This window comes from Paroedura picta, unplaced genomic scaffold, assembly GCF_049243985.1.
Source record: "Paroedura picta isolate Pp20150507F unplaced genomic scaffold, Ppicta_v3.0 Ppicta_v3_sca19, whole genome shotgun sequence".
NCBI classification, from domain to species: domain Eukaryota; kingdom Metazoa; phylum Chordata; class Lepidosauria; order Squamata; family Gekkonidae; genus Paroedura; species Paroedura picta.
This window is the reverse complement of record NW_027518616.1, coordinates 393,681-465,561: the sequence shown is the minus strand read 5'-3', so window position 1 is coordinate 465,561 and position 71,881 is coordinate 393,681. Positions and strand designations below refer to the sequence as shown.

At 48.8% G+C, this 71,881-nt stretch overlaps 1 long non-coding RNA gene across 2 annotated transcripts; it reads right to left on the bottom strand.

Moving 5' to 3' along the window:
* Positions 1–34,412: 34,412 nt before the first annotated feature.
* On the bottom strand, positions 34,413–44,908 carry LOC143828163 (uncharacterized). Of its 2 annotated transcripts, none has more exons than XR_013227539.1 (3): positions 41,085–44,908; positions 38,543–40,907; positions 34,413–38,332 (listed from the first exon to the last, which is right to left on the bottom strand). It is a non-coding gene; the product is annotated as an uncharacterized LOC143828163 (long non-coding RNA). The 2 variants fall into 2 exon arrangements; XR_013227538.1 differs by having other exon boundaries at positions 38,543–38,670; positions 39,811–44,888.
* Between the last annotated feature and the right edge of the window lie 26,973 nt (positions 44,909–71,881).

Genomic DNA, 71,881 nt, shown 5'->3' with positions numbered 1-71,881 from the left:
GTAAATTATCTGGAGATCAATATCCTGGATTCTTGATGCTGGAGATCAAACCTGGATGGTTTGAAAAATATGGTCCTCTCCAGAGTTAGCTAAAGAATCAAGGATTTAAATTTAGAGGCAATGGACTGAGACCATTTCAAAGTATAATGGTCAGATGGAAGAAGTGCCAGGAGAGTATTTGAAGGAGGACTAAAGAAAAGATGGAGACAATATTTGATAGATAAAATCCAAGCTCGTTTTATTGGTGCATCCACAATTGTTCTTTTCCAAGGGTTCCCTGCCCTAAACATGCTGCTTCCCAAACCTGTTTTACTGTAATCTTTTCTGGAAAGAACATAGTCAAGTGAAGAAGCATGATCTTGGAAGGAATGGTGCACATTTTCCTGCTATAAGTAGATCCAGCCCACATTGATGCCATTGTCTTACCAACATCTCTTTTGCTTAGGCCAGAGTCCCAGCATTTTTATCTTGCCATGCAGCTACAGTGATTTTTATAGGAAGAAAAGTGGTAATTACAATTGCACCATAATGATTTAGTGCTAGTTCTCTATAGAATTTTCAGTATTTTCATTTTCCTTGCTTGTAAGTATCTGTTGCTTCAAGGTTCTGTACTTGTTTTTCTCCCCCTGTTCTGTACTTGTTTTTTTCCCCCTAGTAATTTGATATTACATTGGTTTCTGTCTGGCATATCGGCTGGCAGATTTAAACTGCAGGGTTTTTTGCCAGACATACACCAATGTAATAACAAATTGACCACTAGATGGAGCACAACACTTAAAGAAGGGGGGAAGCCCTCTGAAGCACCAGGAACTTACAAGCAAAGAAAATGAGAATGCAGAAGAGTGCTATGTTACATTATGCTGTTGTAGCTAAACTAACCAAGTGTCTTGCAGTCCCGTAAATACTCATACATTTATTGTGGCATCTGTTTTTGTGAGCCAGGGCTCAGTTTGTCAGATGCCTGAAATGTTGCATTCATTTGGCAGAGAGATTTATAACCAAAGCAGCAAACTGCAGACAGATAGCTGGGTGAGAAGGGAGTTATTTCAAAGAGAGGTGAGAAGGTCCAGTATGATCAGTGTGAATAGTATACATACATTTTTACTAGTGAGCTATTTCAATTTCCCATTGAGCCCAAGTTTAATGGTATGAAATTTGCACATGAATTCCAACCCGATTTCTCTTCAGAGTTAAAATTTTATGTTGAACTACTGACACTCATTTTTATCCAGAGGGAGAGATGCTCCCCTGCTGTGCCCCCTGGAAGGCACATATTCAGGTTACCCTGTGCCAACTGATCCAGTAGAATTCTGGATCAACTTCAAGGTGTTGGTGTTACCTTTCAAGGCCTTACATGGTCTGGGCCCTGTGTACCTGCAGGAATACCTCTCCTGAAATGCTCCCAGAAGAGCACTATGTTCTCTACCAACACCAGCTTATTGAAGATTCCTGGCCCCAGAGAAATCCAACTGGCTTCAACCAGAGCCCAGGCCTTTTCAGCCCTGGTTCCCGCCTGGTGGAATGATCTGCTAACATAGATTTGGGCCCTGACAAAACTAACAAAGGTCAGCAGGGCCTGCAAAATGGCACTCTTCCACCAGACCTATGGTTGACGCCAGGGCGAAATGGAGAACTACTATGGGTCTCCCTCTCTGATTCCCCTTTTTTCATGCCCCCCATTTCCCATTTTGAGAAAGGGGAAGAGCCTGCTTGCTGTAGTGGTTGAGAGTGGCAGCTTCCAATCTGGCAAGCCGAGTTTGATTCCCCTCTCCTCCACATACAGCCAACGGGGTGCCCTTGGGCTCATCACCCTGCTATCTGTCTGCAGTTTGCTGCTTCGGTTATAAATCTCTCTGCCAAATGAACACAACATTGCAGGTATCTGACAAAACTTAGGAACAAGTTCACAAAAATCAGGCCAATTCCCACCCAGATTGGTATTATTCTGATAACTTGACTTGACAGGAAATAGTACTGAAAGAAATCAGACCCAATATATTGCTGGAAAAACAAGGCCTCCATATCGCATAATGCTAAAAAGCCCTTTAGTATTCATGACACCATGGTGGTTGCCATTGCTCTGGGTGATTGCAGTTGCCTTCATGGTTTGACATAGAAGATCAATTTCACATTCTAACTTATATGGAAAAGTGGCTGGAATGTGGAAGGAGATAAAACGATTATGACACTTCCCAAATCTGCATTGTGATTGCCTGCCGTCCACTGCTAGTTCGGTTGAAATTTGATGAACTGGCCAAAGGGTCCATTTCTTCTTGAGGATGCTGAGGTGATGGTTAGAGTGTGAGTACTACTGGCAGAAAATCCTGTTTCCATTTTTCGAGTGAGTCGGCTGAAAAGATGGGTCATTAACCCTGAAATGGTTCAGTTGCGTGCTTAGTTACGTCTTAAACAGAATGGCATTGCCTGCAGAGGGCAGGAAGAAAGGAGACCTAAAAGCCAGGTGTTTTGCTAAATGCTAAAATCATTCTTATGGTTGTTCCTGTGTTCACATGGACCAGGACTGTGCCGAAGTTTAAGTATTTTTAAGCCCCATTAGTTTCAGTGGGAGAGAATTAAACATGCTGCTTCCCGACTGCATGAGCGATCAGGGCTTTTAAAGCTATTTTTTTGCAATACCAAGTGGATATTATCCACCCATATAATATTATGAGCAGAATTCAGCCACTGGATTTAAGAGGAGGAATGTTAAGACAACTACGGTGTCAACCTTTTTCCACCTGTGTGTTGGGCTCATCATGCTCAGATTCCAAAGCACATGCAAAGTTGCCGTTATTTTTCAATACATTGAAATCAACCAGACATCAGAACACTTTTTTTTTTAAGTATGTAAATGTGGTGTGAGCGAATGTTTTATTTCATTTTAATGAGCTTTTTGTGTCCATGGTTTGCTACTTCAAGTAGGATTCCCCAATCCAGCATGGGGGTTTGGGATTGGGAGGCAGTGTATTGGGAGGGAGGAGCTTGGGGAACGGAAGGGGTTTCATGTGCGTGTGACACCGTGGAGTCTTCCCTCTGGAGCTACCGATTCCTCCGGAGGGAACTGATCGGTCGGCCAGAGATCTGTAGTCATTCCAGAAGAACTCCAGGCCCCACATGGAATTTGGTCACCGTAACTGCTGGTTCTGAAGGTTAGTTTTGCTCTTTACCATAAATGTTGCTTCTGCTTGCATGTGTCCTGAGAAAGTCGCTCTCAGCTCTGGGAACAACGACCAGTACCAGCCAGCCTGCAGGGCAAACAGTGTCCAGGAAAGCTGCCACTTCAACTGCAGTGTCCGGACCAGGGGACGATAAGGCCTCAGAGACTCATCTGGTCATCCCTTCCCGATCTAACAGCATAACGCCTCATCGGCTACTCATCATCACCGTGCTGCACAACCAGCTCCAGCATCCCCACTGACAGCCACCCTGGAATATTCTAAAAGTTAGTCACGGGAAATGGATGCATGTAACTTTATAATCCATTAAACGGCATCGGCCAACTCATATGCTGTTGCAGAGAAACCCCACCAAGAGACACCAGTTAGTGACCTGATCCGGCTAAAATGCATCCGACACTCGCCAACAGGGTGCACCACTGTCATGAGCCAGCCTGTGTTGTAGGCCTCACCACCTATGGGAAACCATGGCCCTATCACCCATGACAGAGAAGAAGAAGAAGAGTTGGTTCTTATATGCCGCTTTTCCCTACCCGAAGGAGGCTCAAAGCGGCTTACAGTCGCCTTCCTTTTCCTCTCCCCATAACAGACACCCTGTGGGGTGGGTGAGGCTGAGAGAGCACTGGTATCACTACCCGGTCAGAACAATTTTATCAGTGCCATGGCGAGCCCAAGGTCACCCAGCTGGTTGCATGTGGGGGAGTGCAGAATCGAACCTGGCATGCCAGATTAGAAGTCCTCACTCCTAACCACAACACCAAATTGGCTCTCTCTCAGAGGAAAGTTTGTCCAGTTTGTCTGAACAAAGGCCCAATAATCACTCACTCTACATGCCAAATAAGGGACGAAGCCCCATAGGCTGTGGCAGAGTAACAGGGAGTCCTCTCTCCTCCCTGCCAGCTCATGATCAAATGAGGTCACCCATCCTCACATGTGACCCATGCCAGCCCGATACTAAGCGGTCTACCTTTTGCATGTCCGAGAGGCACAAAATCTCACCACATCTGGCTGCCCAGAAAATACTGGAGTGCCAATCCGCCCAGACCATGCCACTCCGAATTATTAGAAACGTCTAGTTGTCAACCTCGTCACATAGATATTGCTGTGGCAACGTCTTGGGGTGCCTGAACTCCTGATTGCCATGATCCAGCCTTCCCCAGCTCTGCTGCCGAATTGGCCATGAAAAGGAATGTTGGTGTCACTATGCCCCTTGACCCCCTGCAGAAAAGGGGGGGGGGAACTAGTGACAGGCATTCTACAGATCTTGGGTGGGACACCTCATTTCCTCATCCCCATTGTCCCTGAGCCAGTGAAGCCCCCCCCCCAAGCCTCAATACTGCTTGTCAGAAGTCCATCTGTTTGCTCTATGAACTGCTACTGAGTTGTTGGGCAATGACAATGCCCTTTGATAGCACCTGGATCATGCCAATTGTCATAGCCACCAAAATGGACCAAACTCCATCCTATTAGATCCCGCAGCCACTGGCTTTGTGATATGCAGGCCACTTGCAGGCCCTTTATGGCCTGCTAGAGGAACATTTACACTTAAATCAAGGTAACCTAGCTGTGACAGCTTGCTGCCTGGTAGCCAGGAAGTGCTTCCAGGCAAAAGCCCTGAATATCTCTAGGACTGTAAGTTGGATTGTGGGCATCAGCATATGTTTGGGCCAGTGGCCCTGCCACTCCCATGGCAAAGCCAAAGGCTTCCGGGGTCTCTGCGCTCCCCCAATGGTCCATGCCACAAATAAGCAAAATCCTCAAATTCTATACTGCCAAATTAAACACCTTCCTTAGAGCAACTTCTTACACCTACCATTGCTCTTGGAACTGGGCTCCCCATTGCCTGGAGTCACCTGGTGAAGCCCAGCAAGCTGCGTGCCAACCATGCTGGAGGATGAGATTAATTTGCCATGAGCTTCAGGGCAGCAGAGCCCAGCAAGTCTCTAGCCTGTATTCTGATGATGGCTGCTCCGCTGGGCCTTCCCGTTTCACCCCGTGCTGGTGTTCTGTTGTGGCAGGGCCTCTGCATGTGGCGCTTTTTAAGGCGTCCAGGCCCACACCTCCCCGCCACACCCCAGGAGTGACGCATCATCGCTTTGCCTGCCATGCACGCTACTGGGGGCTTCCCCAAGTGCGTTCCCCTTCCAGCCTGGCTCTTCCTCATTATCAACAGTGGCTGGAGGTGAGTCTCAGCCGCATTTGTTTGGGTTTTTTGGAACATGGTAACTAAATCCTCCCAGTTCTGCATTCAACACCATTTCCCTTCTTGTGTGGATCAGGCCACAGACACCGAAATGTTCCCCTGCCCCAATACACATGGGGTAGTCACAGTACACAGGAATCCGCCCTGTGCCTTCTATCTCCAAAAAATCTCTTCTATCTGCAAAAAATTTACGGTTGATAAAATGTTCAGACCAGGAATAGCCAACCTCCAGGTGGGGCCTGGAGATCTCCTGGAATTGCTGCTCATCTCCAGACTATGAAGATCAGCTCCCCAGGCAAAAATGGCTGCTTTAGAGGGGTGACTCTGTAGCATTGTATCCCACTGAGGTTTAGGGATGGCAGCATCTCTCCCCTCACATGCATCACTTCAAAAGGAATGCACATGGCCCCAGAAACCCCTTGGTTGCTTGGCTGGAGATGTCTGCCCTTCTGGAGTCTGAGGCCTACTGCTGGAAACTGCAGTCCCTGTTGTTGTCCGTAAAATCGTTGCCCAATAAAAGTGGATCACCTAGTTTCCACCAAAGTCTCACTCTCTAATTTCCTGTAAAGCTAACTCCACTTGAAATTCTGGGCTACTTATGCCTTTGAGTTCATAGGTGCTTCCTGGCAAATACTGTTTTTTTATTTACCAGGCCAAGCTAGAAAAAAGTCACTTAAGTTCCCATATATCTCCAGCCATTTACTTGTTCACCCTTTCCCCAACCTTTTTATTACTGGGGACACTTGACAATTTTACTGAGGCCCGGGGGGGGGGGGGCGTAGTCTTTTGCCGAGGGACGTCGCCGCTGCCTGAGCCCCTGCTCCACTTGCTTTCCCGCCGGCGCCCCTGACTTCCCGCCGCCTGCTGGGGGGCGCTGCCAGCAACAGCGCCACACCGTGGGGGAGCCTCAACCAGGGCGGCCACCGGAGAGCACCAAAGGTGAGCTGGCGGCAGAGTGGCAGGGCAGCCCCCGAGGAAGCAGCTGGGGAGGAGGACGGGGAGGAGCCGTGGCCCGGTACTGACTGATCCATGGACCGGTACCGGTCTCCGGACCAGGGGTTGGGGACCACTGCTTTATAGGTTCAAGCTTTAAATATTCTTTATTTAGATCTTCCTGCACTTTCCAGACTCACAGGACTGATGCTGGTCTGTCTGTGCCCCAAAATACAAACAGTTGCTGGTAAATACAAATAGTTGCCAAAGCCCATAGCCCAAGAGGGACACACCCGCACCACTCCACCCCCCCCCCCCCCCAGTCTGCAAGCCTCTACCATCATCTCTAGATCGCTGCTCATCTCTAGATTATAATGATCAGTTCTTCAGGCAAAAATGGCTCCTTTGAAAGCTGGACTCTGAGGCATTGTATGATTTTGAAGTCCCACCTCCAAACCTCTGGGAATATTTCCAACCCAGGGGTAGCCAACCTTCAGGTGGGGCCTGGAGAGCTCCTGGAATTACAGCTCACCTGCAGAGTATAAAGATCAGCTCCCTAGGCAAAAAGGACAGGGTTTTGACAGGGTTGTTGTGGAGAAGAAACGTTTAAGGCCTCCCACGCTGGTTGTTGTTGAGTTGAAACACTTGAGGCCTACTTCACAGGCCTAACTGTCACATCCAACAACTTCCTTCACTTTGCCTCAGAACCCTGACAGAGCTGGCAGGAGGCTGGAGGGTGCACTCCCTCCCCTCCCTCCCTTCAGGCCTGCTGTGAAGGAGCCTCTGACAGCCCCTGACTGAGGGGAGGGAGGCGTTTCCAAGAGCAATGCAGAGCAATCTTTGGGGGTACTTGTGTTTTCCTCTGGGGGGGGGGCTTTCCTCTTTTGCCAAACAGTTGGCCGACAGAAAAGCCCCTTCTCACTTAAAATAATGCTCTGGCCAGCCTCACTGCTGGAGGGAAGAAACAGCCAAGCCATGTCTATTTCTTTTGCATTACTCACTGTAGATTTGAGGCCTACTGCACAGGGTTGTTGTGCAGATGAAACAGGAGGCAAAAGAACTTCCACATCAACTCCGTTGGGCCAGGAAGCCCTCATGCTACCTTGCAGATGCAGCGTGTGGGCTTCCCGGCCTAAGGGGGAAAGGAAGCCACCACCAACCCAGCCTACTTACTGTGTCCCTGTCAGCAGCTAGGAGCAAACTAGCTGTGAGCTTGCCAGATTGCGCCTGGCCACACTGGGGGGTGGGCCAGTCCAGTCTTTGGACTAATCAGCACTTTGAGGGCATGTTTCTGCGCTACTTTGTTGAAGAAGAGTTGGTTCTTATATGCAGCTTTTCTCTACCCAAAGGAGTCTCAAAGTGGCTTCCAATCCCCTTCCCTTTCCTCTCCCCACAACAGAAACCCTGTGAGGTGGATGAGGCTGAGTGAGCCCTGATATTCCTGCTTGGAGTAAACAGCTTTATCAGTGCTGGTCACCCAGCTGGCTGCATGTGGAGGAGGAGCGGGAGAATCAAACCTGGCTCACCAAATGAGAATTCCGCACTCCTAACCACTACACCAAGTTGGTTCTTGTCAGTGGGCTTAGAGGGATTTAATTCTCTTTAGTGCCTTAGCCCAGTAAGTGATCTTGTCCTCTTTATTTCCATGGGGTATCTAGACTCTAGATTCTAGAGTACTTTGCAGTGACCCATCCTCAGACTCTTGCTGCCTGCACAACTTAGGGCACAGGTATTGCCATCTGACCACATGCGTCCTTTGTAGTTACAGATGTTGTCATGGCAAATAAAGGTCTTGTAAACGTTGCCCTTTAAGTGGAAGTGAGAAACTGTTCAGGCTTTGAGTAGAGAGAAGCTCAGCCAATCTCTCATGTGATACCTTCTTGACTTAGCCCCGATTTCATGCCTATCTGTGTTTGCATTCCCTCAGTATGGGAAGAGCACATACTTGACAGGAAAACATGAGAATTGAACACTCTCTGGAGGCTGAGCTAAAGATACGCTGAGCTAAAGATACGCATTAGCTGAGTGGCTCATTCGTCACATACATAGTCAAAATAAGTTTGCTGTGCATGCCAATTTAACTGTTCTTAATGAGGATCAATTAAAATGTGCCTTAGCAATCCATAACCTTTGCCCGTGGTCTGAGCTTTAAGAACTGAGTGGGACAAGTTCTATGCTTTAATCTAATTAGATAGTTCTATTTAAATGAGAAGAATGACATGGTGGCATTTAAAAAAAAACGGTGAGTTAATTTTCGCTGTGAGTAACCGTTGACTAATTGGAAGGGTAGGAGTGTTTTGAAAGGCGCAGTAATTTCATGTGGAGTGCTGTGGGGAGACAGCATGGGGTTTTACCTCCGTTGCCCTCATGTACTCCCTCCAAAACCACAGTAATTCTGGAACTTCCAAAGTAAAGAAAGACAGTAAGTATGATTATGTTGTGATCATAGTGGCCTTCCTTCTTCCTTCTCTGTATCAGTAGGAGTCCTACATTTTTAGTCACGATGAAACCATCATAACAGGAGAAGTCACAGCAGTAAAATGTTTTTACTATGGGGTGGTAGGGGAAGAAAAGGACACCGTTTTTCATAAAATAACCAACATTTTCTAAGGAGAAGGGCTTTGTTCAATGCAACCTTTGCAAGCCAGTTTATGGAAGACCACCTAAACCTCTCTCAGACCTTTTAAGGAACCCTGGTGGCCCAGGTAAAACCAATCTCAGCAAGGTTGACCCTGGATGGGGGATCACCGAGGGAAGTTCAGGGTTGTGGTACAGAGGCCAGCAATGGCAAACCACCTCTGAACGTCTCTTGACTTGAAACCCTTCATGGATGGCATAATTCACCTGCAATTTTGGCAACACTTTCTGCCACCACCAAGGTAATCACAATGGGACCACAGCCCAGGGTACCAAAAACTCAAAAAACAATAGGGCAAATAGCAGCTGTTTTTATGGATAATTCGAAATTAACAAAATATTTCTTACTAGCAGAAAGCCCGCTAAAAGCTGAATAGCAGCGGGTGCTAGCAGAATGGCAGTTGGGTGGAGGCAGCGATGGTGAGTCGCAGAGGGGGCTGGTGTGAAATCCATGGTGGGGGTTGCCGAAGTGTGTGAAATCCATGGTGGGGGTTGCTGCTGCTCCCGCCTGAGCAGTATCCATGGAGGTTCCCTGTTGTGTGGGTTGGGCAGCCAGGCTGCCAAGGGTGGATTCCAAGATACTTCTGCCACTGTGCTCTGCCAGCCAGCGTACAGTCAGCGTCATATGGGGCACGGCCTTCATTAGCGTGGGCCCTGCGGTGCCCATATTCTCCACCACCATGTCGGGCCCTGGGTCCAATCCTGGTGGGGGGAGGGTCGGATACATCCGGGCTCCCGGCCCGGAAGCCAAGCGGGCCCAGACATACCACCTTTGTAGGTAAAGTGCAAGGTTGCTGGTTGGGGTCCTCAAACCACTGGGACAGGCAGTCGGCATTGGCATGCTCCTTTCCTGGTCGATGCTGGATAGAGAATCTGAAAGGCAAAAGCGAAATGTACCAGCGAAGGACTCTGGGGTTGTGCTCTTTCATCTGTTGCATCCAGAGCAACGGGGCATGATCAACCACCAACTGAAAGAGATTGTTGGCTAAGTAGTACTTTAGAGCCCCGACAGCCCACTTCACTGCCAGGGCTTCCCTCTCCACTGTGGCATAGTTTTTCTCAGCAGGCTGGAGCTTGTGGCTGAGGAACAGGACGGGGTGTTCCCCATCACCTTGGTTCTGGGACAGCACGGCCCAGAGGCCAGTTCCAGACAGGTCTGTGTGGACTATGAAGGGCTTTCGATGTCATCGATATAAGGTGGTGCTTTGGGCCAACACCCAGTCCACCAATCTCTGGAAGGTTGTTGCTGCCCCATGCAAACCTAACGGCATTTGTTTGAATTGGAACAACCCTTGGGGTTTCTTGATCGGGTTCTGCATGTGTGCGTTTTGCGCGGTGCTTGCAGATAAGCTGGTATTGTTCCGGGGTGGGGGGGGGGGGTTAGTGCCTTGTCTGGGTATGCGGTAATGACTGGGGAAGACACTGGCAAATCACCCGTATTGAGTCTGCCATGAAAATGCTGGAGGGCGTCACCCCAAGGGTCAGATACCTTTACCTTTACAGCAGGGTATCATGTCCCGTTCCGGCCCTCCAAAGCGACCATTTTCTTCAGGGGACCTTGGTTGCCCTTTGTTGTCTGGAGATCAATTGCAATAGTGAGAGCCCTCCAGATGCCACCTTGTCTTTTTGGACCAGGATCTCCATATCATTCTGAACCTTTGGCCAATTTATATTATTACTAGAAATATAGCCCGCTGTATGAGGGATACAGCGGGCGCTAGATACTCACAGTTTGGCATGTTCCGCGGCGATGGCTCTCCGCGGCGGCTCCCTGTGGCGTCGGCTCTCAGCAGCGGCGGCGGCAGGGAGGCCCTGGCAGCCGCGCTCCGCGCGACTGCCGGGGGCTCCGTCTGGCGGCAGCCTGACGCTGCGAGAGGCGCTTCGAGCCTCTCACCGCATCAGGTCGGGAGCAACTGCGAGCCGCGCTGCACACGGCTCGCAGTTGCTGGGGCTGGGAATCAAAGGGACTAATCGGCAGGCGCTTCGCGCCTGCCAATTGGTCCCTCCGATTGTCTGTCCAGAGGAAGGGTCCAATCTGGACCCTTCCTCATCACGGACACATCCCGCCCCAGTAGGCCTTAACAAATTATTTAGTGTTTAGATTTGTATTGAGATTGTGAAACATACTGAGATTAATTGTACTTAAAAGAAGAGAGGACTTGCCACTGAGCAAAAGATAGTAGAAAACGGAATATATCTGGAAAGCCGTTCTGGCTGACATCCTTGCACTGAAATAAACTAAAAGAAAGCTCAAGAAAGGACATTGAAAACATTCTTTATTATTGTTTAATGCCATAAAGGTATTTTTTTCTTGTTCCGAGAGTGTCCTGTGTTTATCCTGTTGCCACCTGGAGATTGGCAACCTTAGATGCAGAAACACAAGCATTCAATGAGACATAACTTGCTAGCAACCAATGAGAGACCTCCAGTCTGTAATTCCATATCTCAAGGAGTCAGTGTGGTGTAGTGGTTAAGAGTGGCAGCTTCTAATCTGGCAAACTGGGTTAGATTCCCTCTCCTCCACATGCAGGCATCTGGGTGACACAGTCTTGCTACAGCTTTTCTCACAGAGTAGTCCTGCCAGAACTTTCAGCCCCACGGGGTGTCTGTTGTGGGGAGAGAGTGATTGTAAGCCACTTTGAGACTCCTTTCAGTAGTGAAAAAGCGGGGTACAAAAACCAATTCTTCTTTGACCATCATAAGAACATTTTCCTGGGAGTGAGGCCCAGTGAATATGATGGGACTTGTTTCTGAGAAGATCCGCTCAGGATCATTCCTTTGGCATTTATGCCAACAATATGCCAAATACTATCATTTTACATGCCAAATTATAAACCTTGCACTTGATGTTGTCAAAGCAGTAAAATAATTTCTCCCGAGTGACTCGATGTTAAAGCAGCAAACTGGAAGTGGGAAAACCACTGACCCCAGTGAAGCATTCTCATTTCACCTTCAGGCGTCCTAGATGGGCAATTGCTTCTGACACAGATGGTGTTTCCTTGTCTGTAGCCAAGATTTCAACTCATGTAACCCCATCTGACTCGCTTACCCTCACCCTGACCTTCTTCACTGGAGAACACATCAGTAGGATTCACAGTTGTCAGAATAAGTTATATTCTGCTATGAACACATAGGGTAGATGATGAGAACGATATTCTGAGGAACACCAGTCTGCTCTCCTCCATGTTGTTACTCTGAAATGCTTCCAGGGACAGCATGAGAGCAAATGGAACTGGGTTAATTAGCCAGGATGGAAAAATCTTTCTGCCATAATTAATGGTTTATAAAAATTGATATTAAAAAGATCACTCTTGTACTCTCCAGAAATGTTGGACAAATGATCTGAAAGAAGCCACTTCATGGTGTACTGCATCCTTTGTCAACCTTTTTACCATTAAGAACCTCCTGAAACATTCTTCAGGCTTCAAAAAACCCTAGAAGTGGCCCGATCATTCAGAATATGGTTGAGATGCATAGCTGTGTACATGCCCACCCAGGACCCCTCCCCTTCCCACTCCCTCCAGGCCTGTAATTGGCCATTTGGGGATGGGTCAGGTTGACATGACCATATATGGTGATATGACCCGATAAATGTTTAACAAATTTGAAGAATATGTAAAAGAAATTAACTCCCACCCATTCGAAAACCCTTCCAGGGCCATAAAGGCACCCCAGGGTTTCATAAAACCCTTGTTGAGAAAGCCTGGACTAGGATTTGGGATATCCAGGTTTGAAGTTCCATTTTGCCATGGAAACTTGTTGAGTTACCTTGGTAGATTGATTCAAGTGGGTAGCCGTCTGAAGAAGCACAACAAAATCAGAGTCCAGAGTCCTGTGGATGAGTGCTTGAACTTGAAAGCTTAGACCTTGAATAAATCTTTGTTGGTCGTAAAGGTGCTACGACTCTGACTTGGTAGACTAAAATAGTCTCACCTTAACCTATCTCACAGAGTTGTTGTAAGGATAAAATGGTAGAGAGGAGAATGTTTTTGAGTTCCCATTAGAAAGAAAATGAAGTCAACAAATAAATAAATGTGCCACATACCTTATATCCAGATTAAGAACCTTTAAGAGGTTAAATGGATGAGTTAAAGCAGTACAAAACACTTTGGGGTGTCTTGAATAATCAATTCAGACTTTGGTTTCAGGTGCTGAGATTCAAAGTTTCATTCTGCTATTAAGTTTGCTGGGTGGGCTTAGCTCAGGCTCTGCTGATATTGCTTCACAGAATAAAGTGGGAAGGAAGAAGAATGCTGCCCTGAGGGCTTAAAAGGAAGACAAGATAAAAAACATGCTAGATAGATACAAAGAGTTTACATACATTTTCTTCAGGAACCAGCTTACAAATATAGAACCTGTCTTATATTCTGGGTAGGTCTTACAGCTAGAATATCTCATGTGTTGGGTGAACCTCTTCTATTTAATCAGATACAATAGAAACATTTAATGGTACCTAGGTAAAGGTAAAGGTATCCCCTGTGCAAGCACCGAGTCATGTCTGACCCTTGGGGTGACGCCCTCTAGCGTTTTCATGGCAGACTCAATACGGGGTGGTTTGCCAGTGCCTTCCCCAGTCATTACCGTTTACCTTCCAGCAAGCTGGGTACTCATTTTACCGACCTCGGAAGGATGGAAGGCTGAGTCAACCTTGAGCCGGCTGCTGGGATCGAACTTCCAGCCTCATGGGCAGAGCTTTCAGACTGCATGTCTGCTGCCTTACCACTCTGCGCCACAAGAGGCTCTATTTAATGGCTAAGTGACCATTAAATTGGATGTTTTGATGGATACTTTTCTACATCCTTCCCCCAACCTGAGGTAAAATATCCCTCCAAAAATGAAACTCATCCAGTCACTATTTGATCTCTTCCTTTTTCAGCCCTCTGGGAAGGTGTTTTTTTTTTTTTACTTTAAAACTTTCCTTTTTTTAGAATGGCAATGAGGTTTAAAAATAAATAAAGATTTTGTTTGCAAAGAGAAAAGGGTCGTTGGATTGAGGAGTCACCTTTCTTTTTAGAAATCAGTGAACGTTTAGTTTCTAATTCTTAGTTACAGTCTTTTTTGTAGTTGTTCTCAGGCTTATCTCTCAGGTGTTAATGAACTCTTTTTAGCTGAGGGTTTTTTAAATGGTGTTTGTCACCAAAACAGTAGTTTTTCTTTGATCTTTTAATCTATAGAGTTCCCTTGAACTCTCCTTGGTCCCTAGAAAACAGACACAATTTTCTACCTCTCTGGATGTACCAGTAGTCCACTACCTTCTGAGATGATTAGAGTTCTACCTCTCACACATTAATCTTAGGAAATACACCCCTGATTTCCCTTTACACTAGTCAGGGCTCCACCTTCTCTTCCTTAGAAGGACTCTCACCAATTTGGGTTAATTTGGGAGTAAACACCTGACTGCCCAAGTTCTGTCCACCAAATCAGTGCTCTAGTTGACCAGACACTCTGCTCTCTCACTAGAGTGTCTCCTCAGACAATTTTTACCCCTCACTAACCATTGATGGAGCCTCTTGTGGCACAGGGTGGTAAGGCAGTGGAATGCTGTCTGAAGCTCTGACCATGAGGCTGGGAGTTCGATCCCAGCAGCCAGTTCAGACTTTCATCCTTCCGAGGTCGGTAAAATGAGAACCCAGCTTGCTGGGAGGTAAAACGGTAATGACTGGGGAAGGCACTGGCAAACCACCCCGTATTGAGTCTGCCATGAAAACGCTAGAGGACGTCACCTCAAGGGTCAGACATGACTCGGTGCTTGTACAACCATTGATGTTGTTACAGTACTCAGAACCTCATTTGCAGATGCTGTCCATCACAGATTTCTTGCTCAGAAACACTTGTTTTAGTGGTGTTTCCTCTGTGGAAAGAAATAATTGGGAAACTTGCCTTTAACAGTCTCACATTTCACTCCTGCTCCGCGCGGCTGGCGGGGGCTCCCTTGTCGGCAGGGCGGGAATCGGCCGGGCCAATCGGCAGGCGCGGCGCGGCCGATGGTCTGTCCGGAGGAAGGGGCCAATCGGCACCCTTCCTCATCCCGGACAGAGCCCACTCTAACTCCTCCCCCTAAGCCCTTAGGGCTCTATTTAGTCCGCGGCGCCGCGGGCTGAGTTAAGATGGGTGACAGAGAAGAAGCATTGGTTTCTATACTCTGCTTTTTATTACCTGAGGGAGCCTCCAAGTGGCTTATGATTGCCTTCCCTTCCCCTCCCCACAGCAGATATCCTGTGTGATACGTGAGACTGGGAGAGCTCTGACAGAACTGCTCTGTGAGAGCAGCTCTATCAGGACTGTGACTAGCCCAAGGTCACCCAGCTGGCTTTATGTGGAGAGCCAGCTTTATGTAGAGGTTAGGAGTGCGGACTTCTAATCTAGCGAGCTGGGTCCGATTCTGCACTTCCCCACATGCAACCAGCTGGGTGACCTTGGGCTCACCACAGCACTGATAAAACTGCTCTGACCGAGCAGTAAAATCAGGGCCCTCTCAGCTTCACCTCACTCACAGGGTGTCTGTTGCCAGGAGAGGAAAGGGAAGGTGACTGTAAGCCGCTTTGAGACTCCTTCAGGTAGACAAAAGCAGCATATAAGAACCAATTCTTCAGTAATATCAGGGCTCTCTCAGCCTCACCCACCTCACAGGATGTCTGTTGCGGGGAGAGGAATGGGAAGACAAATGTAAGCCACTTTGAGCCTCCTTCGGGTAGAGAAAAGCGGCATATAAGAACCAACTCTTCTTTTTCTCCTCCCCCTCCCCCTCCTCCTCCTCCTCCCCCTCCTCCTTCTTCTGTTACAATGGGGAGATCCCAAGGTTTCAAAAGAGCTTCCCTATGTGTAATAAGATATTCTTTGATGGGTTTGAAACCCTTTGAGCTCTTACGGTAAATTGTTTCTGTTTTTTATATACAGTTTTATCACTAACCTTTGTAGTTCTCATCTGTTTTCCTGGTTGACTTCTTGTTTCCCTTTATGTTATTTGTTCTCAGTATTTCTGTCACCCACAGATTTACCCCCCTGTTGAAAATCGAATTTTTCCCCTTGTACAACTGCGTGTCTCTGTATATTGAACTCTGAGGAAGATCAGTATGATCAAGACGTATTCCGTCTGGTCTTGGTGGCATTAGTGGGTACACAGTGAGAGGCTCCCTTCTGCTCAAGGCTTCCTGGTTGGTGCTTGGCTGAGGCACCTCTTCCTTCTCCTCCCCCTCATCACCCGCTTCAGGGGACTGTCTCCTGACAATGATTCTATGAATTCAGAGGAGAACAGGAACCTCAGTTAGGTACAATGCTGCAGAACCCCCCCTTCAAAGCAGCCATTTCTGCCTGGGGAACAGATCTCTCTATCTGGAGATGGGCTGGAATTCCAGGGAATTCCAAGGGGCCACCTAGAGGCTGGCCACCCTAGGACTGGGAAACCACGGTCCAGCTGTTTAAAAAAATCATTTTAATCACTCTCTATATTATATATTAACAAAAACAAGCCTTTAATAGCATATAAAAGTACAATATAAGAAGGGAAAGTGCAAAAGGATCCACTGCTAGTGAGAACAAAGGCAAAGATCATGCTTTAGACATAATACATTCACGATTTCCCATGGCAAGTGTAAAAACTTTGCTACTGGTTCAATTTATATCAGGGTTCTGGGATGTCAAAAGAAACTGAGTCTTTCGTTCATCCGAATGCAGCTCTCTTTTACACAGCAGTGAGTTAAGAAATTTGGCTCGGATCGAGGAATAAAATGGACAATGGAAGAAAACATGTGTAATTGATTCTATACAGCGTTGTCCACTGGGGCACAACCTAGCTGAATGTGGGAGCTGTTGAAATCTTCCATATAGAACAGCAGAAAGCAGAGCATTAGTTCTAGCTAACATGAATGCTCTACGCTGTTGTGGGATGATTAGATGGTAGAAGTACGCAGCTAGGGGCTGAGAGCTTGGTGAGATCCCCAAGCTCAATGGCGAGCAAACGTTTCTAGCTTTACTGCTAAGTTCCTGCAGTTCTATGTCTAACAGTCTGCGTTTAATTGAATTAAATGCAGTCTTTTCAGATATCAGATACAAGGAGACTAAGGATATCCCTGTAGATTTAATTTTTCCCTCAATGTGTCTTAATCAAGTAGATGACTCATGTTCAGATAGCATGAGGGAAATTAGACTGTTGGGGTCAGATCTAAAATGAATGCGAAGCCAGAACTTGATTGTTAACAACCATGCTCTGGTTTCCAATAGCCTTTGGCTGGTTTCTGGACATAGGACTGCGTAAGAGACACAGTTCGGGGTCCCAAGGATATTACGAAGGAAGACAGATTGGAGACTTTCGACTGCTTGGTTAAAAGCGTTAATCCAAATAGGGATGCCATAGAACAGTTGGGCACTTAGTTTCCCATTGGATACTTTGAGGGCTGCTGGCACGTACTGGTTACCACTGGTGTAGAAGAAATGTATAATTGCCAGGGCACTAGTTTTTCAGATGTGATTACATATTTCCTCTGTGTAGCCCAATTATAGGCCCATCAGCACTCTCTGTGTAAAGTAGTATTTCCTTTTGCCCATCCTGAACTTACTGCCCATCAGCTTCATTGGATGCTCTCAAGTTCTAGTATTTGTGGGTACCTACATCATTAAATAAGCCCATGCCACACTCAGAGTCAGCTGGTCTGGGACAGTTTAACCTTCCTTGCATACCCCAATAACAATGAAACAGCCAACTATTTTTTTAGTTCATGAAGAGTAATCTTGGTATGAATAAGATTAACAGGTGTGGTGTAGTGGCTAAGAGTGTCAGACTAGTATCTGGATATCCAAGTTCAAATCCCCACACATGCTATAGAAGCTTGCTGGAGAGCCATACTATCTTAGCCTCAGAAGAAGAAGAGTAGATTCTTATATGCTGCTTTTCTCTACCCGAAGGAGGCTCAAAGTGGCTTACATTTGTCTTCCCATTCCTCTCCCCACAACAGATACCCTGTGGAGTGGGTGAGGCTGAGAGAGCCCTGATATCACTGCTCGGTCAGAGCAGTTTTCTCAGTGCCGTGGCAAGCCCAAGGTCACCCAGCTGGTTGCATGTGGGGGAGCGCAGAATTGAACCCGGCTCGCCAGATTAGAAGTCCGCACTCCTAACCACTATACCAAGCTGGCTCTCAGCTACCTCACAGGGTTGTTGTGAGGATAAAAAGGAGGAGAGGAAAATGATGCAAGCTGCATTGAGTCCCCAATAGGCAAAAAGACAGGGATTGGATGGATGGATGGATGGATGGAATTTGGATATGGTGATTGACATCTGTATTTTCATCCATCCATTCTAGACTAGGGATACTTTTATCTACTGGTTCTATTCGCACCCTGTTCATTAATGGCCCTACCTGCCTGCAGCCTGTTTGCATGTCTTTGCAGGAACAGTTTACTTGCAGGTAACGGAATCTGACTGCCAGCAGATGAGGGATTAGCTGGGAGTCACTCCTATGGAGAAACTTTGCTAGGTACCCAACAAAGTACTTGGGTGGGGGAATCAGGAGCTGAGTCTCAACAGATTGCAAGAATCCACTGGAAGTTATATTTCTCAGATCTCTTAGTCTCGACAGTTTGTTGTATCCTGAGTTTGCTGAAATATAGCAGATGTTATGAGGGTATCAAAAGCCTAGATGAATCTTCTTCTCATCTCCTCTCCTTAAATTGTCAGCTGGGCTAGAATAAAAACATATAAGTGTTTTTAAAGGCACATGATACAGGTGACATTTAATTAATTCATAGAGAAAAATTATGTTCTATAAGATTCTGAGACAAGGGAGCGTCTTTAACAGCGCTTCATTGTTAAAATAAAAGCCTAAGGGGTGGGTGGACAGAGAAAGGGTGTGGCCCTGCATGTCCCAATTGGGCCCTGCCTCTGACACGCCACACCTACTCAGGACTTTGGCTCAATCATTGGGCCAAAGTTCTGACAGGGCCGCCCACCCAGCCCAGCCAGGGGCAATTTGGAGACATTGCTGCCTGTCTGCCCCTGACCACCACAGGGAGAGGTGGTCAGTAGGCCTGCCGAGGGGAGTGAGAATGGAGGCTTGGACAGGCTGTGCCAGCCCTTTTCGCCCCAGGGCTGTCCTAACTGTCGCGTCCAACAACTTCCCACACTTTGCCTCAGAACACTGACAAAGCTGGCAGGAGGCTGATGAGTGCTCGCCCTCCCTCCCTCCCTTCAGGCCTGCTGTGAAGAAGCCTTTAACATCCCATGACTGAGGTGAGGGAGGTATATCCGAGAGCAATGCAAGTGAGTCTGTGGGGTACTTGTGCTTTCCCTTTGAGGGCCGGGGAGCTTTCCCGTTCTGTCTAACTGGCTGACAGTGAGGACAAAGAAAAGCCCCTGCTCACTTAAAATACTGCTCTGGACGGCCTTCCTGCTGGAGGGAAGAGGCAGCCAAGCAACTCTCTGTAGATTTGAGGCATACCATACAGGGTTGCTGGATGCTGCTGCAGAGGTTCTTTTGCCTCCTATTTCATCTGCACAACAACCCTGTGCAGTAGGCCTCAAGTCTTTCAACTCAACAATAACCTGTGTGGGAGGCCTTACATGTTACTTCTCCACAAGAACCCTGTCCAAAGCAGCCCTTTCTGCCTGGGGAGCTGATCTTTATACTCTGCATATGAGCTGTAATTCCAGGAGCTCTCCAGGCCCCACTTGGAGGTTGGCTACCCCTGGGTTAGAAATATTCCTGGAGGTTTGTAGATGGGACTTCAAAATCATACAATGCCTCCGAGTCCAGCCTCTAAAATAGCCATTTTTGCCTGCAGAGCTGATCATTATAATCTAGAGGTGAGCAGTGATCCAAATACTATAGTATAAGCTTGCAGACTGCAGTTGGGAGGGAGTGGTGAGGGTGTGTACCTCCTGGGCAATAGGTTGTGGCCAGCCCTTACCAGCAACTGTTTGTATTCTGGGGTGCAGACAAACAGACCAGCATCAGTCCTGTGAGTATGGAGATTACAGGAAGGTCTAAATAAAGAATATTTACAACCTGAAACTATAAATAGTGAACAAGTAAATGGCTGGAGAGACATGGGAACCGAAGTGATTTTCAAGTTTGACCTGGTAAATAAAAAAATAAAAAAAAACAGTTCAAAAAACCTGACTAAGGTGCTTCCATTCTGGCCTTACCCCCTGTTTTTTTGCTTTCTTCAATAAGCCCACTACAAGTCTGCTTACTAAAGCCTTGACATGGGACTTCACAATTTTATCACACCTATAATTCATCTAGTCCAGCATCCTGGCTCACACAGTAGGCAACCAGTTCCTCTGGATGGCCAACAATAGAGCATAGAAGCCAAAGCCTTTCCCTGATGTTGCCTCCTGGTTCAAATTCAAAGGATTAGTGCCTCTGAATGTGGAGGTACACGTGAATTTCCAGCTCTAGGAAATTTATAAAGAACTACTATATGCCAGCAATGGTTTCCCATTAACACAGCTAAAACAGTATTTCCCCCACATAACACAATCTTTATAATAAATCCTTTCCATACAAGATTTGGTACAGTTTGATTATTTCACTCTGAACAAATTACAATATCTTGTAGAAATCCCTTTAGTCTGCTGTTATAAATTTGCTGTCTTTATCGTCTCTTTTGTGAAATGTATTATCAGAAAGACATAAACAAATGTTGCAACCATTTGCCAGAATTTTTTAAATGGTTGTACACACTGGAGTACTTTAAAACCATGAGAAGCAAATTGATTTGCATATATCCCTGGAGCATTATAAATGATTACTTAAAAATGAGTAAAAACCATCTTAGTTCACACTAATTTAGAAGCAAAACCAGGCTAGAGGGGATGACTGCACAGAGGCCTTGTGTGTAAATGAGTATTTTAATAAGTTCAAGAAGAAAATGAGCTAATTTATTTGTAGAGAGTTTTTAAAACAGTGGTGTAAGTTTAAGTCAAAATACACTATGGAACTTAGTCAATTAAAGCACACACACATTTCAACATGTTTGTATGAAATTGGGAGTTCCTTTTCTTTCTGTCCTTTTGTTCATGTGGAAACATCTTATGTAACAGCCATAGGGAAAATCTTTAAGATATGCAATGAAAAATGCAACGGAAATCCATTAGAGAAGTAATCGTCAACTCCAGCATAACATTACGATCTGTTACTGTTGTGGAACACATCTTCTAGTGCGCCCCCTGAAACGGATATAACTACAGATGTGACATCCATAGTCCCTCCCCAGGGAGTGCACCAAAAGAGGCCTGGGCAGCGCTGAGGCCTGGTGGCCCAGCACTGGACTTGCCCGAGACCTGGGCAGTCATGGGGCAATACGGAGGCTGCTTGGGTCAACGCTGCCATAAAGGTGAATCTGGGGAGCAGGTGGGAGGGAGGAGAGACTCTGGATGGGGTAAGGTGGGAGAGAGAAAGGAGTCTGGGTGTGTGTCTGAGGAAGAAGCGAGGAACCAGGAAGGAGATCAGGTAAGGGTGAGAAGGGTGGGGGATGAATGGGGGAGAAGGAGTGTGTGTGTGTGTGTGTGTGTGTGTGTGTGTGTGTGTGTGTCTGAGAGAGGGGGAGGGACAGGGTCCAGGGAGGAGGTCAGGCAAGTGAGAGCTAAGAGGGGTGAGGGCAGGGGGGACTAGGGGGGAAGGAGTTTGTATATATGTGTATCTGAGACCAAGGAGCCTATGAGCAGGTATGTGTTCTACATACTTTGTGAGTGTCGGGCTGACACTGATTTATTTTTCAGACAATTTCATCTTGTCAGCAGTTTTAGTTTGACATTATTTGAGTTTGACATAATTTGTCATTAAAAAAGGTAAAGGTAAAGGTATCCTCTGTGCAAGCACTGGGTCATGCCTGACCCTTGGGGTGACGCCCTCTAGCGTTTTCATGACAGACTCAATTCGGGGTGGTTTGCCAGTGCCTTCCCCAGTCATTACCGTCTACCCCCCAGCAAGCTGGGTACTCATTTTACCAACCTCAGAAGGATGGAAGGCTGAGTCAACCTTGAGCCGGATGCTGGGATCAAACTCCCAGCCTCATGGGTAGACAGCTTCAGACAGCATTTCTACTGCCTTAAAAACCTGCGCCACAAGAGGCTCTTAATTTGTCATTGTTGTTGTTGTTATGTGCGAAGTCGTGTCCGACCCATCGCGACCCCATGGACAATGATCCTCCAGGCCTTCCTGTCCTCTACCATTCCCTGGAGTCCTTTTAAGTTTGCACCTACTGCTTCAGTGACTCCATCCATCCACCTCATTCTCTGTCGTCCCCTTCTTCTTTTGCCCTCGATCACTCCCAGCATTAGGCTCTTTTCCAGGGAGTCCTTCCTTCTCATGAGGTGGCCAAAGTATTTGAGTTTCATCTTCAGGATCTGGCCTTCTAAAGAGCAGTCAGGGCTGATCTCCTCTAGGACTGACCGGTTTGTTCGCCTTGCAGTCCAAGGGACTCGCAAGAGTCTTCTCCAGCACCAGAGTTCAAAAGCCTCAATTCTTTGAAGCTCGGCCTTCCTTATGGTCCAACTTTCGCAGCCATACATTGCAACTGGGAATACCATAGCCTTGACTAAACGCACTTTTGTTGGCAGGGTGATGTCTCTGCTTTTTAGGATGCTGTCTAGATTTGCCATAGCTTTCTTCCCCAGGAGCAAGCGTCTTTTAATTTCTTGGCTGCAGTCCCCATCTGCAGTGATCTTGGAGCCCAGGAAAATAAAATCTGTCACTACCTCCATTTCTTCCCCATCTATTTGCCAGGAATTGAGAGGGCCGGCTGCCATGATCTTTGTTTTCTTGATGTTGAGTTTCAAGCCAACTTTTGCACTCTCCTCCTTCACCCGCATCAACAGGCTCTTTAGTTCCTCTTCACTTTCTGCCATTAGAGTGGTATCATCTGCATATCTGAGGTTGTTGATATTTCTCCCTGCAATCTTGATCCCAATTTGTGACTCCTCTAATCCCGCCTTTCTCATGATGTGCTCCGCATACAAGTTAAATAGGCAAGGCGACAGTATACAGCCTTGCCGAACTCCTTTCTCAATTTTGAACGAATCCGTGATTCCATGTTCAGTTCTCACTGTTGCTTCTTGACCTGCATATAAATTTCTCAAGAGACAAATAAGATGCTCTGGTATTCCCATCTCTTTAAGAACTTGCCACAATTTGTTGTGCTCCACACAATCAAAGGCTTTAGCATAGTCAATGAAGCAGAAGTAGATGTTCTTCTGGAACTCCCTAGCTTTTTCCATGATCCAGCGTATGTTGGCAATTTGATCTCTAGTTCCTCTACCTCTTCGAAATCCTGCCTGTACTTCTGGAAGTTCTCGGTCCACATATTGCTGGAGCCTAGCTTGTAGGATTTTGAGCATAACTTTGCTAGCATGAGAAATGAGTGCAATGGTGCGGTAGTTTGAACATTCTTTGGCATTGCCCTTCTTTGGGATTGGAATGTAAACTGACCTTTTCCAATCCTGTGGCCATTGCTGAGTTTTCCAAATTTGCTGGCATATTGAGTGTAGCACTTTTACTGCATCGTCCTTTAAGATTTTGAATAGTTCAACTGGAATGCTGTCACCACCACTAGCTTTATTGTTGCTCAGACTTCCTAAGGCCCATTTGACTTCACATTCCAGGATGTCTGGCTCCAGGTCAGTAACTACCCCACTGTGGTCATCAGGGATGTTAAGCTCGCTCTTGTATAGTTCTTCTGTATAATTTTGCCACCTTTGCTTAATCTCTTCTGCTTCTGTGAGGTCCCTACCATTTTGGTCCCTTATCATACCCATCTTTGCATGAAATGTTCTCTTCATATCTCCAATTTTCTTGAAAAGATCTCTGGTCCTCCCCATTCTATTGTTTTCTTCTATTTGTTTGCACTGTTCATTTAAGAAGGCATTCTTATCTCTTCTAGCTTTTCTCTGGAATTCTGCATTCAGTTGGGTGTATCTTTCTCTTTCTCCCTTGCCTTTCACTTCCCTTCTCTCCTTAGCGATTTGTAAAGCTTCCTCAGACAGCCATTTTGATTTCTTGCATTTCTTTTTCTTTGGGATGGTTTTAGTTGCTACCTCTTGTACAATGTTGCGAACCTCCGTCCATAGTTCTTCAGGCACTCTGTCTATCAGATCTAATTCCTTAAATCTATTTGTCACCTCTACTGTATATTCGTCGGGGATATGATTTAGTTCGTACCTGAGTGGCCTAGTGCTTTTCCCTACTTTCTTCAATTTAAGCCTAAATTTTGCAACAAGAAGCTCATGATCTGAACCACAATCAGCTCCTGGTCTTGTTTTTATTGCCTGTATAGAACTTTTCCATCTTTGGCTGCAGAGTATATAGTCAATCTGATTTCTGTGTTGACCGTCTGGTGATGTCCATGTGTAGAGTCGTCTCTTGGGTTGTTGGAAAAGAGTGTTTGCTATGACCATTGTATTCTCTTGACAAAATTCTACCAGCCTGTGCCCTGCTTCATTTTGTACTCCAAGGCCAAACTTGCCTGTTATCCCAGTTATCTTTTGGCTTCCTACTTTAGCATTCCAATCCCCCATGATGATAAGCACATCATTTTTTGGCGTTGCTTCTATAAGGTGTTGTAGGGCTTCATAGAACTGATCAACTTCATCCTCTTCAGCAGCAGTGGTTGGGGCATAGACCTGGATCACTGTGATGTTGAATGGTTTGCCTTGGATTCGAACTGAGATCATTCTGTCATTTTGGGGATTGTATCCCAAGACTGCTTTTCCTACTCTCTTATTGATTATGAAAGCTACTCCATTTCTTCTGCGAGATTCTTGTCCACAGTAGTATACCTGATGGTCATCTGAATTAAATTCACCCATTCCTGTCCATTTTAGTTCACTGATTCCTAAAATGTCGATGTTCAGTCTTCTCATTTCTTGTTTAACCACGTCCAGCTTGCCTTGATTCATGGATCTGACGTTCCAGGTTCCTATGGAATAAAAATCTTTACAGCATCGGACTGTCTTTTCGCCACCAGTTACTTCCACAACTGAGCGTCCTTTCGGCTTTGGCCCAGCCGCTTCATTCATTCTGGCGCTACTCGTACTAGCCGTCTGCTCATCCCCAGTAGCATATTGGACACCTTCCGACCTGAGGGGCTCATCTTCCGGCGTCATATCGTTATGCCTATTGGAACTGTCCATAGAGTTTTCATGGCAAAGATACTGGAGTGGTTTGCCATTGCCTTCTCCAGTGGATCACCTTTTGTCAGAGCTCTCAGCTATGACCTGTCCGTCTTGGGTGGCCCTGCACGGCATAGCTCATAGCTTCACTGAGCTACGCAAGCCCCCTTGCCACAACAAGGCAGCGATCCTTGAAGGGGGCAATTTGTCATTAAAAATTGAATTAAAAAAAAACCAAAATTTCAAATAAATGGAGTTTTAATGTTTAATGTATTCACATACATCTTACGTGACGATCCGATTCTCACAACTTTTTAAATTCTGGCTTAGTATAGACATTTATTTATTAATTGTAAGCTGTCAGCCAGTCAAGGGATGTATGGAGGTTGTTTGCCTTTTCCTGGCTCCACATCATGATCCCTAATGTTCCTTGGAGGAACTGCCACTCATATTTTTGCAGGTCTCCCATCTACATACTAGCCAGGCCTACTGTGCTGACTCCTTTCTTTGGCAGGAGGTGTCCAATTACAGCAGAGGCCCTCTGGTCTTCTCAGAGCTGAGCTCATTGAGACAAGAATGACATCAGAGAAGGCCAGGTCAAAATGCCAAGAGTTCAGAGCAAGCAGACAGGAGTAGTCCAGAAATTGTAGTCTAAAAATCCAGTCCAAGGTCAAGAATTCCAGGAAGTCTCACAAGGTTGGAAACAGGCAGTGCTATGACAAACAGTTTGCATGCTTACATCCATGATAGTTTGCTCTCCTAACAGGCTTTAAGTTGTCCTCTCCCTTGACTGTAGTCTCATTCTGAGAAGACTCACCTCCTTCCAGTAGTTGGTGTCAGACTAGGAGCTGTGCACTTCACCTGTTAGACTGTACCTTGCTCCAAAGAAGCTGCCTGCAATGACCCACAGCTGTCTCAGGGGAGCTGTCAGACTAGTGATGTGGGTGGGCTGGTTGTGGGTGGGCAGCTAGACTGAAGGGCTCCTAGAGGCACTCCTAGATTGGCATCATGAGCAGGCAGCTCTTCAACTGGGCTCAGGATGAGTGAATTGGGGGGGGGGGGCCTGCTAGGATGTAGTATTTCTGCTGGTACTTCCAAGACCTCCTGCTGGGGTTCTGCCTGTGCTGCACAACTGCCCAGTTCCCCTCTGATGCTGGCTCATGACACCTGCTTAGTGTCTGAGATCTGACAGGGCTGGGCTTGCCTGGGCCATGCAGCTCAGGTACAGACACTATGCAAAGTAGAGAGGAAATGTCCCTGCAGGTTTCCAAAAAGCCAGGGGCCTTGGCTGAAGGGGGAGGCTGCTACAAAGGTTTGCCCAAATAAGCAATCACTGGAGAGACCATCTTAGGACACCGATAACTGAGTAGGGGTAGTCAAACTGCGACCCTCCAGATGTCCATGGACTACAATTCCCATGAGCCCCTGCCAGTGAACTCTGGCAGGGGCTCATGGGAATTGTAGTCCACGGACATCTGGAGGACCGCAGTTTGACTACTCCTGCTTAAGAGCATGACAGATCCTCAATGGGAATCCATCACATTTTCAGCACCGCTCATGCCGGAGAAAACTGAATGTGCTGTCTATTTTAAAAGAGATTATTTGGTTTATGCTCTCATCTTTAACCGCTCCTAGTTGAGTGGATTAAATAAAGCAGTAAGGGCCCGAGGGCGGGCCCTGTCCGGGATGAGGAAGGGTGCCAATAGGCCCCTTCCCCCGGACTGACAATCAAAGGGGCCAATCGGCAGGCGCGAAGCGCCCGCCGATTGGGTCCTTCAATTGTCAGTCCGGCAGCAAGGGACCAATTGCGAGCCGCACACAGTGCGGCTCGCAACTGGTCCCTTGCCGCTGGACTGACTAATTGGGATTCGTCCCCCTTCCACTCTCCGCGCATTCGCCTGCCCGCCGCCATTACCTCTCTCGCTTTCCTGATGGTGGCGGCAGAGCCGGTAGCGGCAGCGGGAGAGCCAGCAGAGCTGACGCACGCAGCGGCGGCGGAGCTGGCGGAGCCGCCGCACCTGCAGGAATCAACGGCGGAGGACCTGGAACAGCCGGCAGCGGCCGCAGCGGAGGAGCAGCCACCAGCAACGGGAACGGCGGTGGCGGCAGCAGCGGAGGAGCCCCGAGCGGCATCCTGTGCGGCGGACCCGCCCGCACACAGACCCGCTCGCACACAGGTAGGCCGCGCCGCAGGGGGGGCCGGCAAACAGCTAGCGCCCGCTGTATCTAGAGTACAGCAGGCTTATTTTCTAGTTTCCATATATTTCTATTATTTACTTAAAGCATTAATCCACCTGAATGTGGATCCTCAGCAGAGATTTTAAGACAAAAGTTTAAAAGATGAATGAGTGACAGCATCCGTGTCTAGTTGACTAGCAGGGGGCGACTAATCCAGTAACGACTCAGACCCAATCTTGGCAACAAATTGGCCGCAGCCGTTTATTAACCCAAAGGCCCTCCAACTGGGAGGGTTGGCCTGCATGCAGGTAGGGGAGCCCCTTCCTCGTCAGCCGGCCGGCTGACTCCCTTCACCGCGGCATTCCGGCTCCACACCTCACTCCCAGCCGGGAGGATGGGATGCCTTCAGCCGCGGCGTCCCTGGGAAGCGACCTTTGAGGGCCCCACAGGCGTCCGCCTACATAGGGCCCTCACCCTCTCGCTTGGCCCCGGGGCCCTGGCCTCCCAGCCGGGTAGGCCGCGCCCGGTTCTGGCCGGTCTCTTTAGCGAGACCCCCTACTCCGGGGAGTCCCGTGCGCAGCCGGGCTCCCCGCCAACAGGCTCCCCACCTTGCATGACGCGCCACTGAACAGGAACCGCAGGCCCCTGTTCCCGCCAACCCTCAGACAAAATCTTAACCAAAACGTCCCGCACGTCGGACAACCAGAGGTTGCACCCCCTTTCGGAGAGGTGAACCCCGTCAGACCGAAAATGCAGCGGGGAACGGAACGTTATGTTGGGGTGCGGGACATGCACACCCCCCAACGAAAACACCGTCTTCAAGGCCGCCTTGTTGACCTTTTGCTTGGCACAGTTCATCCTCTCGGGCCGCCGGGCGGCACGCCACCTCAGCCGATCCAGCAGGTCGGACCACACCAACAGCGTACGAGGCATCCGCTGCTTCAGGATCTGCAGGTCCTCAGCGATGGCTGCGCTCAGCTGGAGACCAGTCAGGGATGGTAGGTCATTCTCTCCCAGATGAATCACCAGCACATCAGGAACGCCCCAACGCCGGACATCGTCAGCAACGATCCGCAGCAAAGATGACCACTGCAAACCTCGCCGTCCGGACCAGGTGATCCTGCAGACTCGCTCGAGGCCAAGATGCGGTCCCCACATGGTGGAATGCGCGTGTCTGCCGGCCCAGTATGGGATGCTGTGGCCCACCACGTGGACCACTGCTGCCGCTGAAGGGACACCTGGTAAATCATAAATCAAACAACAAGTTGAGGGCGAATGTACGCCTTATAGGCTTGCGAACGCCACCTGCCCCTCCGCTTAATGGCCCCGGGAGGCTCGCCAGCCAAGTATGCCTCGGTGGCGGCCCCAATGCGGAAGGAGTGACCCCCATACATGGACGGCTGGAGCCCCGCCCTCCGCAGGCAGGCTCGCAGGACGGCCACCAGCTGGTAGCGAGACAGACAGGTCCCATTCCGATGAACAAACAGCGCCCCAGGCAGCCGGGGCCTGATTTTTAAGTAGGCACCCACCGCCCGACGCGGGCAATCAATCGACCCCCGCGAGGCGGGAACGTAAACGTGGCTCCCCCTGCCCGTTTGGTCACATTTTGACCGGCAGACAAGGAACTGTACTCCACCATCTAGCAATTCCACGTCTGAGACCAGCAGGCCCGTGGTGAGCCGTGCCGAGCGAGCCTGTGCCACCATCTCGCTGCTTCTCAAGGCACCATGGTAAGCAACCGAAAAAACCGCCCGGAACAGGGCGCTCTCGAAATCAGAGCTCGCCACCGCGGGCAATTGTTCTATAATTCGGCACAGAACAGCCCGTGTGATGGGTCGCCTGGGGTCGGTCCGAGACCCCGCCTGCCGCCCCCAACCCTTTACAGCCTGACGGGCCAGGAACGATTTCCCTGGGTCCCAGGATCCCAAGGCCTTAGAACAAAAGGAAAGTCCGGCCAAGACGACCCGCAGTGTCCGGCAGGAAAGGCCTGTCCCCTTGAGGTGCGCCAGGAACCGGAGCAGCATGCCTTCCCTCATGGGCCAGCTCGAAGATTCTCCCAATCGACGGGCGAATCCCACAAAATCCTGTGCGGCCCGCCGGTAGGCCCGCCGAGTGGACTCGGCCAGGGACGACAGTACCCCCTCCACGATCAGGTGGCGCCAAGCTCCCAGAGGTCCGTCGGGCAAACCTCCGACTCCGCTGCCGCTCCGGGAGCGAGACGCCGGAACCTCTCGACCTGAAACCAAGAGAGAGCGTCGGCCAGCTCATTGGTGACCCCCGGAACATGCCTGGCGCGGAAGGTAATATTGTGCGCCAAGCATGACAACACAAAAGCCCGCACCAAGCGCATGACCCTGGGAGATTTGGAATACTGCTTGTTGACTATGTGCACAACCGCCTGATTGTCGCACAAGAACTCGACCAGGCGATTGGCCAATTGCGGCCCCCAGAGGCGGACCGCCACCAAAACGGGGAAGAACTCAAGGAAAGTCATGTCGCGGTGTACCTCCGCCGTCCAGGCGTCTGGCCATGCTGCCGCGCACCACTTTCCATCTAAGTAGACCCCAAACCCATGGCCACCCGCCGCATCTGATTGGACTTGCAAACGCTCCCCGGGGGCAAACCGTGTCTGCCAAATGGCCACACCATTAAAGCCACTCAGGAAACGTTCCTACACGTCCAAGTCCGCCTTCATCTCGGAGGAGATCCGCAGATGGTGGAAGGGGCGGGACAACCCCCGTGTGGCGAAGGACAGGCGAAAGCAAAACGCCCTCCCCGGGGTGACCACCCTGCAGGCGAAGTTCAGGTGCCCCAGTAGCACCTGAATGTCCCGCAGCGCACACTTCCGCCGACTGCGTATGCCCCGAATCAGCTCCCGCAAGGAAGCCACCTTGTCCATTGGCAGACGGGAGGTCCCCGCCACCGTGTCGAGTTCGACCCCCAAAAAAGTGAGCCTGGTGGCAGGGCCCTCGGTCTTGTCCGCAGCCAAAGGCACCCCCAATTCGGCCATGACCGATTGAAATACCCGCAGCCTAACGGCGCACGCGTCCGAGCCCCCCGGACCCGCCATCAGGAAGTCGTCTAGGTAGTGTGCCAGCTCCCTGAACCCCCCCTTGGTCCTGGCCGCCCACTCGAGGAAGGAGCTGAAAGCCTCAAAGGCCGCGCAGGCGATGGAGCACCCCATTGGCATGGCCTTGTCCACATACCAACCCTCCAGGAACCGGAAGCCCAAGAGGCAAAAGTCATCCGGGTGGACGGGCAAAAGCCGGACGGCTGACTGAACGTCACACTTGGCGAGCAACGCCCCTTTTCCGCACCGGCGAACCATGGCTACAGCCGCGTCGAACGGTGTATACTTAACTGTGCATAGTTCCGCAGGGATGAAGTCGTTCACTGACCCACCCCTCGGGTAAGATAGGTGCTGGATGAGCCGGAACTCCCCTGGACTCTTTTTTGGCACTACGCCCAGCGGGGAAATGCGCAGGTTCGGAAGCGGCGGCCCACTGAAAGGTCCGGCAATCCTCCCAGCGGCCTTCTCCTTTGCCAACTTGGCTGCGACAACATCTGGCAGCTCCCGAGCCGACTTCAGATTCCCGCAAGTGGATGCCACACGCTCCCCGGTGAAGGGAATCCGGAAACCGTTCATAAATCCGGCTGCCAAGTAGGCTGCAGCCTCCCTATCTGGATAGTGCTCCAACCACGCCAGTAGCACGTGGAGCCGAACGGGCGTCGGAGCCAGCCCGCCAAGCTGATCCGCAGCCTCATCCGGATTTTGGAGCCGTGGAAGGAGCCGCGGGACCCGATCCCCCGTCCTTCTTTCCGGAGGATCGGGTCCCTCGAAAGGGCTGCGAGGTAGACGGCTGGGCACAAGCAGCCATGGAATGGCCGCCGCCGCAGGACTCGCAGCGGTGTTCAAAACGGCACTTGCGGCGTTTGCAACCGCCTCTGTTGTAGTCCCAACATACCAGTCCGGACAGCTTGCGGCCCGGACCGGCAGCACCCCCTTTTCCACGTTCTTTCCGCAGCCGAGCGCTGGGCCCCACCTGCATGAACCACGCATCATGCAGCCGGAGATCCCAACGTGTGGCGGCGTTGTGGGAGGCGAGTTCCCTGAACTCCCTGTCATAATCCATTGCGGCCTCTTCGCCCCCCACCTCCCAGGCCTCCAAGACGGTGAAAAGGTATCGGGCGAGGTGCCACCCCCTTTCTGGATACCCCCCGCATATGAGGGCCTGGAATTCAGAGAAGCCCTTGAGCCAGTTGAGAATGGACCTCTCGCATGGCTGGGACTGCGCCTTGTCCCTGTCACCCTTTTTTCCCGTGTCAGCGCCTTTGCACCGCCACTTAGCCAACTCGAAAAAATCGACGTAATAACCGTCGAGGATCCGTTCCCGCAACTTAATGGGAAGATGGACCCCCGGCGGCGCCTCGCCGTCTCGAAACCGCCCCGGGGGTTCCCGGCGCCGTCGGCTGATCCCAGCCTCGTCCAACATGCGCACCATATCCCGCCGCCTGTTCTTGAGCCAGTGCGGGATCCCCGGGACGTAGGCGCCTTCAATCCAGTACCATCCGTCGTGGATGGTGTCGTCGCCTTCCTCCCACGAAGAGGACTCACCAGTGGGCGGGCTGTGCCGCGACGTACGCCTCCGCTTGTGCGCCCTCCGCTGCGTCTGACGCCGCCTTTTTTCCCCACGCCCGGCCCGAGACGAGCGGCCCCTGGAATCGGCGCTCCCTGGCGGACTGCCGGAAAAAGACGTGTCCGTCCGGGCCCGACTCCGATGGCGCGTCCGACTGGCCCCGTAAAGCTTCTTAGCCTCCTCAAAGCCAGCCCGGTACTCAGCCGAGTGTCCCGGGACGGCCCCGCCCGACGACATGGATCGGGACGACCGATCGAGCCGCGTCCCACGGTGACTGGATCTGTGCCGCCTGTGCCGCGGCCTGCCCCCTTTTTCCCCAGGCGACCCCCGGAGCCGGCTGGGGCGGCGCAGAGGAGAGGGGGACCGATACGCGTCCCTGCCCCGGTCCTTCGGTGCCCCGAGCCTGCGCCGGGTGCCCCAGCTCGAACTGGACGCCGAAGACCGGGACGTCCCTGACGCCCTCTCGGGTCGGCCCCGCGACCGGGGGGAGGAGGTGCCGTCCCTGGGCCGGGCCCCTGCTGTGGAACCTCCCCCCCTGGCCCCCCCGCGAGTGGACCGCGGAGGCGCCCCCCGAGACCTCCTCAGGCGAAGGTCCCGAGTCCCCGGAGGCCCCTTCGGGGCCGCGGGCCCTGGACGCCGGGATGGCCGACGCCCAGGCCCGACTAGCCCGTAGGGCGCTGGCCCGCTTGCTGGCCCTCCCCGAAACCCGCGAGGCCCCGGGCGACCGCGACCGCGAACGACGCAGGCCGCCCGGGGACCGCCCGGGGGATCCGGGGTTGTCCCCGGTCCTTTCCCCCTGCCGCGTGCCGTGCCCGCGGCCCCCTTCCGAGGCCGCCGTGGAGGCCCCCGACCCCCCCCCCGTGACCACTGGCCGAGGCCGGGGTGGCCTGGCTCGCCCCCCCTCTCTGCCCAGCCCGCCCGCGCTCGCGCTGCCCGCGGGACGCGGAAGGCCGGGCCGGGCTGCGGCATCCCCGTCGAGGCCTGCCGGAGGCAGGCGACCCTGCGGGCCGCTCCCGTGCGTTCCCCACCGCCCCCTCCTGGGGGCTAGCCCGGGAGCTCGACCCCTGGGCCGCGGCGGGAGCGCTGGCGTCCTCGGCCCCCTTTTCTCCGCGGCCCGGCTCACTCACTGCCGCCCCGCTCCCGCTGCCGGTGGCGGCCGACTTCGACCGGCGAGGCATCTCGCCGACGGCTCCTCCCCCCGCGGACCTGCCCGCCCGGCACGCAGCTGCCCCGGCTTTCCGCTGTCTAGATTGCCTCTTTTTTTTTTTTTTTTTTTCGTTCGGGGTCCGTGGGGACTCCCGATCCTCCCCCTTCTAAGAAAAGCAAGGGCAGGCAGGCACCCGAAGCGCCGTTCCTGCCCGGGCCTACTCACCCGGAGCGCCTGAACAGCAAGCTGTCCAGGCGCGGGTCCAAGAGGAAAGAGGACGGGTCCGCCTCCACGTGGCCTTTTAAAGCTGGCGGCCCCGCCCTTCTCCCACGCGGCGCGGCGCGGCCTGCTGACGCAGGTGGGTCAGCGCCGCTCCTGGGCGCCCCCGCCGCGTCAACGGCGGCCGCGGTCAGTCGCGGCCGCTATTTAACAGAAGCAAATACCAGCGGGGTCACAGCCAGTGGAAGGCAGAATGGTTTCTTTGCCAAAAACCTTCTCAAAGAGTCATTTATACTTTCTGCAGGCAAATGGTCAACAAATGGAGGGTGGTGGTGGTGCAAACGTCTCCTGGGAGCAGGGCTGTTTAAAATGGGCTCCCAAACTCACCCCGTGCAGTTCCAGATTTGTGCACCACAGTGCAAAATGCCAAGTCATCTGCATGACTCTTGTCAAATCCCCAGTTTTAAGGATTTCCTTTGCGTAGGATTCTAAATGTCCTGGCGTGTGGCTCCAAGCAACAATACATGTGCAGGGGTGGTTTAAGGGTTTAAATGGTTTAAGGATTTGCAGGGCCCTAGTCAAGTACAATTTTGGCAGGAGCAGCTTGATTGGGTCCAGAGAGATCCCCCACAGTGGAAAGGAGTATCACTCCTAGTGTCCATAAAGAGATTAAGGGGGGGGGGGAGAAAGGCTGTGGCCCTCATCCATAGGGGGGAGGCACTGTGTGGGGCCTCTAGAAACGTGGAGCCCATGGCACACACTCCTTATCTGAACTATCTAAAAAAGTAAACCAGAAGGGAAAGGAGCGCGTTCTAATATGCTTAGATTCTAAACCAATGGCTTCACTAATGTTTATTATATGTATCTATGTTATTTCTATCTTTTTGGAAAAATAAAAATTATATATATATATATATATATATATATATATATATATATATATATATATATATATATATATATATATATATATATATATATATATATATATATATATATGGTAAAGGTATCCCCTGTGCAAGCACTGAGTCATGGCTGAAGGATGGAAGGATTGAACTCCCAACCTCATGGGCAAAGCTTTCAGAAAGCTTTGCCCATGAGGTTGGGAGTTCAATCCTTCCATCCTATATATATATATATATATATCCTATATATATATATATATATATATACACACGCACACACACTCAGTGATTGAGCCTTAGGAGAAAAGGCTGAGGGATCTGGGGATGTCCAGTCTGAAGAGGAAGAGGCTGAGAGGGGACATGATTGCTCTCTTTAAGTACTTGAAAGGTTGTCACTTGGAGGAGGGCAGGGAAAGGTTCCTGTTGGCAGTAATGAGATTAAATTACTAGATATCAGGAGAAAATTCATATCCAGTAGTGGAATAGGCTGCCAAAGGAGGTGGTGAGCTTCTCCTCACTGGTGGTTTTTAAGCAGTGGCTGGACCAATGCTTATCATGGATGCTTTAGGCTGAGCCTGCTTTGAGGAGGGGGCTGTGATCCCACAACAGGCAGTGTGCTTGCTTTATTTAGACTTGCTGACTTTTCTAAAATACAACCCCATTATTTTTGATAATCGCAGTTTATTCTACATAATGAAAAATTGCCTGGTGATATATCTTCAGGGCAAAAAAAAAATCTTATTGTATTCATTGTTTTCCTTTTTAAACACCCACTTTCAAGGGGTCACAGGCCTTGTGGATTGATCGAGGTGGAAATCCAGAAGGTGGGGAAACATAGGAGGATGATTCCATAAATTGCTTGGCATTCCATATTAAGCCAAGGCGGCAGCCCAGTTTTATTGACGGGGAGGTGAGGTATGGTAAGCGCCTGGGGCCAAATTGCAAAGGTGGCAATAAATAAACAGACATCGGCTTTCAAGGTCTTTGCCTGATATTAGAAAAAGCAAAAAAAAAATCATTTTTGTTCATGCTCCTTTAGTTCATTGGAGCTGACAGAGGGTTTCGAGGACAGCCAAAAACACCTTTCCCAAATAACCTGCTAAGGGGAATAGCATGGTGTTTTATGAGCAGTTGCCAAGCAGGACAAAGATATTTTCCCTATCAGCTCAGCTCCCATTGTTGCTAATGAGGTGTCAACAAGATAAGTAATGTCGCCTGCAGTGATGGTATTCATGGCAGTGGCTGAAATGATTTCTTAAGGACTGACTTGATGGGACTCTTAATACTCCAGCAGGCTGGTAAGCAAAAGCCAGGTGCATTGTAATGGCGATGTTTTGCATTGTTTTGTCAGAAGAAGTTTCAGGCTTGATTATTTAGCCTGATTCACTGACAGACCAACTGGAGGACTGTTTTCCTTCAGTTGTAGAAAGCTGTCTGAGTAGAAGTTGGCCCTGTGGCCTACAGAGGAACAAAATCCGCCTTAGATGAGACTGCAGGCATCTTTGCAGTCTGAAGTAGCCGTGTACTAGCAAACTGTGGCCAAACTATGGCTCTCCTGCTGACCATGAGCCCCTGCCAGACTGGTTATTAGAGTCCATGGTCATCTAGAGCAGTGGTCCCCAACCTTTTTATCACCGGGGACCACTCAACGCCAGGGACCACTCACCGGGGACCACTCAACGCCTTTTCCTGAGGCCCGGTGGGGGGGGGTAGTTTACTCCTCTACTCTCAACCACTGCCCTAACGCTCTCTGATCGCTATGGTAATGTTTAAACATCCCTTCAAAATAAGATACAGACACGCCACAACAATGAACATAAGGAACATTTTATTTTCATGGAAATTTTAACTCATGACAATGACAAATAAATGGGAACCCTGAGCTTGTTTCTCTGCAACGAGGTAGTCCCATCTGGGAGTGATGGGAGACAATGACACCCGAAGTGTGTTGTAAAGGGCCGGGGGGATGAAGTAAAGGGCCGGGGAGGGGGGGAGAAGGTGTCCTTCGGGGCCCACCTCCAATTAGTCGAAGGGCCACATGTGGTCCGCGGCCCACAGGTTGGGGATCGCTAATCTAGAGAGCCACAGTTTGACCACCACTGTGCTAAAGTATTTCTGGTTTCCATGTGACTTATCTCCATGTGCTGGTTAGTGACCATAACAGGAAACAAGAGAGCCGGGAAAGAAACGTAGAAGGCTGAGCAGCTAAAGCATAGAACAAAATATATCTATTTATGGTAAAGTACACAGTCACTGCAAATCAGGTGGTAGAAAATAAATAAATAAATAAATAAATAACATCACAGGATGTAGAAATAAAGGGTAGTGTTGCATGCAGGGGTAGTTGTTGCATGCAGCAACAAATATAAGTTACAAGTAGAATAATCACTAGACCAACATATTGGTCCCACATACAATAATTTCATTTATTTATGGGATTTATAGACAGCTCTATCTTTCGGAACTCAGGACAGATTACATTTTCAATGGTTCAATATAATCCCTGTGCAGAAGTTTATTATTTATTTATCATGTTTATATACCACCCTCCCTGAAAGCTCAGGGCAGTTTACATCAAACAGGAAAAATACAAATTACTCAGTTCATAATAATACAGTTATAACTATAACATTATGAACAATAGAACATTGGGGAGAACAAAAAAACAACTAAATAAACTAAAATTAAGAGCTTCTTGTGGCGCAACGTGGTTAGGCAGCAGAAATGCTGTCTGAAGCTGTCTGCCCATGAGGCTGGGAGTTCAATCCCAGCAGCCGGCTCAAGGTTGACTCAGCCTTCCCTCCTTCCGAGGTCGGTCAAATGAGTACCCAGCTTGCTGGGGGGTAAACGGTAATGACTGGGGAAGGCACTGGCAAACCACCCCATATTGAGTCGGCTAGAGGATGTCACCCCAAGGTTTCTGGCATGACCCGGTGCTTGCACAGGGGATACCTTTACCTTTACCTAAACTAAAATTAGTTTAGGTTAAAACTGTAACATTCAATAGTAACATTAAAACATTTACCATAAAATCTTATACCTTAAAAACATGTTAGGAATAAATACTAAATGTTAAAATCAACTGTAAATGTGTCCCAATGGGGTGGGGAGGGAGGGGGGGCATTCAATCTAAAGCATAATGGCTAGGCCTGAGTCAGGCAGAGAGTCTGGCAGCTTGACTGGAGTCAGACCAGTAGAATAAGATGTTACATCTGGCCCAAAGATACTACAATAACCATTCATCAAAATGTGTTTCATCTCTGAGGGCTTTTTTCAATGGTTTAAATAATAAGTATGAAATATATAGGTTCCAAGCAAGGCAAGGCAGTATATGAATCCTAAGAATAAAAATAGACATGTAAAGATATTATCAAAATGTAACATACTAACTGGCCGAAAGAAAAGGCTTTTTCACCCCCCCCCCCCCAAAAAAAATTGGTTGGTTCCAATCATATTCTTCTATTGGCAAGGAAGAGAGAAGAGACCACCAAAAAGGCACTTTGGGAAATCATGGCACCTGCATGGACACAGCCATGTGGGACAAGGCAGGGTCTGTAGTGGAAAGGGGAACTAAACTAGACTGAATGCAATAGCTGGTTAGATCCAACCCACCACGTGGAGGAAATTCATCTCAAGCATGATCTGGACCTTTTTTTCCATGAGCAGGTGGCACCCTTGATCTTTTTCTGAGCCACTTCAGTGGATGCATTTCTCTTGCTCTTCTTTGGGTTTATGTCAGGTCCCTTAGTTCTAATTCAAATATTTTTCTGTTCACATGGGAATTTGGGGAATTACTTAACCTTGTATTATCCAAAAGTGGACAAGAGGAGACCACAATACTAAAGCAATGCACAAAATGGCATGTGAATTGGTACAGCAGTACCCAAAGGCCAAACTGTCGTGTCTGTTTGTTCTGTTCTTTAGCTGAACATATAGATGCATTTATGGGAGAGCTCAGGGCTTCTTCTCCTAGAATTGCCACAAAAACATTTGGATTGTCCTAGTGCAGGAGAATATGTTCAGTTGTTTCCAGTGAGGGCGTGGGGAGAGACTGAGATTAGGGTTGGGTTCTATGAAGACGAAGGAGATGAGTTGGTTGGAGATGAGTTGGTTTTTCTACCCCACTTTTCTCTATCTGAAGGAGTCTCAAAGTCGCTTAAAATCTTCTTCCCTTCCTTTCCCCACAACAGGTACCCTGTGAAGTAGGTGAGGATGAACATAGAAAAGACAATTTAGTATGGTAAATTGACATGACCTGAATAGCCCCGGCCAGTTCAATCTTGTCAGATCTCAGTGGCTAAGCAGGGTTAGCCCTGGATAGCATTTGGGTAAACAGACCACCACAGAAACCCAAGATTGCTATCCAGAGGCAAGAAATGGCAAGCCACCTCTACATGAGTCTTACCTTAAACGCCCACTAGGGGTTGCCATAAATCAGCTATTACTTGACGACACTTTCCACCAACAAGAGGAGAACGTTGCTTAGAACTGTGGTTTCAGTTGCATCGATTGCTGCCTGGATGAGACATAGTTCTGGTGGAAGAATATTTTGTAGAAGATTCAGAGTAGTATTATGAAAGCTCCCATATACTTGTCTCTGAACAGCAAGGAATTCTCTCAGACTACTGGTTCACTATGGGAAGAGCTACACATTATGCGTATTTCCACGATCCTTCCCCCCGGTGTTCATCTCTTACAGATTACAGTCATAGAGACTGTGCTTTTAAAGAGGAAGAGGATGGAGTTATTTTCCTTTGCCTCTGGGGTGAACAGGGAAGCCTACCATTCAGTACAGCCCCTTACAGTCCCGCTTTTAAATAGGCATGCTGGGCATTTTGACACCGTTGTCAGGTGAACTTGCCTTGTGCAACCTGCCTGGATTACAAACAAGTTGAACTCCTGATTGGATTGCTTTGATAGCCTGTGTTGAAATTTGTTTCGAGCACCACATGGAACAGCTTTCCTGTCGCTCCTTGTGCTACAGGGCAAGATCGTACCTTGGTAATGAGTCACACTAGTAACAAATTTTACTACATCGTCTCAATTATCGGAGAGAAGTCCCAGTCAGATCATTAAAATGAACACAAAACAGCGGAATCGACGTCTCAAAATGGGCCACTTTGACCGTTTATGCACTGGGAACTTCACTGCCCCAGCTCCTGTGCAGGAGCACAAATCAGGGGCGGATGACGTACACCAGGCCAAATGCTCCCCCATGTGGGTGCAGGAAGAGGTGGGACAACCTGCCACGACTAAAACTCCAGCCTGCAGCCCAGCATGAAACCTCCAGTGCATAAACGGTCTTTGAGTGACCAGCACATTTTGAAGAAGAAGAACTGGCTTTTTTATATCTGCTTTTTACCACCTGAAGAATCCCAACGGGACTTGTAAATCTCTTCCCCCTCCTCTCCCCACAACGGGGCACCCTGTGAGGAAGGTGGAGCTGAGTGAGCTCAAAGATAACTGCCCTGTGAGGACAGGGCTAAAAGGATGGTGGAACTGGCTAAAAGCGGAGGAGGAGTGGGGAATCAAACCCAGGTCTCCACATGAGGGGCTGCCACTCTTAACCTTTCTCGGGAAATCTGGATCGAAGTCTTACTGGCATCTAGTGCCAGCTTCGTTTCCATTTTCTTTTGCGGGTCATTAACAGGATCTACTTCTCATGCAGTTCACCTTGTCTTTAGAGTGTTATTTCCAGCCTGTCGTCTGGAGTATGGATTTGAGGCAGTCTCACAATTCTCCATGAGGAGCACCTTTATCTCTTGAGGAACTACTGACTGCCTTGTGGGGAGGAGCCAGTCAGGAGGTGCGCTGGAGAAGCTATCGGGCTCTGCTCTATGTTTGGGTGTCCAAACTGTGGCTCTCCAGTGGACTGTGAGGGAAAGGCAGTAGAACAGCATCAGTTGTGCCCTTAGTTGTTCAAACAGTTCTCCAAGGACTGTTTTACATGCATTGAAGATAAACAAAGCCAGTGCTAACACTGGCTAGGTTTGGAGCCAGGGTGGTTTTAGCCAAAATGCTGGTAAGCTGTGGCAGGCTGCTAGTTAGCACAACTTTCATGAATGCCTGTCAGCCATTAAACCACCAAGTAACCCACACATTGGTGTCTTGCGTCCTTATTTGGGAGCACACAAACGATTCGATGCATCTTTTACCTGACCATGATATATTGTACAGCCTGCTGTTTACATCTGTTAAATCAGCAACAGCTAGTTGTGACATGAACAGAAGAACTGATCAAAAGATAAGCTAGGTTCATGGGCAGGCACCCAGAGTTTATTTTATCTGTCTGTCTGTCTGTCTGTCTGTCTGTGATCTCATTCTGCACATGTTGGATATCTATCTATCATCTATCTATTACATTTCTATGCCGCCCTCAACAGTCCTCTGTGCAGCTGGTTCTTCCTCCTCCTCTCCAGACATTTCATCTGCAAATCAAATACAGAATCAGTTATCTACTGGGAGTTGGGGGGGGGGTACATCAATTCTCCACACAGCAGCCTTCTCACCAATTCAGCTTGGCAGCAGTCACTGCACGTTCCTTGCCCTCTGCCCTGAGGAGAGATCGGACTCCCAATGGGAGGGAAGGAGACATGTGCAATGCCCACCCCCTGTTTTACCAGTTGCACTTTCCTGTGGAAGTAAGACCACTTGCAGTCCCTCTAGTTAACTGCTAAAGCTGACCTCCAGGTGCATCCTGTGGTCCTGGGGCAAGCTGCAGGCGAGGCACAGCTGCAGACCGCATGGAGGGAGTTGCCGAGATGTAGTCTCTGGAGAACAGGAATTTTTGACTTATAGGGCATGATACAAGATAGAAGGCAGAGGGTGTTTGCATGCCACCTTAACAAAAGACAACCCTTCTCCTTAGAGGGTCATCTCCTGCTGCTCACAGGCAAACAATCAGCACCCTTTCCAAATAACCGGGATGTGCATGAAAGAGTACCCACCGATATCTGTGGCAGAGGAGTCACTGCCCTGGTCTTCCTCTCACTGGGGAGAGATATGCTTGGGTGGAAGGCTCGGGAAGTTGGATTGTTAAAACAAAAAACAGCTTGCACCTCTAGCAGCCCACAGCAGTTTTGTGTGCAGCCCTGAGGACACACCAAAGAAGGGATTACCAGGGGCAAGCATTATTTAATGCACATTGGACCATGTGTTAGGTGGGAGAAAGGCAGAGCAACTGAAGCATAGGCTGCTTTGGCCAGCCCACGAAGCGCATCTCCCATGCCTGGATGGGTTGCAATTAACACCTGCACTGGTCCCCAGGAATCCGAGAGTGACCTTTGATGCCTCCCTTTCCATGGAAGCTCAGGTCACAAAAGTAGCCCGGATGGCATTCTTCCACCTTCGCCAAGCTCGGGTACTAGTGCCCTACCTGTCCTCGGACCACTTGGTCACAGTGATCCATGCAACGGTCACTTCCAGATTAGACTACTGTAACTCGCTCTACACGGCCTGCTCTTGTCTTTGATCTGGAAGTTGGTACAAAATGCGACTGCCAGGGTCCTCACTGGAACATCATGGAGGGCCCATATTCCGCAGGTGCTTCGACTTCTGCACTGTACCAGTTTGTTTCCAGATCAAGTTCAAGGTTTTGGTTTTGACCTTTAAAGCTATACGCGGTCTGGGTCCTGTTTACCTGGAGGACCACTTGGTTGCTTATGCCACCCGCAGGCCTCTTCGCTCTGTGGGTATGAACTTACAGTAGTCCCGGGCCCCCGGGAATGCTCGCCTGGCCTTGACCAGGGCCAGGGCCTTTTCGGTCCTGGCCCCAACCTGGTGGAATGAGCTCCCGGAAGAGCTAAGGGCCCTTTCGGAGTTGTCAACTTTCCGCAGGGCCTGCAAGACGGAGCTCTTCTGCCAGGTGTATGGTTGAGGCCAGGGCGAGGCCCACTGTTCAGTCTGAGAACCCCCATGTCCTTCTATCCGTTAATAAATAGATCTGTCTCCGCACTCTCAGCAGTAAGACAGTCAGAAGGCTGGCTCTGGCTGGTCGAGAGGGCGACTTTAGTTAGTTTTTTTCGCTTGCTGTCTTGTCACGTTTAGTAATTGTAATTATGGGGTTTTATTGTGTTTTTATTCTTTTATTATGTGAACCGCCGTGAGCCCAGTCTGGAATGGCGGTATATAAATTTAAATAATACAAAAATAAAAAATAAAAACGTTGTGTTCTGATTGTTTTTGCACCATTTCCTGTTTCCTCACCCCGAATTTCCCCATCGAAAGGCACAAACTTGGGGGTGGAGCCTGAGGAGGGGTGGATTTGTGGGGGGAAGGGACTTCAATGGAGTGTAATGCCATACTGGTCACCCTCCAAAGCAGGCACTCTCTCCAGAGGAACTGATCTCTTACACCTGGAGATCAGTGGTAAGTCCAGGAGAGCTCCAGCCACCACCTGGAGGAGGGCGACCCTACTAAGTGGGAATTGCACCTTGACTGCATACCATGCACCAACAAATGGTCCTCTTCGGTTCCAGCCAGTTAAGAAGTCCACACTTCCTCTGTGCATGTTAGATGTTTTGATGTCGGCGTGTTTTATCATTTGGCTCCATACAAATTAAAACTGAAGTGAACCGTGATGTGCAAATAACGCTGTTTCTTTGTAGTGCAGTCTTTTACACAGGCTTCTCTTTCATGCAACACTGTTCTTGTGCGCGCACACGCACACACACACACATCTTTTCTGGATTGACACTCAGCTGTTGTTTACCTGTCCTGTTTGCATTACGCAGCCTCTAGTAAGCTGAGAAACTCATTTGCTTTGTCCCGATACTGCTTATAGCTGGCAAAGTGGATTCTTAAAAGCGTTGCCAAAGAGAATGTTTCCAGCAAGTGACATTCATGGCATTAATTACGATTCTCTCATCTCCTTTGACACTGGACAGCTATATTTATCCCATCACATTCTGTGTTTTAACCTGCTTGTAAGATTTGATTTTCCTGACAACACCTTCTGTGTTCAGCTGATGTGCTGTCTCCCCTCCCTCCAATTGTGTCTCAACATGCCCAGCCTGTGATGAAATTTAGCTCTCTTGAATGTCTTCATCCTTTTCCCATTTCCATCTATGTGGTATTTTTTTCAAATAGCTGTTTCACCGGTTTTCTAGGTTTCCCATCTTTCTGATAGCATAAGAATGTAAGAAGAGACCAATAGTCCATCTGGTCCAGCATCTTCTCTCACACAGAGGCCAACCAGTTCCTCTGAAGGGCCAACAATGGGGCATAGAGGTCAAGGCCTTCCCCTGATAAGACCACCATAAGAGCCCTGCTGGATGTGGCCACTGGTCCATCTAGTCCAGCATCCTATCTCACACAGAGGCCAACCAGTTCCTCTGGAGGGCCAACAGTAGGACATACAAAGGACATAGAAGCTGAGGACATTCCCTGATATTGCCTCCTGGCTTTGGGATTCAGAGGCTTAGCGCTTCTGAATGTGTAGGTTCTCCTCAGCTACTATGGCTAGTAGCCATTGATAGATTAATCCTCCATGAATCTCTCTAATCCACTTTTAAAGTTGTTTATTCCTGTGGCCATCTCTACATTTTCTGGCAGTAAAATACACATTTTAACCACTCTGTGCCCATTAACTTCATTGGATGCCTTTGAGTTCTAGTATTTTGGGAGGGAGAGAAACAATTCTTTGTCAACTCTCTCTGCCCCATGTATAATTTTATAAACCTCTATCATGTCTCTCCCCCTTAAAGTCCTACTGTATTTCTCAACGTGGTGAGCGGGTAAACTGCAGAGGTCACAGCCCGCAGGCCAATTACAGAGGCATGGGGCAGGACCTGGCAACACACCCCGTCTTTCTTGCCAAGAAAATTCTATGGAAAGTACATCAACTATGGTATGGCGTGGTAGGCCCCCCAGGCCACAAAGTACTGAGCAAGCCACTGGGGAAGGGCGACAGCTCTCTGCCAGTAACCTGGGCATTCATAATGCGGCTGGGAGAAACCCTCCGAGACACCTAGCTGCCGATGTAGCCCATAGCTAACACAGAGGCCTGAGCCAAAAGAAAACCAGAAAGATTGCAACATGGAATGTACGTGGAATGTCACAAGGAAAACTGGATATTGTGAAATCAGAAATGACCCAACTCAACATCAGTCTGCTTGGTGTCAGTGAACTACCTTCTGAAGACCTCTGGTCATGACAGTATCAGAAGAAATGGTGTGTCCTTTATTGCGGATAAGATGACAGCTCATGCAATGGAATATTACACAGCAGTAAATGACCAAATTATGTCCATTCGAATTCGGGGAAAGCCAAGGAATACAACTAGGGTTGTGCATGGAGGACCCGATTCAGAACGATTTGGAGGTGTCCGAATCGATTCGGAGCCAATGCAATGGAGGCCATTGACTTGCATTGGAAAGCCTCCGGAAGCGTTTCGGAGCTGTCCAAAACGATTTGGGGACAATGCAAGTCAAGGAACCATTGACTTGTATTGGAAATCCTTCCCCTGCCTTCCCTGGGAGCTGGGGGGGGAGCGTGTGTAAGTTGCACCCCTGAAAATTCTTTGGGAGCTCAGGAGGGGTCTTCCCTGACTCCCCTGCAAGTTTCAAGAAGATTGGACCGAGGGGTCCAATCCTAGGGGCTCCCAAAGAGGGTGCCCCTATCCGCTCCATTGGATAGAATGGAGTGTCAGGTTCTTTAGTTTGAACATGTTTCCCCATAGACCTCTATGGGGAATGTTCTTTGGGAGCCCCCAGGATGGGACCCCCTGGTGCAATCTTCCTGGGAAGATTGCAGGGGACTCAGGGAAGACTCTCCCTGAGCTCCCCTTCAAGTTTCAAGAAGATTGGACCAAGGGATCCCATCCTAGGGGCTCCCAAAAGCATGGGGGGAAATGATTTCAGTAGGAATTGAACAAGGAAATTTCCAATATGCCAAATTGCCAAGGAAATTGGACCCCTTTCACCCCCCTCCACCCCTCTAGTTTTCTGTAGGGCCTTCCCCCAGGGCCCCTAGCCTGACCTTCCTTCTTCCCACTCATGTTCCCTTGGACAAACTGTTTCTAGCTCTAATCTAAGAGACAGGGAAATTTGAGGCCCTACCACTAACTGCCCTAACACCTGTTTCTAAGGAAACCTTGCAACTTATAACCCCCCCCCCCACCAGCTACCTGTTTAGTTTTTTTTAGATAGACCCTAAGCTGACCTGACTTCTATGGAGTTTTCCTGTTCTCTGTCTTGTTTTTTTTTTTTTTTTTTAACTTAAGGAACCTGTCTGGGCCTAGCTAAGTTTAACTGGCCCTACCTAACCTACAGCAGGGAAAAATTAGAAAAAACCTTTTTACACATTTACAGTGTTTTAAACTACCTGAGTGTTACTAGCTAGAAGGGAGGCTGGAGCAGATTTGTGCACCAAGCCTCCACCTGATCTGCTAAGAAGAACCCCTAAACCTGTTGGCCTCTAAATCAATTCCTGTCTCTACCAGGAAAGCTGGCCTTCAATAAGGCACAGCCCCTGCTGGTTTCAAGATTTTTTAACTATTAAGAAAGTACTATTTTAACCTAGAACCCAATTCACTGTATAAAAATCCTATCTGGCTACTTAGGAAAGAAACTATCTATTCTAAACAATTATTAGCACTTTATAATTTCTCCTAACACTATCGATTTTACTGCCTATTTAAAGGGTCACTCCTAATTGAGCACCCCAAGAAGAACGCAGCAAACCCCCCCCCCAGGAAACAATCTCAAAAACACCAGCTACCAGCCATCCAGGGCACTCCCCCAAAGGTGGCAACTGAGAAAAACTGGCCCTGCAAGGCCCTAACAGCTAAACGAAACAAGAAAACTCTACCTAGGCCAACCAAAGAAACAGCTTCAACAAAGAAACAACCAGCAGCCACCCAGGGCACTCCCCCAAAGGTGGCAATCCAGAAAAAATGGCCCTGCAAAGCCCTAACAGCTAAACCAACCTATGAACAACTACAATCCCCCCCCCAAAACTCCACCCCCCGCCAAAAAACACCTACAACAACCAACCACCAGTCACCCAGGGCATGAAGCCCAAAGGTGGCAACTAGGGAAAACTGGGGAGAAAAAACTGAAACAATCAAGCAACCCCCCAAAACAATCAAATAACTCCCCAAAAAACAACCAGCAACAGTACAATTTCAAAATACAAAGCCCATAGCCCCCCAAGTACTTTTAAACAAAACTGTAAAACTATACAAACTACACACAAACTCTAAAACCAAGTAAATTTAACAGCAAACAGCACACAAACACAATTTCCCAACCCCCCCCCCCCCCAAGGCACCCACCCACAGAAACTCAAAGGCACACAATAAAACTTTGGAAAAGAGGAGGGAGGGAGAGGGAGAAGAGGGAGACAAAAAGAGAAAAATAGAATAGAGAGAAAAGGGGGGGGGGAACCCTAAAACAAACTATTGATGTCTTCTCCAGCGATGTCCTTCAGTCTTCAGCCCACAGCAGCAGGCCAGGAAGCAGGCAGGCAGGCTGCTCAACCAGGGAGAGAGCTTGGGAGCAGCACAGCCAGCCAGCCAGCCAGAGAGCTCAAGTGAGCACCAGCAAGCAGCCCCTTGCTTTAAGTAGCCTCCTCCTGGGCAGGCTACAAAGCAAGGGGATTTAAAAATAAAAAGTCTTCTGTGAGTGGCCAGAATGCCTGAGCTGAAAAGTTACAGGCATTCTGATTGGCCACTCATTCCCCCCTCCCCCCACTGCCATTTTCAGCGGGGGGGGGGGGGAGAAAAAAAAAAGAGGGCAGCCAGAGGCTTCAGGCAACAGCTGCCTGCCTCCGACTCAGCAGAATTGATTTGGACCTGAATCAATTTGGCCGACGAATTGCCGAATCTCGGCGATTCGGACAGCTAAAAGCTGCAGGAGGCCCAATTCGGACCATTTCCGAATCTGAATCACCCATCCCTAAACACAACTGTTGTACAAGTGTATGCACCAACCACGGCTGCTAATTAAAATGAAATTTAAGATTTCTATGCGAAAGTGCATGAAACAATGCAACAGGTGCCTGAAAAGGACATGATATACGTTATTGGGGATTTCAATGCCAAAGCTGGAAATCAACAAGAACAGATATCTGCGGTAGAATCATAGAATCATAGAGTTGGAAGGGGCCATACAGGCCATCTAGTCCAACCCCCTGCTCAATGCAGGATCAGCCCAAAGCATCCTAAAGCATCCAAGAAAAGTGTGTATCCAACCTTTGCTTGAAGACTGCCAGTGAGGGTGAGCTCACCACCTCCTTAGATTTGGACGAGGTGAGCGAAATGAAGCTGGTGACAGACTTATCCAGTTCTGTCAAGAAAACACACTGACTATCACTAACACCATCTATGAAAAACGTCATTGCACCTGAGACCACATTGCAAATTTGTGCTGGATTCTTGAAAAAAAAACATGAATATCAAAAGGCCATCTATCTATGCTTTATTGATTATCCTAAAGAATTTGACTGTGTCGATCACAAGAAGCTTACATGAATTGGGAGTGTTGTCCCACTTAATCCACCTTGTCATTTAATTGTTCACCATCCAGGAGGCCACAGTATGAACAATAGATGGAGACACTGATTGGTTCAAGGTCAGCCAAGGAGTGAGACAAGGCTGTTTCTTATCGCCCTTTGTTTTTCACCTTTCTGCAGAGGTAATTATGCGGAAGCTTAATCTGGAAGAATCTACGATTGGAGTCAAAATTGGAGGTCGTAACCTCAATAACTCCTTGTGGAATCAGAGCATGATCTGAAGACCCTGATAATGAGACTAAAAGAAGAAAGTGAAAAAATGGGAATATACCTAAATATCAAAAAGACCAAAATTATGACATCTACTGGCAGTAGGACCAAAGTCACGATCGACAATGACAACATTGAATGTATTGATGATTGCATCTTTCTTGGCTCTATGATCACTTGAAGTGGTGGATGCAGCCGTGAAATCAAACGGTGAACAACACTGGGCCGGAACGCAATGTTAAGCATGAACAGAGTATGGAAAGATAAGGATATCAGCCTTAATACAAAGTGCCAGCTAGTTGACGCCATTGTCTTCCCCATAACGGGCTATGGATGCGAAAGCTGGACCCTGAAGAAAGAAGACTGGAGGAAAATAGATGATTTCAAATTATGGTGTTGGAGATTAATGCTGAGAATTCAATGAACAGCCAAAGTTACCAATGAGATAGTTTTAGAGAGGAGCAGACATAGACCATGAACCAAGTAACAGAAGCAGTCAGAGACAGAAACGTATGGTGAAAACTTTCCTATGGAATTGCCGATGGTCAGATGCAGATAACAGATAACATCACCATCATGTCTTTCCTGAGTCATCTCAGCGAAGTCACAGGGAAAGTGCACCAGCCCCCCAGTCACAGTTTTCAAGCTCTGTGATGTCCTTTCGGAGATGTGGGGACCAGAACTGCACACAGCATTCCAAATGAGGCCACTCCTTAGATCTAAACTGGGGCAATACAATATCAGCCATTTTATTCTCAGTCTCTTTCTTTATACCTTGTTCTTCAAGGGGTCACTGGACTCGAATTTTGTTCTGCTGCTTCAGATCAGCACAGTAACCCACCAGAATCTTTCTTGTTGTGCTATACAAGGTACAAGGAACCGCCATCCTGTGGTTGTCAACCCTGTTAGAGTAAATTCTGCAATCAAATTTTGTCTTGGCAGTAGCATGTGTGAAAAGGATCTAGGAGTCTTAGTAGACCATACATTGGACATGAGTCAACAGTGTGACTCGGTAGCTAAGGAGGCAAATGGGATTTTGGGCTGTATCAAACGGAGTATCGTGTCCAGATCACGGGAGGTGATGGTACTACTTTACTCTGCTCTGGTTCGGCCTCACTTGGAGTCCTGTGTTCAGTTTTGGGCACCCCAGTTGAAGAGGGATGTAGACAAACTGGAACGTGTCCAGAGGAGGGCAACAAAGATGGTGAGGGGTTTGGAGACCAAGACGTATGAAGAAAGGTTGGGGGAGCTTGGTCTGTTTAGCCTAGAGAGGAGATGACTGAAAGGGGAACTGATAACCATCTTCAAGTATTTAAAAGGCTGCCATATAGAGGATGGAGTAGAGTTGTTCTCTCTTGCCCCAGAGGGATGGACCAGATCCAATGGGATGAAATTAATTCAAGAGAAATGCCGTCTAAACATCCGGAAGAAGTTCCTGACAGTTGGTGGTGGGTTCTCCATCTTTTTTAAAACAGAGGCTGGTTAGCCATCTGATGGAGAGGCTGATTTTGTGAAGGCTTAAAGGGGTGGCAGGTTACAGTGGAGGAAAGATAGGGTTGTGAGGGTCATGCATAGTGCAGGGGGTTGGACTGGATGACCTAGGGTTCCCCTTCCAACTCTATGATTCTATGATTCTAAGTGTTGTTGTCATTGGGGAAAAGCTACAAGATAAGATTAAATGCCCTGGAAATACAGCTGATCTGCAGACAACAAAGATTATTTCCCCTGGAGAAGATGTTTGCTTTGGGGGGTTGAATTCACAGCATTATACCAATGGAGATATTTTCTTCTCCAATGTCACCCTCCCTGGATTTTCCCCTCCCAAAACCTTCATGAATTTCCCAACCTGGAATTGGCAACCTGGAAATGTTTTCTTTTATTCATGGACAATTCCTAGTTACCTAAAGCAGTGGTCCCCAACCTGCGGTCCACGGCCCAGTGCCGGGCCGGTAAGGCCAGGGCGCCGGGCCGCGGTTCCCTCTCCCCGCCCCCCCCCGCAGTAAAAAACTTCCCAGGCCGCAAGCTTGCGGCCCGGGAAGCTTCTTACTGCGGGAGGAGGGGGAGAGGGAATAAGGGCCGCACCACGCATCGTGCATGCGCGGCCCGGCTGCGCATGCGCACATGCGCACTGTGCGGCCGAAATCGCGCGTGTGCGGCACTTTCGCGGATGCACGCATGCGCGAAAGTGCCACGCATGCGCGATTTTGGCTGTGCAGCGCGCATGTGTGCTTGCGTGGCCCGGCCGCGCATGCGCGATGCGTGGGCGCGGCCACACATGCGTGCTGCGCGGGCGTGGCCATCGCCCTGCCGGTCCCCAGCCGAAGAAAGGTTGGGGACCACTAACCTAAAGCACTAGAGACCTCTTGCAATGTTTTAAAAAGGGGAAAGGTAAGCTAAGATAGGTATTTCAATGGAGATGACAGTGAGATTTATCTCACAAATCAGTGCGTATGCCACAGGAAATGATGTCTTTCTTGTGCTTATTTATCTTGTAATGTTGTGGAAAAGCTCGTGTTTGTCTTTGTCTAGAGAGGTCTCAGTGTTGTGTACAGAGTTTCTGGAGTCTCCCAATCTCCCAATCTCCCCTTTCTCCATGTCTCCATAATCGATTCACATAATCGCTCCCCAACTTCTTCGGCTTTTAACATGAGAAGGAAGTCATTTTTTCTGGCACGAGTAGTCACAGTGGGCAATGGAGACCCCATTTTGCCCCATATTGTCTTTGCTTTTCCTGCTGCTTGATGTTCTGTTTTCATGTATGCTGTGCAACACGATGAAGCCAGAAAAAATTCCCCACCGATCTTGTTTAGTATCTCTCCAGGGACAATGGCCTCAAACAGTACCCTGCCTGCTCTTGAGGCGTTTGAAGCTCTATAGTTCCAGTCACAGAAAGGTGTTTGAGGCGGGTTATTTATTTAATTGAATTTTCTGGGTTGATTCTGTTACTGGCTGGAAAATGTTTTTACAACCAGGGGTTGTGCCTGTCGGGAAGCTACAGAGAGACTTTACTTCTGGTACAAATCCCTTGCAACGAATGCAAACTGAGAGGAGCTTTGATGCGCTTCTGCGATCTTAGGCAGCTTCAGTACTGAGGCATTTAACCCTCATGCCTGCCCGGGAAGAAGAAGAAGAAGAAACCTTAATTGGTTTAGAACTATAACAATGAATGCAATGAATGCAAGTTATAGAATGTTCAGTGTAAACCGCCCAGAGCTGCAAAGAAATGGGCGGAATAGAAATCTAAATAAATAAAATAAATAAATAAACCTCTGATCATAATCTGAATTATTTTATGGGTATGTGTTTTTCTGTATATTCCTCCTGGTGTTCACTGGATATATTTAAAAGTTTAAAAAAATTTAATTTAGAACGGTAGTCCCCAACCACCAGGCCGCCGCCCGGCACTGGCACTGGGCCACGGCTCCCTCTCCCTGCCCCCCCCTGCAGTAAGAAACTTACCAGGCCGCAAGCTTGCGGCCCGGCAAGCTTCTTACTGTGGGAGGGGGGGAGAGGGAAGCAGGGCCGCGCACGTGCATCATGCATGCGCAGCTGGGCTGCACATAGCGCATGCACCATGCACAGCTGAAAACGCGCAATCGTGGCACTTTCGCGCATGCCTGCATGCACGAAAGTGCCATGCATGCACGTTTTCAGCCGGGCGTGCGCGTTTTCGGCTGCACGTGCGCACCATGCGCAGCCACGCAATCACCCTCCAGTCTGACGCCGGTCCCCAGCCTGAAAAAGGTTGGGGACCACTAATTTAGAAGACAAAGAAGAAGAGTTGGCTTTTCACTGCTTAGAGTCTCAAGGCGGCTGACGATCACCTTCCCTTCCTCTCCTCACAACAGTTCTCCTGTGAGGTAGGTGAGGCTGAGAGAGCCCTGAGAGAATCTGCTGTGTGAGAACAGCTCTGACAGAACCGTGACTAGTCCAAAGTCACTCAGCTGGTTGCATATGGGGAAGTGGGGAATCAAACCAGGCTCTCCAGATAAGACTGCTCTTAACCACTACACCAAGCTGGCTTTCTATACCACTAGACTGTAAGACTGCCTTTCTCAACTTTTTTTTATTATTGAGACCTCCCTGAAGCATTCTCTAGGCTTCAAGAAAACCCAGAAGTGGAGCGATCATGCAGAATATATTTGGGAAGTATAGCTTTGAACATGGCCACCTGGGGCCCCTCCCCTTTCCACCCCCCCCCCAGGCCCATCGCTGGCAATTTGGGGAGGGGTGGGTTGACATGGCCGTATAAATGTTTAACAAATTTAAAAAATAAATTAACTGTTACCCATTTGAGAAACTCTTCCAGGGCCATCAAGAAACCTCAGGTTTTCATGAAACCCTGGTTGAGAAAGCCTGCTATAAGGGGGGAAAGCCTTTAACTTGATGGACATTATTTCTTTCAATTATTGGAACTTGAGGGAGCATTTGTAGGGAAGGCAGCCTCTTGTTCAGCTTGTTAATAATCTTACAAATGCTTGGGAGGAGATGGTTGTTGTGGCCCTCAGGGCCATTACGGTCCCCCAGACAATGAAATGCTGAGCAGGGTATCATCCACATACTAATGACTTCTTATTCTGGAGCTCTGGCCAATCTCATTTAGCATCCTCGCATAAATATGGGTGACAAAATTGACCTTGGTAGCACTTTGCAAGACAGCTCCAGAATGGCTCTCTCTGCCCTCAGGATCTTATCAGACAAAAATGACTGACACCAGCCCAGGGCTAATCCTCTAATACCAGGTTCCTGACCAATGGATAAGAGTATCGTGGCCCACTGTGCCGAAAGCTGCTGATCCATCCAGTCATATCGGGAGAGATAATTATCACCTATCCAGTTTATAAATGGAGGTGACAGACCAGTGTGACTAATGCTACCTTCCTTCCAAACTCAGGCCTAGCCCCTGTAATTACATCATTCTCTGCCACTGGGCTTCCTGTACAGTGACTGAAGATCTTGCCCCTTCTCTGAGGTTGCTCACTTGTAATATTACCCCTGGGAACTTGGATCTGATTGGATTTGATTGATGGGCCAGCAGACTGGAGGGGTGACGATGGGTTCTGGGGGAGGTTATGGATTATAATTAGGTATGTTTTTATTGTAATGTAACTTTATTGTTATCCGCTGCAAGATGGCAAACCATGGGCACCGGTTTATAAATATAATCTGTAGCATAAATCAAACAGGACAGGTATGCTGGGAAAATTTGGCATTCAGAGCGTACCTGATAGGCTGTCTATCCAACGAATGGCCAATCAGGTAAACCCCTGGCCACATCCCCCTCCAACTTCTTCCACAAGGAAGAAATGCTGGCCTGCTCTACTGAACTGATGGCAAAAGGTAAGCCAGCCAGTGAGTGCAAGCTGGAAGGGAGGGAGGGCCTGGGACTGCGGTTGGGAGGAGGGCTGCCACTCAGCTGGGGCCTGGGAGGGACAGGGGCCAGTCCTGGCCTCGCCGGATAGGGGGGTTTAGGAGCATCACAAACCAAGGCATCACCTCCCAACATTTCATTGGGCGGCCACTGCAGGGAGGCAGGGAGGAGGGACTGAAAGGGAGGGGGATGCCACAATGCGAGGCCTCACCACCACCTTCCCGCCTGCCTGCCCATGGCCTGCGCCCGCCTGAAAGCTGTGGGCTTGAGCAGCTGCGTGGGCAAGAACACCACCCTGGTGTAGGCAGTTTGGTGTAGTGGTTAGGAGCGCGGACTTCTCATCTGGCAAGCCAGGTTCGATTCTTCACTCCCCCACATGCAGCCAGCTGGGTGACCTTGGGCTTGCCACAGCTCTGATAAAACTGTTCTGACCAAGCAGTAATGTCAGGGCTCCCTCAGCCTCACCTCCCTCACAGGGTGTCTGTTGTGGGGAGAAGAAAGAATGCTGGAAGGGAAGGGAGCATGTGAAGGGTGGGCGCTACTCAAACAAGAGCTATTGCATGCTCAATCAATGACTATCTTAGAAAGACGAAAACACTGCAGGTGCTCTAAGAAGCCTATTTGGATGAACAGAGAACTTCAAGAGGAACTAAGAAAGAAAAAGGAAATGTTCAGGAAATGGAGGGAAGGACAGAGCTCTAAAGAAGAGTACCTACAGGTTACTAGGCACTGTAGATCAATCATCAGAAAGACCAAAGCTGAGACTGAGCTAAGATTGGCCAGTGAAGCCCATTGTAACAAGAAAAGATTTTTCAGTTATGTGAGGAACAAACATAAAGTAAAGGAGGCAATAGGCCCACTGTTGGGTGCAGATAGACAAACTCTAACATAGTGGTCCCCAACCTTTTTTCTGGTTGAGGACCGGCTCTGGGGGTGAGGGAGAGCTGGCGGCCTGGGCTCCACACATGCGTGTTATCGCCACCTACTGGCGGAAACGTGCATGTGCAGAGTAGCCGCGCCTGCCTCTTCCCCCCCTCTCACAGCAAGAAGCTAGCCGGGCCGCAAGTGAAGGGGCTGCTTTGGTGGCCGCTTCGCTCGCAGCCTGGTGAGCTTCTCGCTGCGGGGGGGGGGGGGGGAGGCAGGCGCGGCTGCCAGCGGCCCGGTACCAAGGCCTTTGCAGCCTGGTACCGGGCCGCGGACTGGGGGTTGATGACCCCTGCTCTAACGGAGGATGCAGAGAAAGCGCGGACTTCTCATCTGGCATGCCGTTCGATTCTTCACTCCCCCACATGCAGCCAGCTGGGTGACCTTGGGCTGGCCACGGCACTGATAAAACTGTTCTGACCGGGCAGTGATATCAGGGCTCTCTCAGCCTCACCTACCTCACAGGGTGTGATCAGCACCTATTTTACATCTGTTTTTTCCCACAGGTCAAAGTGTTTAGGCACATCTAGAGATGGCCGTAGCCAAGGGATAGTGTCTGGGTGGCAGGTTGACATGGATAGAGAGGTTGTCGAGAGGCATTTAGCTTCACTGGATGAGTTCAAATCCCCTGAGCCGGATGAAACGCACCCGAGAGTACTCAAAGAAGTTTCCAGAGAACTTGCACAGCCCTTGTCCATCATCTTCAGGACCTCTTTAAGGACTGGAGATGTCCCGGAGGACTGGAAGAGAGCAAACGTTATTCCGATCTTCAAAAAAGGGAGGAAGGATGACCCGGGAAACTACAGACCAGTGAGTCTAACCTCTGTTGTGGGGAAGATAATGGAGCAGATATTAAAGGGAGCGATCTGCAAGCATCTGGAGGACAATTTGGTGATCGAAGGAAGTCAGCATGGATTTGTCTCCAACAGGTCCTGTCAAGCCAACCTGGTTTCCTTTTTTGACCAAGTAACAGGTTTGCTGGATTGTGGAAATTCGGTTGATGTCGTTTACTTGGATTTTAGTAAAGCTTTTGATAAGGTTCCCCATGATGTTCTGATGGATAAACTGAAGGACTGCAATCTGGATTTTCAGATAGTTAGGTGGATAGGGAATTGGTTAGAGAACCGCACTCAAAGAGTTGTTGTCAATGGTGTTTCATCAGACTGGAGGGAGGTGAGTAGCGGGGTACCTCAGGGCTCGGGGTTCGGTCCGGTACTTTTTAACATATTTATTAATGATCTAGATGAGGGGGTGGAGGGACTACTCATCAAGTTTGCAGATGACACCAAATTGGGATGACTGGCAAATACTCCGGAAGATAGAGACAGAGTTCGACGAGATCTGAACACAATGGAAAAATGAGCAAATGAGAACAAGATGCAATTTAATAAAGATAAGTGTAAAGTTCTGCATCTGGGTCAGAAAAATGAAAAACATGCCTACTGGATGGGGGATACGCTTCTAGGTAACATTGTGTGTGAACGAGACCTTGGGGTACTTGTGGATTGTAAACTAAACACGAGCAGGCAGTGTGATGCAGCGGTAAAAAAGGCAAATGCCATTTTGGGCTGTATCAACAGGGGCATCACATCAAAATCACAAGATGTCATAGTCCCCTTGTATACGGCACTGGTCAGACCACACCTGGAGTACTGTGTGCAGTTCTGGAGGCCTCACTTCAAGAAGGACATGGATAAAATTGAAACGGTACAGAGGAGAGCGATTAAGATGATCTGGGCCCAAGGGACCAAGCCCTATGAAGATAGGTTGAGGGACTTGGGAATGTTCAGCCTGGAGAAAAGGGGGTTGAGAGGGGACATGATAGCCCTCTTTAAGTATTTGAAAGGTTGTCACTTGGAGGAGGGCAGGATGCTGTTTCCATTGGCTGCAGAGGAGAGGAGACGCAGTAATGGGTTTAAACTACAAGTACAACGACATAGGGGTTTAAACTACAAGTTTAAACTATATGGGTTCAAACTATAAGTACAAGTACAACGACTGTGAAAAAAAAATTCACAGTCATAGTTCAGCAGTGGAATAGGCTGCCTAAGGAGGTGGTGAGCTCCCCCTCACTGCAAGTCTTCAAGCAAAGGCTGGATACACACTTTTCTTGGATGCTTTAGGATGCTTTGGGCTGATCCTGCGTCAGGAGGGGGTTGGACTAGATGGCCTGTATGGCCCCATCCAACTCTATGATTCTATGATTCTATGAACGGGAAGGCAACTGGAAGCCGCTTTGAGCCTCCTTCGTGTAGAGAAAAGCGCCATATAAGAACCAACTCTTCTTCTTCTTCGCCCCCCCCCCCCCAGCCCCAAGCAAGTCTGTCACAGCCTTCTGATTCCTCACTGGAGCTGGCCTGGGGGGAGAGGGGGAGGGGGGGAGTTTGAGCCCGTTGTATTTTTATGCAAAGGGCTTTTCTTCTAGTTAATAAATAAAATGAATCACACATTAAAACAATTACATGTTGTTATTGATAGGATTGCCAATATCCAGTGGTAACTGGAGGTCTCCCAGAATTGGAACTCGTCTCCAGAAGATAGAGATTAGTCCCCTTGAAGAAAATGGTTGCTTTGGTAGTTGGACTCTTCCCTAACTAAACTTCACTTTCCCTAGACATCCCCCATCTCCAGAAATTTCACAACACAGAGCTGGTAGTCCTGGTATTGATTCCTTCTTGCACATGGAGAATAACCTCATGGGAGTTATTATTCCCCTCCCTGGCCCTGTGTCATTCAGTTACCTCACCCAATGATCCATGACCCTGGGGGAGAATTAATTCTACCTAATGCAGAAATGAAGAAGTGCCCTTAAGGCAGGAGGTAATGAAGCATTGCTGTGAGCAGCTGCAAAGCAGTTGGGTAACTGCTCAAGTCAGAAGGCAGCCGATCGAGTGTTTGCTGTGGTCAAGAAACAGTGGGCCATTCCGCACTCGTTCAAAATTGCACAATGGTTGCAAATTGAAATCGCTACTGTTTTGCTGTTATGCACAATGTCGTTGACAATCTGCAAGACTCCTGAAACCGATCCGCAAAAAGCACTTCATTGTAGCGCTTTCAGGGAAATCCCAAAAAGTGGATTCACCCTCAACATGCAACATGTTTTTTTTTAAACCTTCCGTAAAAGGGAAAGGGGCTTTTTGGGAGCATGATAACGGCCGCCCATTGGCTGCTTGATGGCCAGGGGTGGGACAAAGCTCGGCAATATCGCTTCCTGGCTAGCAATTGTTGCCGAGACCGGAAACCTGTGGGAAACGATAGAAACACAACTGGATTCCACTACAAAGGCAGGTATGCATAGCGACGAATTATCATGAGCATGGGCTCATGGGAATTCTAGTCCATGAACATCTGGAGGACCACAGGTTGACTACCTCTGCTCTAAGCAGCTTACCAGTAAAAACAATAGCATACAATCATTAAAAATGGTCACCATTAGAAAAGAACAAACCAGAAGACTTAAAACAGGACGAAACCACCACTGAACACCCTAAGAAATACCAGGTGAAACTCTCAGTGTCCAACCAGATGAAAACTTGTACAGGCATGTGCTCCCGGGCTCCTTGGTCCCTACCACACCACACCACACACACACTCAGACACCTCCCCCCACCTCCACCTCCACTCTCCCTCCTTCCCTCTATCTTCCTCAACCCCCTCCCTGGTCCCTCCTCCTCCCTCTCAGAAAGATAGACAGACACTCCCCACACACACACACACACACCTACCCCCCTCCCTTCTTACATCTCGTGGCAGGAGGGCCCCAGCCTCCTCTGGGTGCGTAGGTGGTGCCCCGGTGACTGCATGGGTTGCGAGGCATTTGTGCATTTCTAAGAGCACCCTCAGATTTTTTTTTCAAATGTATGATTCTCTCTTTCTCTTATATTACTTTAGATAAGAACCAAGATGTCATTCCCAATACCAGTGACCCACAGCATGGAGATCAGAGATTAAATGTAGTGAAGGCCAGCCAGAAGGATAGCTCTCTTGATTGACTGGAGAGAGACAGAGACAGAGACAGAGACAGAGACAGAAACGGAGAGAGACACAGAGAGAGAGAGACAGAGAGATTGACACAGCCTTAAATGGATTTGGTGCTACAAGGAAAGATTAACCAGAAGTGGTTTTGCTTAGCTTTCATAGCGCCATCTGGTGGACTTCAACGGAATGCACATTATCAAATGCAACAGATGACAGCCCCTGGCACGTTGCCTTATGTTGTTTACTTATTTTCCTGTATTTGGGGTTTTTACAGCTTTGGATGTACATGTCTCTTTCCAGTTCTATCCCCCCCCCCCCCGCCTCTTGGTTACTCAGCATGATTAAAGTGAAAGCAGTGGATGCAATTCACCCAGTTCATTTAAGGGACATTCTAGTTTAATGAAATCTTCCGACCCAACTGGTGCGGAGTTTTGGGTTGGGTTGTCATCAGTACGCTGATGACACCCAGCTCTATCTCCTCATGGACGGACGCCAGGACTCCCCCCCAGATCCATTTGCCAGATGTTTGGAAGCCGTAGCTGGATGGCTAGAGGAGAGTCGCCTGAAACTCAACTCCTCCAAGATGGAGGTTCTGTGGTTGGGCCGTAGGGGGGCAGATCAGGAAGCGCGCTTACCCACCCTTGCAGGCATGCAACTTGAGACTGCATCCCAGTCCAGGGATATAGGGGTGATCATTGATACCTCATTAACTCTGGAGGCACAGGTCAAATGAGTAGCTAGCCAGGCTTTTTTCCACGTTTGCCAGGCTCGGCTACTACCCTGTCCTCTGAACACCTGGCCATGCGACCGTCACCTCCAGAATAGATTTCTGTAACTCGCTCTATGTTGGCCTGCCTTTGGGCTGGATCTGGAAATTGCAGCTGGTCAAAAATGCAGCTGCTAGGGCCCTCACAGGAACACCATGGAGGGCCCACATCCAGCTGGTGCTGAGGCAGCTGCACTGGTTGCCATTAGCTGTCCGGATCCGGTTCAAGGTTTTGTTTTTGACCTTTAAGGCCATCTGTGGTTTGGGACCCGCATATCTGAGGGACTGCCTGTTGCCCTATGCCCCCTGCAGGGCTTTACACTCTGTGTATTCTAATTTGTTGGTCATTCCCAGCTCCAGGGAAGCGTACCTAGCCTCAACTAGGAACATTGCCTTTTCAGTCCTGGCCCCAACGTGGAGGAATGAGCTCCTGGAAGAGCTGCAGGCCCTGCAGGAGCTTTCAGTGTTCCACAAGGCCTGCAAAACTGAGCTCTTCCGCCAGGTCTATGGTTGAGGCTGGGCATGCAAGGAAGATCATGGCCCCCCTATAGAAGTGGCGGCTTGCGATTTCCATCTGTGCCCTCCTCACCCTCCTGCTCCCCCTAGAGGTATTGCTGAGGATTGTTAGGGATGGGGACGATGTTTCTGCTGTATTTTTATTGCATAGTTAATATTGTGTATTTTATGGTTTGATGTCAGGGGTTTTAAAGGGGATCATTTGGGTTTTTATCTGACACTTGTAACCCACCACGAGCTTTTGAGGAGTGGTGGGAAACAAAGAAGAAGAAGAAGAGTTGGTTCTAATGTGCCGCTTTTCCCTACCCGAAGGAGGCTCAAAGCGGCTTACAGTCGCCTTCCCATTCCTCTCCCCACAACAGACACCCTGTGAGGTGGGTGAGGCTGAGAGAGCCCTGAGATTACTGAAGAAGAAGAAGAGTTGGTTCTTATATGCCGCTTTTCCCTACCCGAAGGAGGATCAAAGCGGCTTACAGTCGCCTTCCCATTCCTCTCCCCACAACAGACACCCTGTGAGGTGGGTGAGGCTGAGAGAGCCCTGATATCACTGCTCAGTCAGAACAGCTTTATCAGTGCCGTGGCGAGCCCAAGGTCACCCAGCTGGTTGCATGTGGGTGAGTGCAGAATCGAACCCGGCATGCCAGATTAGAAGTCCGCACTCCTAACCACTACACCAAACTGGCACTCCTAACCACTACACCAAACTAAATCACAGAAATAAGTAAGTAAGTAAGTATTGGCTAAGCAGCTGGTCTGTGGACAGAATTTGGAACTGAAACTAGGAGAAACAGGGGCCAACTAATGCGTGTGTAGTCAGAGACTGTCTGAATGAAGTTTGGTGTATCTGAAATTGGCCTCCATTATTCCCATCTGGATCTTGCCTGAAAGGTGATCAGCAAGGCAGTTTTAATGGTCACCAGCCAAAAATAAAAAATAAGAAAGGATTCTAATGTTGGATCCATGTAATGGATACTATGATACAGCATTAACTCACCTCCAGGAATACCCGAACCAGAAAAGTGTGGTTACAACAGCGCACTAGCCAACAAAGTACAGCAGTACTTTAAAGAGCTCTTGCAGTTCCGCAGGGCCTGCAAGATGGAACTCTTCTACTAGGCATTTGGTTGAGGCTGGATGGCGGAACATCGATAGGGCTCCCCTCTCGAACCACCCCACATCTGGTGGGGGGGTAGCATTTCCAGACATTGCATGGCAGAGGGGTGGGGATGGGGGGGGGGGGGTTGGTGTTGTCTGTTTTTTTCTGGTTTGGATTTTAAATTGTATTTTTCATTGTTGTGAACTCCCCTGAGTTGGCTGACTGGGAGGGGTGGTATCTAAGTTCTAGAATAAAAAAATAAAAGGTTTAAAAGCAGTATGAATAGTTTAAAAGCAGTATGTCAGGATCCTGTATCTTTCCATGATCTTGCCATGCAATTTTTTGGGGATCTGTTTTTATGGAATGTCTTTTATGTGTTTTTATTTGTTATATGACTAAGCTTTGGCTAAGTCATGTTCTCTTTGACTGTTTTTAACCTGTGTCTTAACTGTGTAAAGGTTTCCTCACAACTCCTCCACTGGCAGGAGTTTGATCTTTGTGACCCTGCTAGCCTGCTCTCAATCTGACCTCAGCTGGTAGGAAGGCACGTAGTTCGTTTGCATGAAAGTTAGTGTGTGCTTTTGATGGTAAAATTTGGCTTGGGAAAATGAGTGTGCCAAAATTTGAATTGTGGGGGAGTAGGGTTGGGTGCTTCGGTGTCCGAAGCAGCAGTTCGCTCCTGATGCTGCCAGCACCATGCCACAGGGGGAGGGGAGGCGCAGGCGTCAGCATGCCGGTGGGTGCACACACGCAGGCACGGAGTTCCATCTGCACCCTCCTCACCCTCCCCTCTCCTACTCACCACCAGAAAGGGCACAGAGTCACGCTGCCACCGGAGGATGCTGATACAGCAAAGACAGGAGTGGATACACCAGGGCTGGAGGCCAGTCAGGAAGCCCAAGAGCCCCGAGGAAGTCAAGCTGAGTTGCCTGCAAACTAAGGAGCCCAACTGAGTGAGAGGCATGTCCGGAAGTGGGTGAGGTCCCGGTGGGTGAGCCTCTTGAGTGCTTGGGGGGAGGGCTTGAGGGTGCAGGGAAGGGATGAAGAAGAGTCTGAGGAAAACGTCAGGGAGGAAGTAGGGTCCGAACTACTCCAAACCCAGGGGCGCAAGGACCATTGGTTGCTGATTTCCCCTTCCCCTCCTTCTGAGACCTTGCAGGATGACCTCCTCTTCCTCGCCTCACAGTGGCTGCAAACAGTATCCCTCTAAGTGGTGCTCCTGAACTGTATATTTGGGATTAACCAGAGATATTGGGAGTGACCAATGGATGTCTCCCAGCATCCATCCATCCATCAATCCATCTACCCATCAATCTACCTACCTACCTACCCACCCAGTCACCCATATCTATCTATCTATCTATCTATCTATCTATCTATCTATCTATCTATCTATCTATCTATCTATCTATCTATCTATCTATCTATCTATCTATCTATCTACCTACCTACCTACCTACCTACCTACCTACCTACCTACCTACCTATGTTCCTTCCTTCCTTCCTTCCTTCCTTCCTTCCTTCCTTCCTTCCTTCCTTCCTTCCTTCCTTCCTTCCTTCGATATCAGCTTGCCAGGTTGCTTCCTTTTAGATTATGCCCTTTTAAATTGTTTTTGTTGAGTTTGCAAAGTTGTTGCTTGTCTAGTTTGCTTTGTGGTCGATTCTTGGGGCTGACATTGCTGTAGATTCTGGTTGTACATTGACTTGATTCTGATTATACATTTGCTAGATTAGCAACTGCATTCCTATTTCAGATGGCTTGTGCAATTCTCAGATTGCACATTGAGGTAGATTCTCTTTTTTATTTATTTTAATGTTTTTCCTCCTTTAGTAATCAGTAGCGGATGGCTAGGGTTATTTTGTTCAGGGGCCCATAGAATTGGTCCAACAATTCCCAATAATTTTGGGAATGATTTAAAAGACAAGGAAGAGCCAGTCTGTTGCAACTTTGGTGCCTGATGCTTTAAAATAGCCCCACCAGCATCCCTGAAATATTCCTCAGAGGGACTAATGGAGACAAAAAATATCAGAATCCTCCGGGGAGGGGATGCTGAATACCAGACCAGTATCTGAAACCCAGGAAACTTGTTGGTGTAATTTGGGAGTTTGTTATAAAAAATAGCATAGTTATTATATAAACTAGAAAGCAAGCCAGCTGTATAAGAGAGCCAGTTTGGTGTAGTGGTTAGGAGTGCGGACTTCTAATCTGGCATGCCGGGTTCGATTCTGCACTCCCCCACATGCAACCAGCTGGGTGACCTTGGGCTCGCCACGGCACTGAGAAAGCTGTTCTAACCAAGCAGGAATATCAGGGCTCTCTCAGCCTCACCCACCTCACAGGGTGTCTGTTGTAGGGAGAGGAAAGGGAAGGCGACTGTAAGCCGCTTTGAGCCTCCTTCGGGTAGAGAAAAGCGGCATATAAGAGCCAACTCTTCTTCTTCTTCTAAGAGATACAGCGGGCGCTAGCGGGCAGTGGGTGGGTGTGGGAGGGTGGCCCCCCCAAAGGGAGGGGAGGGAGGAAGGGAGGAAGGGAGGAAGGGAGGCATGGAGGCACAGAGAAAGGTAGAAGGAGAGAGGGGGGAGGGACAGAGAAAGGAGAGTAAGCAATGTAAGATAGAATGGGAGAGAGGCAGAAGAGAAAAGGATAGATGGGAGCGAGAAAGGAGAGTAAGGGATGGGTGGGTGGATGGAGAGAAGGAAGGGGAAAAGAAAGAAAGGCAGAAAGACAGGAAGATAGGAAGCGCCGGGGGGGAAGAGGCAGAAAGGTGAGAGAGAAATGAAGGAAGGAAGGAAGGAAGGAAGGAAGGAAGGAAGGAAGGAAGGAAGGAAGGAAGGAAGGAAGGAAGGAAGGAAGGTAGTTAGGAAGGTGCAGTGTAAAGGGATGGGGGGAAGGAGGGGGGAAGGGATGGCGAGGGTGGCGAGTTGTGGGGGGGCTGTGGGGGAATAGATCAGGGTAGAGATGGGTGGTTTGGTGGGTGTTTGGGGAGGGCATTGGGTGGGCACGGGGTTGGTGGGGGAGGGGGAGGGCCAGGGAAGGTTGGGGCCAGGCCGGTCAGGGTCGCGAGCAGCGTGCTCCCCGAGTCCGCGGACATGCCTGGGTTCCAGGGGGAGGGCCAGGAAAGGTTGGGGCAGGGCTGGGAAACCTCATCAGGGATGCGAGCGCAGTGCTCTCTGGGGCCGGGGGAGGGTGGTGTATCGCTGGGGAAGGGGTGGGGGACAGGGACGGGAGGGTTCCTCTGGGGCGGGGGGCTGTGACCTTCTGGTGAGGCTGGCAGCTGCATAATGGCAGCTGCTGGCCGAAGGCGAGTGGGGGGGGCAATCCACTTGTCAGTCCGTGGGCAAGGGGGCAATGTGCTCCTTTGCCCATCATGGACAGCGCTGTTGTTTTTGTTCTTGTTGTTAGGTGTGAAGTCATGTCCGACCCATCGTGACCCCATGGACAATGATCCTCCAGGCCTTCCTGTCGTCTACTATTCCTCGAAGTCCAATTAAGTTTGCACCGACTGCTTCAGTGACTCCATCCAGCAACTTCATTCTCTGTCGTCCCCTTCTTCTTTTGCCCTCGATCTCTACCAGCATTAGGCTCTTGTGTTGTCCATGTGTAGAGTCGTCTCTTGGGTTGCTGGAAAAGAGTGTTTGCTATGACCACTGTATTCTCTTGACAAAATTCTACCAGCCTGTGCCCTGCTTCATTTTGTACTCCAAGGCCAAACTTGCCTGTTATCCCAGTTATCTTTTGGCTTCCTACTTTAGCATTCCAATCCCCCATGATGATAAGCACATCATTTTTTTGGCGTTGCTTCTAGAAGGCATTGTAGGGCTTCATAGAACTGGTTAACCTCATCATCTTTAGCAGCAGTGGTTCGGGCATAGACCTGGATTACTTGTGATGTTGAATGGTTTGCTTTGGATTCGAACTGAGATCATTCTGTCATTTTGAGGATAGTATCCCAAGACTGCTTTTCTTACTCTTTTATTGATTACGAAGGCTACTCCATTTCTTCGGAGAGATTCTTGTCCACAGTAGTATACCTGATGATCATCTGAATTAAATTCACCCATTCCTGTCCATTTTAGTTCACTGATTCCTAAAATGTCAATGTTCAGTCTTGTCATCTCTTGTTTGACCACGTCCAGCTTGCCTTGATTTATGGATCTGACGTTCCAGGTTCCTATGGAATAAAAGTCTTTACAGCATCGGACTGTCTTTCGCCACCAATTAGTTCCACAACTGAGCGTCCTTTCGGCTTTGGCCCAGTCGTTTCATTCATTCTGGCGCTCCTCGTACTAACCGTCTGCTCATCCCCAGTAGCATATTGGACACCTTCCGACCTGAGGGGCTCATCTTCCAGCGTCATATCGTTTTGCCTTTTGAACTTGTCCATTGGGTTTTCATGGCAAAGATCCTGGAATGGTTTGCCATTTCCTTCTCCAGTGGATCACCTTTTGTCAGAGCTCTCAGCTATGACCTGTCCGTCTTGGGTGGCCCTGCACGGCATAGCTCATAGCTTCACTGAACTATGCAAGCCCCCTCGCCACGACAAGGCAGCGATCCTTGAAGGGGGGGGGGGGATCTGATAGCCATTTTCAAGTATTTAAAAGGGTACCATATAGAATATGGAGCAGAGTTGTTCTCTCTTGCCCCAGAGGGATGGACCAGATCCAATGGGATGAAATTAATTCAAAAGAAATTCCGTCTAAACATCCAGAAGAAGTTCTGGACAGAGCGGTTTCTCAGTGGAACAGGCTTCCTCGAGAGGTGGTGGATTCTCCATCTTTGCAAAATTTTAAACAGAGGCTGGATATCCATCTATTCTATGAAGATTCTATGAAGATTCAAGGGGGTAGCAGGTTACAGTGGACTGGTGATAGGGTTGTGAGTTTCCTGCATAGTGCAGAGGTTGGACTAGATGACTCAGGATGTACCTTCAAACTCTATGATTCTATGATTCTACTTAAATTATGGCAAAATATGTCCCCTTCACTGTACTGTGCAGGAACCTTTCCCCCCCTGGTTGTTTCTTCTTAATGGTCTTTTCTTTTCTTTTTTTTCTTTCTTTTTTCTTGCCCTCATTGTCCTTGCCCTCAGTTGCCCACTTGAGTTTATTCCAAGTTTCTTTAGCAACCTGATATTTTTAAATGACCTTTTGTGACAGCATTATTACCTGTTGTCATGATGTGAATTGGGCCTTTTGTGGGAAAGACAGGGCATAACAGTTCTAAATAGAAAGAACCACCCAAGCATAGTCATGTGGGCCCCTTGGCCAATATCATTGATCTAGTGAAGGCAGATGAGGGCAAGGCAGATGGGAAATGACTAAGGGATCAATTCAAGTTTCTCATCTCTGCTTTTTCAACCTTCCTCCCTGTTTTTTTCCCCCAGTTTGCCCTTCAGTGAATCCAACCAACTGACATCAACAACTACCAAAAAAACCCCGGGGTGAAATGAAAAGGCTTACCATGACAGCAACTGAAAATGAAAGCAAAAAAGGGTGAACTCGTATTTCCCTAAAAACAGCTCTGAACAGAACAGCAATGCAAATGTTCTTGAAAATGTGCTGGAAACAAAGAGGCAGCCTTTGCCACTCATGAAACAAACTTTCAGTTCAGCTTTAGCTCAAGCCGTTGACAGCCAAGTATCTTTCCTTGTTTAATCCTCCCCAGACTTCTCCAACAATGAATGTTCTAGGGCAGTGGTCCCCAACCTTTTTATCACCGGGGGCCGGTCAATGCTTGACAATTTTACTAAGGCCCAGGGGGGTAGTCTTTTGCTGAGGGACGTCGCCGCCACCGCCTGAGCCCCTGCTCCCCATACTTTCCTACCGGTGCCCCTGACCTCCCGCCACCCGCTGGGGGGCACTGCTGGCAGCAGCTGCACAGTGCCAGGCTGAGGGGGAGCCCCAGCCATGGCGGCTGCCGGAGAGCACCAAAGGTGAGCCAGTGGCAGAGTAGCAGGGCAGCCCCCGAGGCAGCAGCTGGAGAGGAGGATGAGGAGGAGCTGCGGCCCGGTACCGACTGATCCACGGCCCGGTACCGGTCCCCGGACCGGGGGTTGGGGACCACTGTTCTAGGGGTACCATTAAACTGGGCTGACTCCTCTTGGGCAACAAGGCCCTGGAAACAGCTGGTTGGTATAGTTTATTTATTTACATTTTTATTTACATATCACTCTCCTCAACCAAGTCACCTTGGGGTGGGGTATAGTGATTTAATAATTCACAGGTTTGATGATAAAATCATAAAATCAATGTAATTAAAATTATACTTCGCATTAACATTCACCATCAAATGCTGTCATCCAGTTCAAATTGAAAAAAATAACCCAGTCATAAAATAGAATGGGGAGGAGAAGATGAAAAATAATAATAAAAAAAGAATGGAGTGAAAATGAGAGAGGCCTGGACTGGATGGAGCTTGGAGGAAGAATTCCATTTTGCAGGCCCTGAAGAACTCAGTGAGGGCTTTGATCGCCTCTTGGATCTCCTCCAGGATCTCCTCCAGGAGCAAGCTGAGACTAGGGCTAAAAAAGCCCAGGCCAGGCATACCTCCGTAGAGCCAGGGACTCTTAGCTTGTTGTCATTTGATGAACAAAGTGTTCTCTGGGGAATGTATTCAGACAGGCAGTCCCTTAGACATGCTCGGCACAGACTGGGCACAGGCATAAGGCCTTGAAGCTAGCTTGGTGTAGTGGTTAGGAGTGACGACTTCTAATCTGGTGAGCGGGTTGCCTAGAGTGCAATGATCACGTAGGTTGGAAAACCTTTTATGATCTTTATTCAAATGCAGAAGAATTCAAATTGATGGAAAGTCATGGGTCACTGGTCCTGACCTTCATGGCAAGGATCAACAGACCTGCAGAGAGGAAGTCCTCCGGGGAGGGCAGTATATAAATATAATAAACTAGTAATCAAGCCTGCTGCAACTAATACAGCGGGCGCTAGGTTAGGGAGCCCCCGGCAGTCGGGTAGAGCATGACTGCCGGGGGCTCCCTGGGTCGGCGGCCTGACAAGGAAGCAACTGTGAGCCGCGCTCTGTGCGGCTCGCAGTTGCTTCCTTGTCAGAATGGCAGGAATAGGCCGGACTTCGCGCCTGCCGATTGGCCCGGCCAATGGTCTGTCCGGAGGAAGGGGCCAATCAGGCCCCTTCCTCATCACGGACTAATCCCGCCCTAACTCCTCCCACAAAGCGCTTAGCGCTTTATTTATTCCGCGGCGCTGCGGGCGTGTTAAAGATAAATAAATAAATAAATAAATAAATAAATAAATAAATAATAAATAAATAATAAATAAATAAATAAATTTGGGAGATACTTACCACACTGAGGTTCCAGGCAACAAAAGGACTGGAGACAGACATTCACAAGATGAAAAGGCAGCTGCCGGAACCCCAACGACAAAAGGGGATGTCACGGGTCACTGTGAGAAGGAAGGGGTGGAGTCCTGCCTCTGAGACGCTGCAGTCGCAGCAGGAAGGGCATGGCCACAGTAGTGGGCTTGGCATCCAGAAGCAGGTATGGGACCTGGCTGTGAGGCGTTTGGGGAGAGATCACGAGGGAGGCGAGGCAGGGAGAGCAGGAAAGGTATTTAGAGGGCCGCAGGCATCAGGGTGGAGGAGGGGTTGAGCTGTAGCGAGGGAACTACAGCAAACCAGGGGTTGAAGCTGGTGGGCATATGCCAGTTAGACCCATTCTTAGACTTCACAACCCTCCTTAAATAACGGTTCTGCTCCCCCAATCTACCAGAAAGACAAGGTGGTGGAGAAGACCAATGCAGGCAGGCTGGTGGACCCTGACAATGCGGTGGCCCGTACGGGAAAGGCCGGAGTCCCACCGTGATTTAGGAGTGTTTTGCCACATATACCCTACCTCAAGGTAGTCCCATTAAGGCCGGGACTCACCAACAGGAGGCACAGGAGACCCTTACACAGGGATTTCAACAGTCTGTGATGACGTAGTTAAAGGCGAGGGTAACAGTGGTGGAAACCTGCAAGTACCATGCCCACCTACACTTGCCTTAACTCATTTAGCTGCAGAGGATGATGTTGAGGCATTCCTGGAAGCCCTTGAGTGCACAGCTGAAGCTGCCCGGTGGCCCCAGGAGCAATGGCCTTTCATTCTAGGCCCATACCTCATGGGAGAAGCACTGGCCGCTCTGAACTGGGCCACTTCCTCCTCTTATGAGGCACTGAAAGTAGCGATCTTGGACAGATAGCAGATCACCCCGAGACTCAGAGGCAGTGCTTATGGGCTGTGGCGTCTCAGGAATCTGAGCGACCCCGAACTTTAATGAACAGGCTTACAGACTAAGCCTCGAGCTGGTTAGTACCTATGTCAGAAGAGGGAAGGAGGATTGTGGACGAAATCATCCTAGAACAACTGCTGCCTATATCCCCCCCCCTGAATCCACCACTAGGTGGCATGTTGGAAATCCACATGCCTCAAAGATGCCACAGAATATTTGGATCAGTGGACACAAATACGTGAGGCCAACCAATCCAAAGTAGGAACAAACGTTACAAAGGAAGGCGGGGACACCTGACATGCAGAAGGGGCAATCCAAGGACCAGCTAGGCCCAGTCCTCCTAGAGGCAGAGGTCCTGGGAGTAACATTTGGCGTGGTTCACCTGCTGAGGGCCAAAGCAGACCAGTGATCCTGGGCCTGGAGAGTGGGAAGGATCCAGTTCCCACAACAGGTCAGGCCCGCACGGGGAACCCTTTGGGGGCCTTGTTATACCTGCGGCCAATGGAGTCACTACCGTCAAGAAGTCACTACATGCCCCTTCATGTAATGTGACTTAGGCCGGGGCATAACACTACAGGTCTCTCTACTCTCTAAGTATCGAGAAACCTCAGATTCTCTTAGTGACAGTTGGGTTAGGGAAGAATGTCTATCTCGCCTAGCTCGATAGCGGGAGTTCGCTGTCTATGATAAGCAACGATTTAGTACCCAGGAGGATCCCGGTTAGCCAGTGAACAAATATCACCTGTTTCCATGGACATTTGACCAAATGCCCTATAGCAGGGGTAGTCAACCTGTGGTCCTCAAGATGTCCATGGACTACAATTCCCATGAGCCCCTGCCAGCATTCGCTGGCAGGGGCTCATGGGAATTGTAGTCCACGGACATCTGGAAGGCCGCAGTTTGATTACCCCTACTCAGTTATCGGTGTCGTAAGATGGTCTCTCCAGTGATTGCTTATTTGGGCAAACCTTTCCCCTTCAGCCAAGGCCCCTGGCTTGTTGGACACCTGCAGGGACATAGAACAACAAGATATTTCCTCTCTACTTTATATAGTGTGTGTACCTGAGCTGCATGGCCCAGGCCAGCCCAGCCCTGTCAGATCTCAGACACTAAGCAGGTGTCATGAGCCAGCATCAGAGGGGGAACTGGGCAGTGAGTGTGCAGTGAGTGTGCAGCATAGCAGGAGGTCTTGGAAGTGCCAGCAGAAATACTACAGCCTTCTTCTTCTTCTTCTTCTTCTTCTTCTTCTTCTTCTTCTTCTTCTTCTTCTTCTTCTTGGAAACCCTGATTTAGAAGAAGAAGATGCCGAAGAAGACAAAGAGGAGGAGGAAGAGGATGATGAAGAAAAAGAAGAGTTGTTTTTTATATGTTGCTTTTCTCTACCTGAAGGAGTCTCAAAGCAGCTTACAATTGCCTTCCCTTTCCTCTCCCTACAACAGACACCCTGTGAGGGAGGTGAGGCTGAGACAGCCCTTATATTACTTCTCTATCGGTGCTGTGATGAATCCAAGGCCACCCAGCTGACTGCATGTGGAGGAGCAGGGAATCAAATCCGGCTTGCCAGATCAGAAGCCATTGCTCTTAACCACTACACTAAGCTAGATATACAAAAAATGAAATATGTTCTTGCTTTGGCAGTGTCTATGCTAAAGAGGAGTTGCCAAGGACATCCAACATGACTAGGATCAATCCTGTTTTACTAGATAATTCTAAGCTCCTGTTAGATTCTATGAATATAGATTTCACTGATTTGAGCAGGGCTTGTGAAGATATTATTCCAACCCTATGTTGACATAGCAGGGAAGGTCAGCTTTGGGTGTAGCAATTAACTAATGGCATTGGAATTATTTTTTTGGTAAACCTGAATGTGTCTATCTATTGTGTATATTTTAAAGGCCCATTTTCATGCAATATAACTAATGTAAGCCCTTTCAAAAATTCTGCAAATAAATCATGATGCCACTGGACAATTTGTCTTCATCATATCAGGGGGAAGTGTCACAGGCTATCAAAAAGCTAATTTCTTTAGACCTAGTTCTTGGCCATGTTTGAAACTGAAGGTGAACCAAAGGAAATGGTCTAGGACAAGGAAAGTTCTATATTCATAAGGGTCACTGTGCTTGCCTGACACTGTGTCCATCCATGTGCACTCCTGACTAATTTGTGAAAGATCAGCGCCGATAATAAAATCAGCTTTCCCGCAGATCTTAAAAAATAGCATCACCCCAGCGAAATTACATGATGCTATTAAAAATCGCACTCCCAGCCATTTCTCACCTTCATGTGCTCCTGTTTTCCTCTGCCGCCTTTTGCTACTTCCTGGCACTCTGCATGGCTGCCTGAAATGACGGAGGAAAGGGAAGAACTATACATGCGACTCTCACTCCGCTTGTCACTCATGACAGCCAGCCAATCACATTTCCCCCTGTTTTAAAGGGACAGAGATGCAAATGTATTTTTAAAGTGAAACTTCTCTGTTCGGACACATATGCATCTATTCATAAATGCGTAGTGCTCATTTTAATGCCACCCTCCATCCTTGAAGCTCAATTTTTTTCCTGATTTTTTTTTTGGGCAGGGGAGTCTGGGTGGCATAGTGCATCAACTGGTGGGGTTTTTTTAAAAATCTGTCTAGGTTTAAGCAACTAATATTTATTGCTCCAGGCAGTTTGCTCAAAAAAAAAAAAAAAAGCCCCATTCGGGGTAGAAGGGCAAGAGAAGTGAACTTGATACGGGCACTGGAGAAGGAGATCACGCTACTTTGCTTACTTTAGTGACGCATGTGTCCTTGGCGTGTGGCTTGTTGGTTGATCTCCTCCCGCACTTTTTGGGAATCCCCAGCTATCGCTTTAAAATGGAGCATGTAGCTGCCAGATTGATGCTGGAATGCTGGATGTTAGCGACATCATGCAAAACACTAAAAAAGGGGCATATGCATAGGCTAAGTATTTTACTTTTTATCAGGTGTGGAATGGCCCCAGGATTATAAAGTGGCAAAAGCAGAATGAGTCCAAAGTACATTTAGCTGCACTGGATGAGTTCAAATCCCCTGGGCTGCATGAAATGCACCCGAGAGTGTTCAAAGAACTTTCCAGAGAACTTGCACAGCCCAGTCCATCATCTTTGGGGCC